The sequence below is a fragment of the Arachis stenosperma genome, chromosome 3, assembly GCF_014773155.1.
Source record: "Arachis stenosperma cultivar V10309 chromosome 3, arast.V10309.gnm1.PFL2, whole genome shotgun sequence".
In the NCBI taxonomy this organism is placed as follows: domain Eukaryota; kingdom Viridiplantae; phylum Streptophyta; class Magnoliopsida; order Fabales; family Fabaceae; genus Arachis; species Arachis stenosperma.
The window spans coordinates 80,254,468-80,326,556 of NC_080379.1; the positions used below are offsets into that span (position 1 = coordinate 80,254,468).

General features: G+C 39.9%; 2 protein-coding genes and 1 non-coding gene across 3 annotated transcripts; 1 reads left to right on the forward strand and 2 right to left on the reverse strand.

Moving 5' to 3' along the window:
• Nucleotides 1-22,464: 22,464 nt before the first annotated feature.
• LOC130966303 (uncharacterized) lies at nt 22,465-23,115 on the reverse strand. Its single transcript, XM_057891092.1, has 2 exons — nt 22,943-23,115; nt 22,465-22,861 (listed from the first exon to the last, which is right to left on the reverse strand). Exons 1-2 carry the CDS (start codon nt 23,113-23,115, stop codon nt 22,465-22,467), a joined length of 570 nt encoding a protein of 189 aa, XP_057747075.1.
• Nucleotides 23,116-41,882: 18,767 nt separating this feature from the next.
• Nucleotides 41,883-44,967, reverse strand: LOC130966304 (uncharacterized). The gene is made up of 3 exons (XM_057891093.1): nt 44,530-44,967; nt 43,620-44,001; nt 41,883-42,034 (listed from the first exon to the last, which is right to left on the reverse strand). The coding sequence occupies exons 1-3, from the start codon at nt 44,965-44,967 to the stop codon at nt 41,883-41,885; spliced, it is 972 nt and encodes a 323-aa protein (XP_057747076.1).
• A 655-nt stretch (nt 44,968-45,622) lies between these two features.
• On the forward strand, nt 45,623-45,726 carry LOC130972770 (small nucleolar RNA R71). Its single transcript, XR_009083933.1, has one exon. It is a non-coding gene; the product is annotated as a small nucleolar RNA R71 (small nucleolar RNA).
• Nucleotides 45,727-72,089: the final 26,363 nt, after the last annotated feature.

The following is a 72,089-nucleotide window of genomic DNA, read 5'->3' on the forward strand; positions in this document are numbered from 1 at the left end:
TTTTGTCACAGAGGGATGGCCATGTGCCTTAAACACAAGGTAGTCCCCATCCAATTGAAGGACTAACTCACCTCTGTTGACATCTATCACAGCTCCTGCTGTGGCTAGGAAAGGTCTTCCTAGGATGATGCATTCATCATCTTCCTTCCTAGTGTCTAGGATTATGAAATCAGTAGGGATGTAAAGGCCTTCAACCTTTACTAGCACGTCCTCTACTATTCCATAAGCTTGTCTCAATGACTTGTCAGCCAGTTGTAATGAGAACAAGGCAGGTTGTACCTCAATGATCCCCAGCTTCTCCATTACAGAGAGTGGCATAAGGTTTATCCCTGACCCCAGATCACACAGAGCCTTTTCAAAGATCATGGTGCCTATGGTACAGGGTATTAAGAATTTGCCAGGATCTTGTTTCTTTTGAGGTAGAATCTTCTGAATCCAAGTATCCAGTTCATTAATGAGCAAGGGAGGTTCTCTTTCCCAGGTCTCATTACCAAACAACTTGGCATTCAGCTTCATGATAGCTCCTAAATATTGAGCAACTTGCTCTCCAGTTACATCTTCATCCTCTTCTGAGGAAGAATAGTCTTCAGAGCTCATGAATGGCAGAAGGAGATTAAATGGAATCTCTATGGTCTCTAGATGAGCCTCAGATTCCTCAGGATCCTTAATAGGAAACTCCTTCTTGCTTGAGGAACGTCCCAGGAGGTCTTCCTCACTAGGATTTTCACCCTCCTCCTCCCTTGTGCATTCGGCCACTTTGACTATGTCAATGGCTTTGCACTCTCCTTTTGGATTCTCTTCTGTATTGCTTGGGAGAATACTGGGAGGAGTTTCAATGACTTTCTTACTCAGCTGGCCCACTTGTGCCTCCAAATTTCTAATGGAGGATCTTGTTTCACTCATGAAACTGAAAGTAGCCTTTGACAGATCAGAGACTATATTGGCTAAATTAGAAGTATTTTGTTCAGAATTCTCTGTCTGTTGCTGAGAAGATGATGGATATGGCTTACTATTGTTCAGCCTGTTGCGTCCACCATTGTTAAAACCTTGTTGAGGTTTTTGTTGATCCCTCCATGAGAAATTTGGATGATTTCTCCATGATGAGTTATAGGTGTTTCCATAAGGTTCACCCATGTAATTAACCACTGCCATGGCAGGGTTCTCAGGATCATAAGCTTCTTCAGAAGCTGCTTCTCTAGTATTGTTGGATGCATGTTGCAATCCATTCAGATTTTGAGAGATCATGTTGACCTGTTGAGTCAACACTTTGTTCTGAGCCAATATGGCATTCAGAGTATCAATTTCAAGAACTCCTTTCTTCTGAGGTATCCCATTGTTCACGTAATTCCTCTCAGAAGTGTACATGAACTGGTTGTTTGCAACCATGTCAATGAGTTCTTGAGCCTCTTCAGGCATTTTCTTCAGGTGAATAGATCCACCTGCAGAATGGTCTAATGACATTTTCGAAAATTCAGAGAGACCATAATAGAATATATCTAATATGGTCCATTCTGAAAACATGTCAGATGGACATCTTTTGGTCAGCTGCTTATATCTTTCCCAAGCTTCATAGAGGGATTCACCATCTTTTTGTTTGAAGGTTTGAACATCCACTCTCAGCCTGCTCAGCTTTTGAGGAGGAAAGAACTTATCCAAGAAGGCAGTGACCAGCTTATCCCATGAGTCCAGGCTATTGATGAGCGGATAATTTGTACGCTTTTTGGCATTGTTTTTAGTATGTTTTTGGTAGTTTTAGTTGAGTTTTTATTATATTTTTATTAGTTTTTATTTAAAATTCACTTTTCTGGACTTTACTATGAGTTTGTGTGTTTTTCTGTGATTTCAGGTATTTTCTGGCTGAAATTGAGGGATCTGAGCAAAAATCTGATTCAGAGACTGAAAAGGACTGCAGATGCTGTTGGATTCTGACCTCCCTGCACTCGAAGTGGATTTTCTGGAGCTACAGAAGCCCAATTGGCGCGCTCTCAACGGCGTTGGAAAGTAGACATCCTGGGCTTTCCAGCAATATATAATAGTCCATACTTTGCCCAAGATTTGATGGCTCAAACCGGCGTTCAAAGTCACCTACAGAAATCCCAGCGTTAAACGCCGGAACTGGCACAAGAATGGGAGTTAAACGCCCAAACTGGCACCAAAACGGGAGTTAAACGCCAAGAAGAGTCTCTACACGAAAAATGCTTCATTGTTCAGCCCAAGCACACACCAAGTGGGCCCGGAAGTGGATTTTTATGTCATTTACTCACCTTTGTACACCCTAGGCTACTAGTTTCTTATAAATAGGACCTTTTACTATTGTATTTTCATCTTTGGATTGTTTTTGATCCTTTGATCATCTTTGGACATCTAGTTCTTAGATCATTGGGAGGCTGGCCTTACGGCCATGCCTAGACCTTGTTCTTATGTATTTTCAACGGTGGAGTTTCTACACACCATAGATTAAGGTGTGGAGCTCTGCTGTACCTCGAGTATTAATGCAATTACTATTGTTCTTCCATTCAATTCCGCTTGTTCTTTATCCAAGATATCACTTATTCTTCAACATGATGAAGGTGATGATTGACGCCCATCACCATTCTCACTCATGAACAAGGTGACTGACAACCATTCTTGTTCTACAAGCATCTGAGGCTTAGTGAATATCTCTTGGATTCCTGATTGCACGATGCATGGTTGATCGCCTGACAACCGAGTGCTCGCCTGACAAACGAGCCAACCATTCCGTGAGATCAGAGTCTTCGTGGTATAGGCAGGACCTGATGGCAGCATTCAAGAGAATCCGGAAGGTCTAACCTTGTCTGTGGTATTCTGAGTAGGATTCAATGATTGAATGACTGTGACGTGCTTCAAACCTGTAACCTACTGGGCGTTAGTGACAGACGCAAAAGAGGGATTCTATTCCGGTAGGGGAGGGAACCAAACCGGTGATTGGCAGTACTGTGACAGAGTGCGTGCATTAGCTTTCACTGCGCGGATGGGAGGTAGCTGCTGACAACAGTGAAACCCTACACGAGCTTGCCATGGAAAGGAGTAAGAAGGATTGGATGAAGACAGTAGGAAAGTAGAGAGACGGAAGGGAAGGCATCTTCATATGCTTGTCTGAAGCTCTTACACCAATGATATACATAAGTATCTCTATCTTTATCTTTATGTTATTTTCGTTCATCATCTATACCCATTTGAGTCTGCCTGACTGAGATTTACAAGATGACCATAGCTTGCTTCATACCACCAATCTCCGTGGGATCGACCCTTACTCACGTAAGGTATTACTTGGACGACCCAGTGCACTTGCTGGTTAGTTGTGTGAAGTTGTAGTGATCACAATTTCGCGCACCAAGTTTTTGGCGCCGTTGCCGGGGATTGTTTGTGTATGGACAACTGACGGTTCATCTTGTTGCTTAGATTAGGTATTATTTTTCTTCAGAGTTCTTAAGAATGAATTCTAGTGTTTCAAGGTGATGTTCTTATCATCACCAAAGCTGATTGATCATCATCAATTTAGCTCTTGAATGCAATGTCCTGCTGAAGCTTAGCCGGCCATGTCTAATTCCTTTAGACTAAAGCTTTAGACTAATATTGCATGATTCCTGGAATTCTCATTAAGAATTTTGATACCTTTATTTTCCTTTTCACTTAATTTTCGAAAAAGCAAAAAAAAAAATTTATAAAATCATAAAATCCAAAAATATTTTTTAAGTCTAGTGTCTCATTTTAAGTTTGGTGTCAATTGCATGATTCTGTTCTTCTTGCATTTTTCGAATTCATGCATGTGTCTTAATTAATCTTCAAGTTGTTCTTGATGATTTTCTTGTTTTGATCTTTGAATTCTATTGACTTGAGTGTTTTGTTGTTTCTCATATGCATTCTCATTTTGTTAGTGTCAGTAGTATACAAACTGCTAAGTTTGGTGTCTTGCATGCATTATTATTTGATTTTAGTTGCATTTTGATTATTCCTTATTATTAAAAATCCAAAAATATTTTTAATTTGTGTCTTTTCAAGTCAATAATACAGAGAATTGAAGATTCAGAACATACTGCAGAGGAATCACACAGAAAAAGCTGGGCATTCAAAAATGCCCAGTGAAGAAGACAGACTGGCGTTTAAACGCCAGCCAGGGTGCCTGGCTGGGCGTTTAACGCCCAAAAGGGTAGTAGTTTGGGCGTTAAACGCCAGAATGTGCACCATTCTGGGCGTTTAACGCCAGGATGGCAAAGGGGGAAGATTTTGTTTTCAAAATCAAATTTTTTTCAAGTTTTCAAAGTTTTTCAAAATCAAATCTTTTTCAAATCATATCTTTTCAATCAAATGTTTTCAAAATCAATTTCTTTCCTTTTTCAAAGATACTTACTAACAATTAATGATTTGATTGAACGTTTTTTGCCTTTTCTGTTGAGGAAGGTTTTATGTTTGAATCATATCTTTTCTTGTTAGGCAAGTCATTAATTTTTACAATCATATCTTTTCAAATTGTTTTCAAATCATATCTTTTAAAATTGTTTTCAAATCATATTTTCTCAATCACATTTTTTTTAAAACCAATCATATCTTCTTAATCACATCTTTTTCAAAATAGTTTTCAATCAAATCTTTTTAATTTCTAATTTCAAATCTTTTTTTTTTTCAAAAATCACTAGATTTCTTTTCCACTCTTATTTTCGAAAATCAATTAAGTGTTTTTCAAAAATATTTTCAAAATCTTCTAATCAATTTTCGAAAATTACTCCCCTCCTTCTCACATCCTTCTGTTTATGGACTAACACTATCCCTTAATGCAAAATTCGAACTCCATCTTCTTTGATAAGTTCGAATTTTCTACTTCTGTCTTCTATTTCTCTTTTTCCTCTGACACCTCAAGGAATCTCTATACTGTGACATAGAGGATTCCATATTTTCTTGTTCTCTTCTCTTTCATATGAGCAGGAACAAAGACAAAGGCATTCTTGTTGAAGCTGACCCTGAACCTGAAAGGACCTTGAAGAGAAAGCTAAGAGAAGCCAAAATACAACTCTCTTTAGAGGACCTGACCGAATTCTTCAAAGAAGAAGAACACATGGCAGCCGAAAACAACAACAATGCCAACAATGCAAGGAAGGTGCTGGGTGACTTTACTGCACCTACTCCCAACTTCTATGGGAGAAGCATCTCTATCCCTGCCATTGGAGCAAACAACTTTGAGCTTAAGCCTCAGTTAGTTTCTCTAATGCAACAGAATTGCAAGTTCCATGGACTTCCAATGGAAGATCCTCATCAGTTCTTAGCTGAATTCTTGCAAATCTGTGACACAGTCAAGACTAATGGGGTTGACCCTGAGGTCTACAGACTGATGCTATTCCCTTTTGCTGTAAGAGACAGAGCTAGAATATGGTTGGATTCTCAACCTAAAGAAAGCCTGGACTCTTTGGAAAAGCTAGTCAATGCCTTCTTGGCAAAGTTCTTTCCACCACAAAGATGGAGTAAGCTTAGAGTGGAAGTCCAAACCTTCAGACAGAAGGATGGGGAATCCCTCTATGAAGCTTGGGAAAGATACAAACAATTAATCAGAAAGTGTCCCTCAGACATGCTTTCTGAATGGAGCATCATAGGTATTTTCTATGATGGCCTCTCTGAACTATCCAAGATGTCTTTGGATAGCTCTGCTGGAGGTTCTCTTCATCTGAAGAAGACGCCTGCAGAGGCTCAAGAGCTAATTGAAATGGTTGCAAATAACCAATTCATGTACACTTCTGAAAGGAATCCATTGAACAATGGGACTAATCAGAAGAAAGGAGTTCTTGAGATTGATGCTCTGAATGCCATTCTGGCTCAGAACAAAATATTGACTCAACAAGTCAATTTGATTTCTCAAAGTCTGTCTGGAATGCAAAATGCACCAAGCAGTACTAAGGATGCTTCATCTGAAGAAGAAGCTTATGATCCTGAGAACCCTTCAATGGAAAAGGTGAATTACCTAGGAGATTCCTATGGAAACACCTATAATTATTCATGGAGAAATCACCCAAATTTCTCATGGAAGAATCAAGAGAGACCTCAACAAGGTTTCAACAACAATAATGGTGGAAGAAACAGGTTTAGCAATGGCAAGCCTTTTCCATCATCTTCTCAGCAACAGACAGAGAATTCTAAGCAGAACACCTCTGACTTAGCAACCATGGTCTCTGATCTAATCAAAACCACTCAAAGTTTCATGACTGAAACAAGGTCTTCCATTAGGAATTTGGAAGCACAAGTGGGACAGCTGAGCAAGAAAATTACTGAACTCCCTCCAAGTACTCTTCCAATCAACACAGAAGAAAATCCAAAAGGAGAGTGCAAGGCCATCAACATGGCCGAATTTGGAGAGGAAGGAGAGGAAGTGAACGCCACTGAGGAAGACCTCAATGGGCGTGCACCAATCTCCTCTGAGTTCCCCAATGAGGAACCATGGGAATCTGAGGCTCAAAATGAGATCATAGAGATTCCATTGGACTTACTTCTGCCTTTCATGAGCTCTGATAAGTATTCTCCCTCTGAAGAGGATGAGTATGTCACTGAAGAGCAAGTTGCTAAATACCTTGGAGCAATCATGAAGCTAAATGACAAGTTATTTGGAAATAAGACTTGGGAAGATGAACCTCCCTTGCTCACCAAAGAACTGGATGACTTGTCTAGGCAGAAATTGCCTCAAAAGAGGCAAGATCCTGGGAAGTTTTCTATACCTTGTACCATAGGCACCATGACCTTCAAAAAGGCCTTGTGTGACTTAGGGTCAAGTGTAAACCTCATGCCCCTCTCTGTAATGGAGAAATTAGGGATCTTTGAGGTGCAAGCTGCAAGAATCTCATTAGAGATGGCAGACAATTCAAGAAAACAAGCTCATGGACTTGTAGAGAATGTTTTGGTGAAGATTGAAGACCATTACATCCCTACTGATTTCATAGTCCTAGAGACTGGGAAGTGCATGGATGAATCCATCATCCTTGGCAGACCCTTCCTAGCCAAAGCAAAGGCTGTGATTGATGTTGATAGAGGAGAGTTGATCATTCAAGTGAATGGAGAATCCTTGGTGTTTAAGGCCCAAGGACATCCCTCTATCATCATGGAGAGGAAGCATGAAGAGCTTCTCTCAAAACAGAGCCAAGCAGAGCCCCCACAGTCAAACTCTAAGTTTGGTGTTGGGAGGCCACAACCAAACTCTAAGTTTGGTGTTGAACCCCCACATTCAAACTCTAAGTTTGGTGTTGGGAGGTTCCAACACGGTTCTGAGTATTTCTGAGGCCCCATGAGAGCCATCTGTCAAGCTACTGACATTAAAGAAGCGCTTGTTGGGAGGCAACCCAATGTTTTATAGTTAACTATTTTCTTTTGTTATTTTATCTTTTTTGTAGGTTGATGATCATAAGAAGTCACAAAAATAATGAAAAAAGCAAAAACAGAATGAAAAACAGGAAGAAAAATAGCACACCCTGGAGGAAGATGCTGCTGGCGTTCAAACGCCAGTAAGCCTAGCAGTTGGGCGTTTAACGCCCAGTCTGGCACCATTCTGGGCGTTTAACGCCAGAAAGGGGCACCAGACTGGCGTTAAACGCCAGAAAGGGCAAGAACCTGGCGTTAAACGCCAGGAATGGGCATCAGCCCGGCGTTTAACGCCAGAAATAGCTCAAAACGTGGATTTTGATGCCATTTGGTGCAGGGATGACTTTTCCTTGACACCTAAGGATCTGTGGACCCCACAGGATCCCCATAAACCCCACCACTCTTTCTCTTCTTCTTCACCCATTCACCAATCACCTCAACATCTCTTTCTCTTCACCACTCACATCCATCCTTCAGAAACCACTACTTCTTCCCCTTCTGGCCGAACCACAAAGCCATCTCCCTCTCCTCCATTTCTTCTTCTTCTACTCTCTTCTTCCTTCTTTTGCTCGAGGACGAGCAAACCTTTTAAGTTTGGTGTGGTAAAAGCATTGCTTTTTGCTTTTCCATAACCATTTATGGCATCCAAAGCCGGTTCAACTGAGAAGGCATGACCTCAAGCCCATCACTAAGAAGAAGATGGAGAAAACAAGAGACCCCTCTCATCAAGAAATCCCTGAGATACCTCAAGGGATGCACTCTCCTCCACAAGACTACTGGGAGCAAATTAACACCTCCCTAGGAAAATTAAGTTCCAACATGGGACAACTAAGGGTGGAGTACCAAGAACATGCCATCCTCCTCCATGAAATTAGAGAAGATCAAAGAATCATGAGAGAGGAGCAACAAAGACAAGGAAGAGACATTGAGGAGCTCAAGCACTCCATAGGATCTTCAAGAAAAAGAAAGAGCCGCCATCACTAAGGTGGACCCGTTCTTTAATCTCCTTGTTCTTTATTTTTCTGTTTTTCGAATTTTAGTGCTTTATGATTATCCATGTTTGTGTCTTATGATCATTAGTGTCTTAGTGTCTATGCCTTAAAGCTATGAATATGAATCCATCACCTTTCTTAAATGAAAACTGTTTTTATCACAAAAGAACAAGAAGTACAGGATTTCAAATTCATCTTTAAAACTAGCTTAATTAGTTTGATGTGGTGACAATACTTGTTGTTTTCTGAATGTATGCTTAAACAGTGCATATGTCTTTTGAATTTGTGGTTCATGAATGTTAAAATTGTTGGCTCTTGAAAGAATGATGAAAAAGGAGACATGTTATCATAAAAATGATTCTTGAAGCAAGAAAAAGCAGTGAATACAAAAAAGAAAGAAAGCAGGCGAAAAAAAAACCGAAAAAAGAAAAGAAGAAAGAGAAAAAGAAAGAAAAAGAAAAGAATAAGAGTTGTGATCCAAGGCAAATAAGAGTGTGCTTAAGAACCCTGGACACCTCTAATTGGGGACTTTAGCAAAGCTGAGTCACAATCTGAAAAGGTTCACCCAATTATGTGTCTGTGGCATGTATGTATCCGGTGGTAATACTGGAAGACAGAGTGCTTTGGGCCACGGCCAAGACTCATAAAGTAGCTGTGTTCAAGAATCATCATTTTTAACTAGGAGAATCAATAACACTATCTGGATTCGGAGTTCCTAAAGAAGCCAATCATTCTGAATTTCAAAGGATAAAGTGAGATGCCAAAACTGTTCGGAGGCAAAAAGCTACTAGTCCCGCTCATCTAATTTGGAGCTTAGTTTCATTGATAATTTGGAGTCTATAGTATATTCTCTTCTTTTTATCTTATTTGATTTTCAGTTGCTTGAGGACAAGCAACAATTTAAGTTTGGTGTTGTGATGAGTGGATAATTTGTACGCTTTTTGGCATTGTTTTTAGTATGTTTTTGGTAGTTTTAGTTGAGTTTTTATTATATTTTTATTAGTTTTTATTTAAAATTCACTTTTCTGGACTTTACTATGAGTTTGTGTGTTTTTCTGTGATTTCAGGTATTTTCTGGCTGAAATTGAGGGATCTGAGCAAAAATCTGATTCAGAGACTGAAAAGGACTGCAGATGCTGTTGGATTCTGACCTCCCTGCACTCGAAGTGGATTTTCTGGAGCTACAGAAGCCCAATTGGCGCGCTCTCAACGGCGTTGGAAAGTAGACATCCTGGGCTTTCCAGCAATATATAATAGTCCATACTTTGCCCAAGATTTGATGGCCCAAACCGGCGTTCAAAGTCACCTACAGAAATCCCAGCGTTAAACGCCGGAACTGGCACAAGAATGGGAGTTAAACGCCCAAACTGGCACCAAAACGGGAGTTAAACGCCAAGAAGAGTCTCTACACGAAAAATGCTTCATTGTTCAGCCCAAGCACACACCAAGTGGGCCCGGAAGTGGATTTTTATGTCATTTACTCACCTTTGTACACCCTAGGCTACTAGTTTCTTATAAATAGGACCTTTTACTATTGTATTTTCATCTTTGGATTGTTTTTGATCCTTTGATCATCTTTGGACATCTAGTTCTTAGATCATTGGGAGGCTGGCCTTACGGCCATGCCTAGACCTTGTTCTTATGTATTTTCAACGGTGGAGTTTCTACACACCATAGATTAAGGTGTGGAGCTCTGCTGTACCTCGAGTATTAATGCAATTACTATTGTTCTTCCATTCAATTCCGCTTGTTCTTTATCCAAGATATCACTTGTTCTTCAACATGATGAAGGTGATGATTGACGCCCATCACCATTCTCACTCATGAACAAGGTGACTGACAACCATTCTTGTTCTACAAGCATCTGAGGCTTAGTGAATATCTCTTGGATTCCTGATTGCACGATGCATGGTTGATCGCCTGACAACCGAGTGCTCGCCTGACAAACGAGCCAACCATTCCGTGAGATCAGAGTCTTCGTGGTATAGGCAGGACCTGATGGCAGCATTCAAGAGAATCCGGAAGGTCTAACCTTGTCTGTGGTATTCTGAGTAGGATTCAATGATTGAATGACTGTGACGTGCTTCAAACCTGTAACCTACTGGGCGTTAGTGACAGACGCAAAAGAGGGATTCTATTCCGGTAGGGGAGGGAACCAAACCGGTGATTGGCAGTACTGTGACAGAGTGCGTGCATTAGCTTTCACTGCGCGGATGGGAGGTAGCTGCTGACAACAGTGAAACCCTACACGAGCTTGCCATGGAAAGGAGTAAGAAGGATTGGATGAAGACAGTAGGAAAGTAGAGAGACGGAAGGGAAGGCATCTTCATATGCTTGTCTGAAGCTCTTACACCAATGATATACATAAGTATCTCTATCTTTATCTTTATGTTATTTTCGTTCATCATCTATACCCATTTGAGTCTGCCTGACTGAGATTTACAAGATGACCATAGCTTGCTTCATACCACCAATCTCCGTGGGATCGACCCTTACTCACGTAAGGTATTACTTGGACGACCCAGTGCACTTGCTGGTTAGTTGTGTGAAGTTGTAGTGATCACAATTTCGCGCACCAGCTATCTTTGGGTTGTGAATCCAACCATACTCTAGCTCTGTCTCTTACAGCAAAAGGGAAAAGCATGAGTCTGTAAACTTCAGGATCCACTCCATTCGTCTTTACAGTCTCACAGATCTGCAAGAACTCAGTTAAAAACTGATAAGGATCTTCAGATGGAAGTCCATAAAACTTGCAGTTTTGTTGCATTAAAGCAACTAGCTGAGGTTTCAGCTCAAAGTTATTGGCTCCAATGGCAGGAATGGAGATGCTTCTTCCATCAAACTTGGACGTTGGCTTTGTGAAGTCACCAAGCATTCTCCTTGCATTATTATTATTTTCGGTTGCCATCTCTTTCTCTTGTTCGAAAATTTCTAAAAGGTTGCTTCTGGATTGTTGTAATTTAGCTTCTCTTAATTTTCTCTTCAGAGTCCTTTCAGGTTCTGGATCAATTTCAACAAGAGTGCCTTTATCCCTGTTCCTGCTCATATGAAAGAGAAGAAAACAAGAAAAGAAAGAGGAATCCTCTATGTCACAGTATAGAGATTCCTTTATGTTAGTAGAAAAAGAAAGGGGTAGAAGAATGAAGAGGGAGATTCGGATGTTGGATGAAGAGAGGTGAAGAGAAGTGTTAGTAATTAAATAATTAAATAGAAGAAGAAAAGAGAAGAGAAATTTCGAAAATAATTTTGAAAAGGGGTTAGTGATTTTCGAAAATTAGAGATAAGTTGTAATTAGAATTAAAACATGAAATAATTAGTTAATTAAAAATAATGTTTGAAAAAGGGATGAGATATTTTCGAAAATTAGAGAGGGAAAAGTAGTTAGGTGGTTTTGAAAAAGATAAGAAACAAACAAGAAGTTAGTTAGTTGATTGAAAGAGATTTGAAATCAAAATTGAAAAAGATAAGAAGATAGTAAGTTAGATAAGATATTTTTGAAATCAAATTTTGAAAAAGATAAAATTTTTGAAAAAGATCAAATAAAAGATAAAAAAGATTTAATTCAAAAAATTTTGAAATTATTTACTTCACTAACAAGAAACTACAAGATAAGATTCTAGAACTTAAAGATTGAACCTTTCTTAATAAGAAAGTAACAAACTTCAAATTTTTGAACCAATCACATTAATTGTTAGCTAATTTTCGAAAATTAGATATAAAAGATAAGAAAAAGATTTTTGAAAAATAATTTTTAAAATTTTCGAAAAATAGAAAAAAAATGAAAAAGATATGATTTTTGACAAAGATTTTGAAAAGATAAGATTTTTAAAATTGAAAATTTGACTTGACTTGTAAGAAACAACTAATTTTTAAAATCTTTTGACCAAGTCAACCCAAAATTTCGAAAATTTGGAGAAAATTAAGGAAAAGATATTTTTTTGAATTTTTTGAATTTTAATGATGAGAGAAAAACAAAAATGACCCAAAATATGAAATTTTGGATCAAAACACATGATGCATGCAAGAATAATATGAATGTCAAGATGAACACCAAGAACACTTTGAAGATCATGATGAACATCAAGAACATAATTTTGAAAAATTTTTGATGCAAAGAAAACATGCAAGACACCAAACTTAGAAATCTTTAATGCATGGACTCTAACAAACAAAAAATGCATATGAAAAACAACAACCAACACAAAACAAGAAAACATCAAGATCAAACAAGAGGACTTATCAAGAACAACTTGAAGATCATGAAGAACACTATGAATGCATGGAATTTTCGAAAAATGCAAGAAAAATTTTTTAAAAGCATGCAATAGACACCAAACTTAAAAATTGACTCAAGACTCAAACAAGAAACACAAAATAATTTTTTTATTTTTATGATTTTATGAATATTTTTTTTTTAAATTTTTATTAATTTTTTCGAAAATAAAGTTTAGAAAAATGAAAAATAAAAGAAAAATTTTGAAAAAGATTTTTGAAAAGAAAATTACCTAATCTGAGCAACAAGATGAACCGTCAGTTGTCCATACTCGAACAATCCCCGGCAACGGCGCCAAAAACTTGGTGGACGAAATTGTGATCCATGTTCTAACTATTTTGAGATGAAAGCTTCTTATGGCACTGGTTGAATTCACAACTCCGTTCAACTAACCAGCAAGTGTACTGGGTCGTCCAAGTAATAAACCTTACGTGAGTAAGGGTCGATCCCACAGAGATTGTTGGTATGAAGCAAGCTATGGTCACCTTGTAAATCTCAGTCAGGCAGATTAAATATTGATTTATGGTTTCGAAAATTAATAATAAAAGGAAATAATAAAAGGGATAGAATACTTATGCAGATTCATTGGTGGGAATTTCAGATAAGCATATGGAGATACTGTGTGGCTCAGGGACGCCTACTTTCCTACTGCTTCAACTCAATCCTTTTTACTCTTTTCCATGGCAAGCTGTGTATAGGGGTTCACCATCAGTGGTGGCTACTTTCAATCCTCTCGGGAAAATGGTCCTCTGCGGCTGTCACTCGCATGGCTAATCGTCTGGAGGCATCACCCATGGTTGATGGCTACATCCCATCCTCGCAGTGAAAACTACGCTCACGCACTCTGTCACAGCACGGCTAATCACTGGTTGGTTCCCGCTCCTACTGGAATAGAATCCCTTGATTCTTTTGCGTTTGTCACTAACGCCCAGCACTTGCGAGTTTGAAGCACGTCACAGTCATTCATTACCGGAATCCTACTCGGAATACCACAGACAAGGTTAGACTTTCCGGATTCCCAGGATCCTACTCGGAATACCACAGACAAGGTGAGACTTTCCGGATCCTCATAAATGCCGCCATCTATCTAGCTTATACCACGAAGATTCTGTTGGGGAATCTAAGAGATACACATTCAAGCTCTGTTGCATGTAGAACGGAAGTGGTTGTCAATCACGCGCGTTCATAAGTGAGAATGATAATGAGGGTTATCTAATCATCACATTCATCATGTTCTTGGGTGCGAATGAATATCTTGGAATAAGAATAAAAGAGAATTGAATAAAAGAAAATAGAACTGCATTAATACTTGAGGTACAGCAGAGCTCCACACCCTTAATCTATGGTGTGCAGAAACTCCACCGTTGAAAATACATAAGTAAAAGGTTCAGGCATGGCCGAGAGGCCAGCCCCCTAAAACGTGATCACTAGATTCAAAATACAATCCAGGATGTGAATATGATAGTAAAAAGTTCTATTTATAATAAACTAGCTCCTAGGGTTTACATGAGTAAGTAATTGATGCATAAATCCACTTCCGGGGCCCACTTGGTGTATGTTTGGGCTGAGCTTGATCAATCCACGAGCTGAGGCTTCTCTTGGAGTTGAACTCCGAGTTATGACGTGTTTTGGGCGTTCAACTCCGGATCATGACGTTTTTCTGGCGTTTAACTCCAGACAGCAGCATGTACTTGGCGTTCAACGCCAAGTTACGTCGTCAAATTCCGAATAAAGTATGGACTATTGTATATTGCTGGAAAGCTCTGGATGTCTTCTTTCCAACGCCGTTGAGAGCGCGCCATTTGGAGTTCTGTAGCTCCAGAAAATCCATTTTGAGTGCAGGGAGGTCAGATTCCAACAGCATCAGCAGTCCTTTTGTCAGCCTTTTTCAGAGTTTTGCTCAAGTCCCTCAATTTCAGCCAGAATTTACCTGAAATCACAGAAAAACACACAAACTCATAGTAAAGTCCAGAAATGTGAATTTAACATAAAAACTAATGAAAACATCCCTAAAAGTAGCTTGAACTTACTAAAAACTACTTAAAAACAATGCCAAAAAGCGTATAAATTATCCGCTCATCAGACACCAAAGTTGTGCTTCCACGGGATGATCAGTATGTCCCTAACGGGAAATACTTCAGACTTCAAGCAGCCACTACAAGCCTCCCTACTGCTCCAGTTGAAGATGGTCCTTCATCAACACCACAAGCACCTACAACTGATGAATTACTCCAGCAGATAATCAAACGGTTGGATCGGCAAGAACACAAAGCTAAATTGAGAGAGCACCGCAATAACCGACGATTCAAACACCTCAGGGAGCTACTTAGAGGAGATTGCAAAGACTCCGACACCCCGGAATCCACTTCTTTCACTAGCACAGGGAGCCATGACGGTCCCAATTGTGGAGATACTGCTACCAGCCCACCCTTGTTCCTGACAGATGGCACCGAGGACAGTGCAAAGCCTTAAGTGTGGGGAGGTCGGTCAGTACCTAACTTCCGGAGGTAATTTCTCTTCTCTGGCACCAATAATTAGGATATTTTAGTTAGATTTTCTTTCTTTTATAGAATAGAATAAATTGCATAGGTTAGGATAGTTGCATGCATGTTCTACTTGATTGAAAAGACAATAAGTTTCTTCTAAGACTCTATCTTTGGAACAAAAATTTCACTAATTTTTCAAAAATTTTTTATCATAAATTTGCTTGAGTTGTATTTGGAACATGATGTTTGAGCTAAAGAACACACAACCTATGAAAGATTTGAGCCTTTATGTATGGTTACATTATTTAACCATAATTATTTTATTCTTGTGTGTTTACTTCTCTATGATTGTAATCTATATTTTGTTTTATCTTATATGTCCAATATTTCTTATATTTGCATGCTTGCACATGATTGAGGCCATTATTTGTTTAAACTTACTTATCCAAATTAAGCCTACCCTTTTCAATTACCTTTGTTAACCACTTTGAGCCTTTAAATCCCATCTGTTCTATATTCTACCACATTAATAACCTTAAGCTGAAAAACAATTGTATATCCCAAATTGAATCTTTGGTTAGCTTAAGATAAAATTGTGTGTGCTAGTTAAGTATGGGAAATTGTGGGAACAAAGGTTGTTAAAGAAATGTGTCATTTAATAGGAATTTGGATACCTACTCATGTGAAACTATAAGAACCGAAAATCCATGTGCATTGATAAGATATATTTATTTTAATATTTCAAAAAAAATACTAAATAAATAAATGAATAAATAAGGGGACAAAATTTCCCCAATGTTGAATTCAGAATTCAAAGATCAATGCACATATGATAGAACCAAAATATAAGTTGAAACATGAGTATGGATTGGAAAAGGGAATTCTGGGTAGCTAGGTATGAACTTTAAGATTACATTAAAATATATAGGTTGGGTTGAAGCTTGGGTTAATTAAAGATTCAATTTATCAGCTCACTTAACCAAATATATATCCATACCCTCACCTTGGCCCCATTACAACCTTGAAAAGGCCTCATGATGTCTGCATTGGTATATTAACTGTTGTTGATTGGTTAGGAGAAAAACAAAAGTTAGAAAGCATGACTAGAGAAGGATAGAGTGATTACCCTATACACTAGAGATTAGAGCTACATACATTATCAGTGAGGGTTCAATGCTTGAATTTTCATGTTCCCTGTTTTCATGAGCTATCTTCTTGCATTTTTATCTGTGTCACTGTAAAATGATAGAATTAGTAGAATTTGATTTGTAATTGTTTTGAAGAGCTTATTTACTTTTGATCAAGTGGGCAAGAATCATATAGTTGCATTTTTTTATATATATAGGATTGCATTGCATGGGTTTCTACAAGTTCATACTTATTCATTTTATCTCCTTCAATTAAGCATGAGGACATGCTAATGTTTAAGTGTAGGGAGGTTGATAAACCACTATTTTATGGTTTATATTGTGTTTAATTGTGTGGTTTTATCATGATCCTTACCCACTTGTTCATCAAAATTGCATGCATTTAGATTTCCTTCCTGAATTCATTACATGTTTGAAAACTGCTTTCTAAAGGCTTTAATTATGTACTTTTAATTCTCCTTTATCCCATTCGATGCCATGATCTGTGTGTTGAGTGTTTTAGACTTTACAGGGCATGAATGAGTTAGAGGTTGGAAAGGAAGCTAGCGAAAAATGGAAGGAACACAAGAATTTGAGGAGATAACCAGCGAAAAGTGACGCGGTCGCATGGCTCACGCGACCGCGTGAAGGAGAGCAAATCGCAGTGACGCGGCCGCATGGATCACGCGGCCACACGGATTGGAAAAGCTCAAGCGACGCGGTAGCGTGGACGACGCGAACGCGTGGCATGGAAAAGCGCGAGTGACGCGTCCGCATGGGTGACGCGATCGTGTGACATGTGCGATCTGCATAATCTGTAGAATTTGTTGGGGGCAATGTTGGACCCTATTTCGACCCAGTTTTCGGCCCGAAACAGCAGACTAGAGCCAGAGAATATGCAGAAACAAAAACAACATTCATTCCACACAGTGGAGAGTTTTTTAGATCTAGTTTTACTCCTCCTCTAGGTTTTTCTCTCTAGGTTTTAGAATTTTAATTTTCAATTTTGATCTTAGTATTGGAACATTGAGAAGAGTTATTTCCTCATCAAGACTTCGTCATTCTAGTTCGTTCTCTTAACTTGGTTTTATTCTTCCATGTTCTTTGCTTTGTTCAATTTTGTCATTTGAATATTTTTATGATTATTTAATACGAGAATTATTCCTTTCATTTTAATCCATTTTACATTCCAATAATCATGTCTTCTTTTAATTCCTTTTCATATGTTATGGATTTGTTATTTACAACGAGCGAGTAGTTCCCCTCACTTGATGGGGAGTTGATTGAAAGGAACTCTTGAGTTGGAAGGATTGAAAGAAAATTTGTAATTGGGATAATTATTGGATTGCTCTCTAGTCACTAATACCAACTCATTTTTATTAATTGAATTGCAACTTGTGAACAGACATGGCATTCCAATTTGTTTGACTTTCTCTTACTTAGTAAAGGATAATTAAACAAACCAATCTTTAATTATCAATTACTTTGAGAGAATTCCAACAACGTTAGAGATTCTAACTGATCAACTCCCAGTCAAGGCTTTTTATTTACATTATTCAATTCTATTAACTTTAGTTTTCCTGTTACTCAATTCACTTCTTTGAAAACCTCTGGTTAATAAAATAGCACACTTTCTGCAACTCGTTGGGAGACGACCTGGGATTCATACTCCCAGTAAATTTTAATTTAAATTTTCTGTGACACATTTTAAATTGATAGGCAGATTTTTGGTGAGTTAAGAACTATACTTACAACGTAACCATTTTAATAATTTTTAATTCTCCAACTTCTGTGCTCCAACAATTACTTTTCAGGAGTTTGGTGAATTTTATAATATTTGAATCCGAATGATAAAGAGAAGTGGTTTCAGCTAAGATGTTGTAGAAGTGAAAGATGTAAAGTTTGTATAGTATGATGGAATTTGTATAGTATATTTGAATAGAGAAAGAAAGAGGTACTGCATAAGAATGATAATGAATGATGATAATGAGAATGATTATGTGATAAAAAAAGCAGAGAACCTATTGAGAGGTCATTTGTTGCGTTAAGGCAACCCAGAGATATCTATATGTTCATCTGCTGCATTGAGGCAGTCAGATAGATAGTGGTGCGACCACTGAGAATGCTTTTCTATGGTACAGATCCATATTTTATTTCTGTAAGGCAGAGGGGTTATTTTCTGCTACAGAAGTACTGTGACCACCTGTTCCATTTCTGTAGTGGCAGAGACAGAAGGTGTGTCGGCATACATCCCTGCAGTGGCAGATGTGTTATTTCCTGCATGCAGTGGACTATGTGGTGGCAAAGGGATTATTTCCTGTACATAGGGGTATAGCCAATAGGAAAGCTATATCCAGCTAGTAATGCTGGATTACGTCAGGAGCAGGTAGAAACCGACAGATGAGCTCATTACCTACACTAGGGCTAGACATGCATCATTCTTATTTGTGCATTTACATTTGATTGTGTTGCTTATCTTTTTCCTTTGAGATTGTACTATTTGTCTTGGTGACTTGCTTGTGTGTTTGATTAAATGATTTTGTTGAAGCTGTGAACTTAGTAAAGTATTGAGGATTGATATTTGCAAATTTTGGTTCGGTTATATTACTTATGTTGCTGATTTATTTAGTGATTGCAGTGATTGAGGAATGTTGTTTGTGGTTGATAAATTGTTAATGTGATTAAGGCTTTATTTAAGTGATATGATTTAAAGAAAGGGATTTAAACAATTTTAGGTAAGACTTAAGAAATTTTTAAAGGTTTGATAATGAAAACTATTTTTGGAGTGTTAGTTAACTATTTGTATTTCATTCAGTACTTTTACGGCATTCCTATTCCCTACTGAGAACGTGTGGTTTGCTCTCACCCCAAAATCTTCCACCTTTTCAATGATACAGGTTCGAAGACTCAGTTTGAAGCTGCAGGCGATTGTTAGACTTTATTTATGAGTTAAGTTTTTGAGTTGAGTTGCTTTCATAGAATTCCCTTGCCTTTATTGCTTAAGATTTTATTTTATAAAGAGGGATAGGAGTTGTATTAAGTTTCATATTGAATTTACCTATTTAGCATTTATTATTATTAATAACTATGTGACTATTATTATGTGGTAATCTTTGATATATGTTTTTGATTAATAAAAATAACTTTTTTGGAATTTTCTATAAAACTAAATCGTGATATCGAACTAAAGGCTCAATAGTAAATAGTTAATAAAGGAAAGTAGGTTGGTAACGCCCTACTTTTGGTATGATCATGACGTTCTAGAAGTTGGGTCGTTACACCACGCGTACGTGTGGATGGGCAGAAAGAAGCAAGGACGCGGGAGCGTCACCCACGCGTACGCGTGGGCAGCATAATAGGGATGGATGCGCACGCGCAAGTGGTACACACACGTGAGTCTGTTTGTGCTAGTGGCACAGTGCTAGCATGAAACTCGCGCAACTCTCTGGTCTGGTCACCAAAAGTTGGCTGCAGTGGGATCGACACGCATGCGCACGGTGCGCGCACGCATGGAGATGGCACGGAGCAGATGGACACGCAAGCGTCAGGTACACATGTGCGTGAGTGGATGTTGTGCTATTAGCACAATGTTGAAGCAATGGTTGCACAACTCTCGAAAAAGTTGTACCAGGACTGCGACTAGCGCGATCGACGCGGATGCGTCATGCACGCTCAAGCGTCGATTTGCAAAGTAGCAGAAGAACGCGTACGCACACAGCACGCGCACATGTGAGCAAGGTTAGGCGCAGGGCCTAGTGTCACTCCAGGGTTTGCCTAACTCTCGGGAAAAATGTACTACGGGTGCAGGTGGCACAGTCGATACGGGCACGTCTTTCACGCTGTCGCGTGGGTTGCGCATGCAGAGCCATGGGCGCGTACGCGCCAAGTGTGTGCACGCATGAATGGGGTTAGGCGTGGGGCTCAATGCTGGCTCAATGATCACATAACTCTTTAGAATTTTGTACCAGGAGTTGCGAGGGACATTGCCGCGGACGTGCCTGATGACAAGTCATCTTAGCCTAGTTTCACTAGTCTTTTTCTTTTGTTTTCACTTGAATTATGCACTTTCTTGAGGTCTAAGCAAGCCAATTTGGGTAGATTTTCATGCTTCCTTTGATTTAATCAACCATAGATGAATTAATGCAATTTCATGAGGTTTTATGCTATAATTGTTGCATATTATGATAGATTGAATATCTCATGATCTTGAGCATAGCTTTGATGTGTTTGGTTGATTAATGATAGGTGAAAAAAGCTTGGAGAAAGGTTGAAGCAAGAAGGAATGGCTAGGAGCAAAGAGAGGGCAATGGAATAAGTGAAAATGAACCAGGAAGCAAAAAGCTGGACCAAAAGTTAGCCTCAAACTTTTGCACAAACTTTTGGGTGAAAAGTTAGCCCCAACGTTAGCCTCCAACTTTTGGGCTAACGTTGGCACATGAGAATTTCTCCCTGGGGCACCAAAAGTTTGCGCCAACGTTAGCCTCCAACTTTTGGGCTAACGTTGGCGCATGAAAAGAATACCCTGGCACCAAAAGTTTGCGCCAACGTTAGCCTCCAACTTTTGGGCTAACGTTGGCACATGAAGAATACACCCTTGGAGCAAAAGTTTGCCCCAACGTTAGCCTCTAACTTTTGGGCTAACGTTGGCGCCATAAGTTTACAAGAGGAGGCCAACGTTGGAGCAAAAGTTAGACCCCTAACTTTTGCCCCAACGTGGATAGCAGCAAAGCATGTCTACTGATATGAAAAGTTAGAGTAAAAGTTAGCCTCAAACTTTTACTCAAACTTTTACTCAAACTTTTGCAAAACTCCAACCCGGTTCAATTGGTTCACTTTGATTCCTCTCCAAACTCCAAGAGCAATCAACCAAGGCTTCTCTCAACCCAATTCCACCAAGAGCAAAGGCCCAATTCAAAGCTTGAAGATCATTTGAAGAAAGTGTATAAATAGGATAGAATTCAAGTTATTCATAGAGCTTCCCTTTTTAGTTTTCATAGAGCTTTCTTTTCGGTTGGCATTGGGAGCTCACTTTTACATTCTAGCATTAGTGTTTTAAATTCAAGAGAATTGGGGAGGAGAATTGATCTCTCTTCTTCCTTGTTCTTGCCAAGCACTCTTTACTTTCCTTACTTCGGATCTTAGGGAGAGAATTGAAGAAATTCTGTTTCAATCTCACCTTGGGATCTTGTTTAATTTTCTGCTTAATTGAATTTCAGTTTCGGTTACTTGCTTCTTCATCTAATCTCTTTGCAATTTACAATTTCCTTGCAATTATTCTTGTTGGATCTAGGAAGGCATTGAGATCTAGACTTGGTTTTCTAGTCTCTTGGGTCCTGAGATCCGGATTTCCCATTTACCACTCCCTGTTTAATGTTTCCATGCTCATTTACTTTTCTGTTTAAGATCCGGTTTGATCCAAGCCATTCTCTAATTCTCTGCTTGTTGCAATTTTACTTTTCCTTGTTTAATTTCTGCAAATCCAACTCCCAATTCCCTTTACAATTCACGCCATTTACATTTCTTGCATTTTAAGATTTTGCAATTTACATTTCTTGCGTTCTAAGTTTCGGCCATTTAATTTCTTGTTCTTTAAGATTCAGCACTTTAACTCCTGTTCTCTTTAATTTCATGCCAATTACCCATTCCCTTTACTTTCTATGCAATTTAAATTTTGCAAATCACAAATCACTCAACCAAATCTTGATTCGCTTGACTAAATCAACCACTAAACTAAAATTGCTCAATCCTTCAATCCCTGTGGGATCGACCTCACTCCCGTGAGTTATTATTACTTGATGCGACCCGGTGTACTTTCCGGTGAGTTTTGTGTCGGATCGTTTTCCGCACATCAGCGCCTAGCACGCACACGCGCAGATCCCCCTTTTTTTTCATAGGCATTAAAAAATGCATTATTATCACAAATTCAATAGGCAAGCAAGCTAAAGGGAACAAAGACACCCAAAATATCATGCAATATCTAAAAATGGGGTGTTTTCTTCCACACTATCAATCCACCTACTTAGAATCAAATTCACATCTTTATGAATATCACAATTATCTTAGGCAACCATAATCAAATCTATCCAAACAATTCTTAGAACTAATCAATCACAAATCACCAAGAGTTCAAGAACTATATACAAAAGAGGTAAAAGGGTAGATCTCACCATGGTGGGGTATCTCCCACCTAGCACTTTTGTTTAATTTCCTTAAGTTGGACGGTCACTTGCTCAATTCTCTATGCCATAAGGTGCATCCTCCAAAAGGAATATCTCAAGTTCCTTGTTGCGGTTCATTTTTTCACCATGATACAACTTTAGACGATGTCCATTAACCTTGAAGATGTTGGAGCTTGAAGGATGGCGCAAATGATAGACCCCGTATGGTTCCGCTTTCTCTACCCGATAAGGTCCTTCCCATCTTGACCTTAGTTTTTCGGGAAACAATCTTCGTCTTGAATTGTAGAGAAGGACTAGTTCTCTGGCTCTAAATTCTCTTCTTCTTATGTTCTTGTCTTGCACGACTTTTGTCTTCTCCTTGTAGAGTCTAGAGTTCTCATAGGCTTCTAACCTCAAACATTCCAATTCCGCCAATTGTAGCTTTCTCTCAATTCCGGCCCTTCCCAATCTTGAATTGCACTCCTTAACGGCCTAATATGCTTTGTGCTCTACTTCCACCGGTAACTGGCAAGCTTTGTCATATACCAACCGAAAGGGGCTCATGCCAATCAGTGTCTTGTACGCCGTTTGGTAGGCCCATAGTGCATCGGAAAGCTTAGCACTCCAATCCTTTCTATTAGGTTTCACAATCTTTTCCAAGATGCATTTTATCTCCCAGTTGGAAACCTTGGCTTGGCCGTTCGTTTGTGGGTGATAGGCCATGGCTACTTTATATATGATGCCATATTTCTTCATGAGTCCCTCCATTATTTTGTTTCAAAAATGTGAACCTTGGTTACTCATGATTGCTCGTGATGATCCAAAGCAATAAATTATATTATTCCTCACAAAAGAAAGGACTACATTAGCATCGTCCGTCCGGGTGGGTATCACTTCCACCCATTTGGACACGTAATCAACGGCAAGTAAAATGTAGAGAAAGCCATTAGATTTTGGGAATGGTCCCATGAAGTCAATGCCCCACACATAAAAAATTTAACAAAATAGCATGGTTTGTTGGGGCATTTCATTCTTCTTGGAGATATTACCAAATCTAAGACATTGAGAACAAGATTTACAAAAGAGAGCGGAATCCTTGAAAAGAGTTGGCCACCAAAATCCACAACCTAGAATTTTCCTTGCCGTCCTTTGAGGTCCATAATGATCGCCTCCCTCGGAGGAGTGGCAAGCTTCCAAGATTGATTGGAATTCGGTTTGTGAAATGAACCTCCGAATTACTTAATCCGCATCACATCTCCAAAGGTATGGGTCATCCCACACATAGTATTTGGATTCGCTTTTTAGCTTATCCTTTTAGTTCTTGGAGAGATTAGAAGGGAAGGTGCAGGATACCAAGTAATTGGCTATTGGTGCATACTAAGGAGTGACTTCTGATGAGGGAAAAATGATTCCACACAAACTCGTCGGCAAGTGTACCGGGTCGCATCAAGAAGTAATTACTCAAAAAAGTGAGGTTGATCCCACAGGGATTGATGGATTAAGCAATTTTAGTTAGGTGATGAATTTAGTTAAGCAAACAGTTGATGATTTGAGTGAATTGTGATCAACAGAAGTTAAATTGCATGAAAATAAAAGGGAGAGGGGAATTTGACAGAATCTAAAGTGCAGAAAATGTAAATTGACCTGAAACTTATTTTGCAAGAAATGTAAATGGCTGAAGCTTAAAGTGCAAGAAATCTAAATTATTGAAGATAAACTGCTAAGAAATGTAAATTGCTTGAAGAGTAAAAGGAATTTGGGTACTAGGATTCAGAATTCAACAGGAAAATGTAAAGTGCAATCAATCAGAGAAGTAGAAGAGGAAGTGAAGTTGCAGAAGATATAAACAGAAATGAAAAATTACTTGAAGAAATAAATAGAAAGAAAACGCAGCTCAATTATGAAATCTAAAAGAAAAATTGAAGATCTAAGAGGAGTAATGAGATTAGAACATAGATCTAGATCTCAATTACACCCTTGATCAAACAGAAAATAAATTGTAGAAGAAATGTAAATGACACAGCAAATGAAACTCAAATCCAATTCCTCAATTCTCAGAATTATGTAGAAGAAGAACAAAGATGAATTTCAGATCAAGAATACAGAAAGTAGAAGTTGCCGAAGCAAGAACAATCAGAAAGAAAACTCAGATCTCAATCCTAATTCCCAAAATAAAAAATGAAATGTCTAAGTGAAAACTAAAAATGAACTAAAGGTAAAAAGTCAAAAGTGAGCAAAAGGTCCTCTACAAATCAAATAAAATCCTATTTATACACTTTCTATTTTTGGTTTTCAGGATTTGGAGTGGGCTTTTCAAGTTGGTGAAGAAGCAGATCCAAGATGGCTTTTTAATTGAAAATGGCCCAGGTTGCTCGCTCCAGTGGAGCACTGATGACTTGCATCATCTACCCTTCTTTCTTGCATAAAGAAGGTCATAAAAAGAGCACAAATCTCATTTGATCAGTACAAGTCATGCATTATTTGATGAATATTATGGTACACTACTTTGAGATGAGTTGTGCTGAATTTCAGGTGAAAAAGGCATCAAAAATGGGAAGAAGACAAACAAGAAGCTGGGCGTGTGAAACTGACGTGCCACTTGGGAGCAAACGCCACAAAAATGCACTGGCGTGGCACGCTAGGAGCTAAGCGTGGTACGCCAGTACTAAATTCCAGAAGGGAGATCCAAGCATGCATGTGGGCGTGGCACGCCAGGGACTGGGCGTGACACGGTAGTACAAAATTCCAGAAAGCAAAATGGAGGACACAAAAAGGGCGTGGCACGCCAAGTTGGGCGTGGCATGCCTGACCCATCAACTACTATGGGCGTGCCACTTGAGCAAAGGGGCGTGGCACGCCAACTCACCATCTCAAGAAGAACCTCCACTATGTCGTGCCACTTGGTATCGAAGGCGTGGCACGCCAGCTCCAAAAAGTCACTTTGGTGTGCCACTTGAAGACCTAGGCGTGGCACGCCAAGCTTGAAGAGTGCACAAATACATGGGCGTGCCACCTGAGCAGCATGGAGTGGCACGCTGGTACAATGATCCAGAGAAAGGGCTGAAGGCAATTGAAGACTGGGCGTGCCACTTGAGCAACCAGGCATGGCACGCCAATGCACAAGATAACATGAGCAAGGACTGGGCATGCCACTTGGTGTCGAAGGCATGGCACGCCAATCCGAGCATGTCACTACGGCGTGCCACTTGAAGGCCGAGGCGTGGCACGCCAACTAATGGAACAAGACAAGATCCTGGGCGTGGCACGCCAACCTTTAGGCATGGCACGCTGATATAAGTTCCCAGAGAGGATGGAAGAGGCCAACTACATGGGGCGTGCCACTTGGTATCAAAGGCGTGGCACGCCATTCACTATTCTTCATTTAGGCGTGCCACTTGAGCAACCAGGCGTGGCACGCCAGTGTCATTCAGAGGGCAAAGAAGCATTGGGGTGTGCCACTTGAGTTCGTGGCGTGGCACGCCAAACAGAGGAACCATTCACTCACAAAGGGGCATGGCATGCCAGACCCTGGGCGTGCCACGCCAGTTCAAGTTTCCAAAGGCAAAGGAAAGTGGAAAAAGTAAAGGGCGTGCCACTTGAGCTCGAAGGCGTGGCACGCCAACACAAGACTTCCACTATGGCGTGCCACTTGAGTTCGAAGGCGTGGCACACCAAGGTTGATAGAGAGACAAGCATGCCACTTGACGGATTGAGCGTGGCACGCCAGGCTAGTTTGAAGGGCACGTGACATGCCGGTAGAGCGCCAACCACACGCCAGCTAAGAAGTCACGCTTGTTGAGTGTTTTCTTTCCCTCCAAATGTAATTTTCCCTTTTTCACTTTTGTAATTCTTTTATTTTTACTAGGAGTAGTATAAATACCTCCAAGGAGTACTGAAGAGGCAGCGAAGAAGTTAGTTCTAGATCCACTTTTACACTCTACTTTTGAGTACTTTTTAAGCTATGAGTAGCTAACTTCCCTCTCATTGAGAGAGGAAGCTCTGTTGTACTTGATGGATTGATAATAGTGAAATTCTTCTTCTCTTCATCTTCTCTTGACTTGCTAGAAGAAATTTCGTTCTTAATGCTTAGTGTTTAATTATCTTGGGAAAGAGATTGAATGCAATTGGGTTTCATAGGAACCTTGGGAAAGGAAACATGGAACCATGCTTGAAATCCCTTCTCACACTTGAGTAGAATCTGGGTTTTGGTGATGGAATACGTGACATATAATCCCCCCTCTACCTGGACCTATGAGGGTGTGTAGTATAATCAGGGACCAAGCATATCTCTCTTCATGAGCAATTAGACTAAGGAATTGGCTATTGATCAAGATCTGAGAGATTGAGTCACCAAGGGATTGGGCTCAATCAATCATGATTGCCAAGAGGTCAATGAGTTGCATGATTGAAGAAGATATAAGCTAGATCTAATCCAAAGAGACAATATCTCCCAATCTCAATGAATTTCCCCATTCTTATCTATCCATTTCTTTACAGCTTAATTTTACATTCAGCAATTCCCCACTCCCATTTACATTCAAGTCATTAATGATTCAACACTTTACATTCTGCAATTTCCATTTCTGCACTTTATTGCTTTTCTTTACATTCTAGTCATTTACATTTATGTCATCACTTATAATTCTGCACCTCACAATCTTATTGATCTGCTTGACTAACTCATCAATCAATTAAAACTGCTTGGATTTGCCAATCTCTGTGGATACGATCCCACTCAACTGTGGGTTATTACTTGGCGATAATTTTGGTGCGCTTGGCAAAAGAACTAATTCACTAATTTTTGAAAGGGGTAGTGAATTCTGTCCATCAAGCAGTCAGTTTGGTTAGTGAACTGAGCGCTGCATGCCTTGCTTTGGTTCTCCCCTTTGTGCCAATTTCCTCAGCACTCAGTTGAAGAATGCAACGTAGTGCCCCTTACTTGTATTTGTTTCTCTCTTCGAGCCTTGGTGGCTTCCTTTTGAGCCAATTTCCTTGTAATGTAGCGCTCAGTTGTGTGATTTGAACGTAGCGCCCTTTGATGCATGTGTGCCCCTCTTCGAATCTTGGCTTTACCATCTTGTGTGCTAACAATTTCCTTGTAGTGGTGCTCAGTAGGAACCTCTGAACGTAGTGCTCCTTTGCCTTGTGCACGCTTTATCTTTGAGCCCTGGCTGTCCCATTTTGAGTGTGCCATGCCTTGTTTTTCTTTGTTGAGGCCACGAAAATATTCATTGATTGAACGTAAAGCTCTCTTCATTTGAGTGCTGGGCTTCGATGTTGAGCGCTCCATTTTGATTGTTAACGTAGCGCCCTTGCTCCCCTTGCTTGGCCTCTCCAATACTAGCGTTCACTCTTTGAACGCTGGCATTGGCCTAGTGAGCGCTTCCTTGCTCCTTGGTTGAGCGCCATGCTTTACTTTTATGGGTCACGCTTTTCAAAGCGTGGCCTAAGGTCCAAAGTGTGCTCTAAGATTCCTTTTTCCTTTTTTTCATCATTTCTTCACCTACAAGTAATCAAAACAACCAATCAAAGCATCACCAAATTCATAAGATTTCTAAATCATTCAAAAACCAACTAATTCTAGCTTAAACCTCATGTTTTTGTGGAAAATAATTGATGGTTGATTGAATTGACATAACCATGCAAATCCACTCTAAATCACCTACTTATAATGCAAGAAAGTGCATAAAACCTAATGAAACAAGTGAAAAATGCTTGAAAAGCTAGCATAAGATGACTTGTCATCACAACACCAAACTTAAATCTTGCTTGTCCCCAAGCAAGCACTAGACATAAAAAGAAATGAAATGAAATAGAGAAATATCACGCGTGCACGTGGGTCACGCGTGCGCGTTGTCTGGTGAAATCCCTTGTCACGCGTACGCGTCACTCCTCTTTTGCGCTGGTCACGTGTACGCATCATCTACGCGTACGCATCACGTCCCGCTGGTTAGCTTCATTATTCCTTTGTGTTCCTTCCATTTTTGCAAGCTTCCTTTCCATTCTCCAAGCCATTCTTGCCCTAAAAAGCCTGAAACACTTTAATACACATATCACGGCATCGAATGGTACATAGAGGAGTTAAAAATTGACAATTTAAAAGCTCTAGAATTGAGTTTTCAATCCTAGCATGAAATTAGGAAGGCAACGTAGAACATGGGAATTTTATAAATATGTGTAGGAATAATCTGATAAATTCCACTCAATTTAGCACAAAATAAATCATAAAATAATGGTTTATCAACCTTCCCACACTTAAACATTAGCATGTCCTCATGCTAAGCTCAAGAGAACTATAAGAGTGAAGAGGAATGGTAGAGAGTATAAAATGCAACCTATCTATGTGAATGAAACTACATGCAAAATGCTTTTACCTACTTGGTTAAAAGTAAATAAATCTTCAAGAACAAAAATGGACTGGATTCCACTAATTCAAATTATAAAAATAAAGTACAAATAACTTGCAAGAAGAAGATAGCTCAAGAAAGCCAAGAACAAAGAATCGAGCATCGAACCCTCACCGAATGTGTATACACTCTAATCACTCAAGTGTTTAAGGTTTGATTCTCTCAATTATCTACTAATCTTGCTTTCTATGGTAAGCTCTTCATCTAATAATCAACAAAAATTTAATGTACCAATACACAAATCAAGAGGTCTTTTAAAGGTTGTAATGGAGTTAGGGTCAAGGTAGGATTGTATTTAGCCAAGTGGACTAAAATCTGAATCCTTAATTAACCTAAACTTCCCACCTAACTTAAGACAATCCATGTAATTAAAATGCAATATCTAACTTCCCATTAACTATATTTTTCACATATTCATGCATTCTAAATTTAAGTACAACTCATATGCATTGATATCACCATTTACTTTGGGGCATTTTGTCCCTTTTTTTTGCTCTTTTTCTTTTCTTTTTTTTTCTTTTATTTTTCTTGTATTTATTTTCTTTTCTTTGTTTTTCCCAATGCATATGATTGAGGTATTGAATGCATAAACATGTCCTCAATATTTTTCACATTTTCTCAAGAATATAGAACACCCAATTCTCAAACCAGATATTTTCAAACCCAATTTCCCCGCACTTAATTCATGAACACTCTCACTAGTCTAAGCTGACTAAGGATTCAAATTAAGGATATTATTATTTTCCGCTTAGAGTTAGTGATGTGCTAAAGTAAAGAACAAAGGGGTAAAATAAGCTCAAAATTGGTTTGCAAAGGATAATGAAAGGGATAAGGCCATATGGGTATGTAAGCTTAGTGAAAGAAGCCCTCAATAACATAAGTGTATGCATACAATAAACCATGGAAATATAGAATTAAGCAAGACAGAGATCACAATTTTGGAGAGAACAACACAAACAACAAAACAGAATATTGGTTGATAAAATACAACCAATCAATAAAACTCAAAATCTCACTGGTTTTGTATGTTCGAGCTCTAAAACCATGTTCCAAATTAAATTTCTTCAAACAAGTTTTACAAAAACTTTAATTCAAATTAGTTAAATGCTCTAAAAAAAGTTTCTTGAAAAAGAAATTATTACTTCAACCAAGTAGTGGTAAAATATGCACAAAATGTAACAAACATGCAATCAAACATGAAATTGCAACAATGAACTAACAAAGAAAATCCCACATTGGTGTCGAGAAAGAACTAACTAACCCGCGAAAGTCAGTATCGATCTCCCCACACTTAAAGATTGCACCATCCTCGGTGCCTGCAAAGATGTGCAAGTGGACGGGTTGCTCTAACTGACACTTTTTCTCCAAAGATTGTGCAGATGAACTTGTTGGTTGTCCCATTGAGAAGCTTTCCCTTTCCCTTCTCGGTGGCCATCCTGAAAGAAGAGAAAAAGGAATAAAAGTAACCCAGAAACAAAGATAAGGAAACAAATAAAATATGGGTGGGTTGATGCCAAATAATGAGGGTCTCAATTACATGGTAGCTACAACATGCAAGTGAGAAAACAATAGAAGCAAATGGCATATGATTAGTGCAAAAATTGCAATAATGGGTGAGAGAGTATGGGTAATGAAAGATAATAAAAGTGCACATCAATGCAAATGGAAAACAAATGTCATAAAAGATTAGCATTGACATCTAAATAATATTACCCAACAATGGAAACAAGTCATGAAGCACCAAAAGAAAGCAAGAAGAATGCAATAGTAGAATAAGAACATTTAACACCAATAGAAAAATAATAAACATAGAAAAGAAAATAAAAACATGCATGAAGTTAAAATGCAATGAGTGAAAGTATGTAAATGAAATGAGGAAAAGAAGATGAGAGGGAAAAGGGAGGAGATGAAAGTAGGAAAGGAAGAGGAAAGAATGAGAAAGGAGAGAGAAAAGTAGAAGAATGGAGTCTGCGAAGCGACGCGTAAGTGTCGCCCACGCGTATGCGTGGGTGTGCAAAAGAAGAGGCGACGCGTAAGCGTCGTCCACGCTTACGCGTGGCTGAGCCAGAATCCAAGTGACGCGTATGCGTCGGTCACACGTACGCGTGACCACTGATTGTGCTAAAAGCAATTTACCAGCACCAAGGCAGCACAACTCTCGGCCAAATCACCCATTGACGCCGATTTTGCATTCACGTATATGCGTCGCTAACGCTTACGCATAGGTTAACTAAAATACGGGTGACGTGCACGCGTCGCCCACGCATACGCGTGGGTTGGCTCGTGCGCAAGGCACTCTTCTTGCACAGCTCCCGCGTAACCTTCTGAAGGTTTTAGCTTCGCATGTGACGCGTGCGCGTGGTTCACACTCACATGTGGAACGTATTTTTCTCTCTTTTTTTATATGCAGATGCAAATGCAGACTATATGCAGTAATAATTAGAAGAGTCACTAAATAAAGCTAAGAAAAGAGAAAGGAATGATTATACCATGGTTGGTTGTCTCCTACCTAGCACTTTTAGTTATTGTCCTTAAGTTGGACATTTGGCGAGCTCCTTGTCATGGTGGCTTCTGCTTGTACTGATCCAGGAATCCCCACAAATGTTTGTACTTCCAATAGGCTTTGGGATCCCAAACTAGGCGTAAAGAGCCTTCAAGCAAGTTAAAGTAGGTGACAAGCCCCCAAAAGTATTGATTGCTGGAATGAATTCCGGGGTCCCAGACCTTGCTTTTGCACCCATCTTCTTGTTGATCATCATTTTTCCAACCGGGTGGCAAGTAATCTGAATTCTCACTGAAGCAGCCAAACAACTTCCTAGACCCATTCAATTAAGCACTACACCAACCTTTGCATTTCAACTTGGAGCATACAACCATATTGAACCTTGCCTGACAACTCTTACCACTAACCATCTTCCTCTTGCTCTTAATGCCACAAAGAGCTCTAAGTTGACCATCCGTCTCCAGTAGCCCATATTCAAGTGGGAAAATAAAGGTTAAGGATAGGAATTTTACCCACTTGAATGTTGTATTGGATGGTAATGGCCTTGGGAGAGGTGTTTCTAGTGATCTTGCAAGTTCCATTCCCTTGTGTTCTCCCTGGATAACTTCCACCTCTTTGCAAGATTCTTCAATATCAACCTCTTCCTCTTGGTAGCTTTCTTCCAATTCAATCTTTTCTTTATTGCTTACCAAGGGCATGGGGGGTTGTGCTTCTTCTTCATTAATCTCCATCTCTTGATTAACCTCTTCAAAGTCTTCAACCATGATATGCCTTGGAGGTTGTACACCCTCCTCAACATCAACATCAGACACCTTGGAAGGAGGCTCTATGACTGGACTTTCCCATGGAGGTTCCACATCTCCCAGGTCTTCAACTACTTCCTCCTCTTCAATACTTACTGCTTCGTCCAGTTGTTTTAGTATAAAATCATACTCCTCCTTAATGATTTCCTTTCCATGACAACTTTCTTCAGCTACCCCTTCATCTTCAAGGGTCTCCTCTACCTCCATATTTTGGGCCGCATCTTGCTCCTTTGGAAATAAGGCCGCGTGTAACCGATCCATTGCGACCCTAAGGTGATCCCTTTTCTCTTGTTCCATGTCACTAGCATAATTGGGATCGTGTTGCTCTTGGGTTGATGGATATGGGTATTCTTGCATAGAGGGTGGTGATGCAGTGAAACTTGAGGGTTAAATATTGGAGGTATAGGGTTGGTCCATGCGGGATATAAGATTTTGGAGTTTAGAGGTGAGACCAATGAGAGAGGTAAGTGTGTTCTCCATGGAGGTTTGGGGTGGATAGGAGGGTTCATTTATTGGGAGAAAGGGCTCATAATACAGAGGTGGTTCCTCTTGATAAGGATATGGAGATTGTGTATATTGAGGTGGTGGTTGATGAGCGGATATTTTATACGCTTTTTGGGGGTAATTTCATATAGATTTTAGTATGTTTTAGTTAGTTTTTAGTATATTTTTATTAGTTTTTAGGCAAAATTCATATTTCTGGACTTTACTATGAGTTTGTGTGATTTTTTATGATTTTAGGTATTTTCTGGTTGAAATTGAGGGAGCTGAGCAAAAATCTGATTCAGGCTGAAAAAGGACTACTGATGCTGTTGGATTCAAACCTCCCTACACTCGGAATGGATTTTTTGGAGCTAGAGAAGTCCAATTGGCACGCTTCTAATTGGGTTGGAAAGTAGACATCCGGGGCTTTCCAGAAATATATAATAGTCCATACTTTGCACGAAGATAACCGACGTAAACTGGCGTTTAACGCTAGTTCCATGTTGCATTCTGGTGTTGAAAGCCAAAAACAGGTTGCAAGTTGGAGTTAAACCGCAGAAACAGGTTACAACTTGACGTTTAACTCCTGAAACAGCCCAGGCACGTGAGAAGCTCAAGTCTCAGCACCAGCACACACCAAGTGGGCCCCATAAGTGGATTTCTGCACTATCTATCTTAGTTTACTCATTTTCTATAAACCTAGGTTACTAGTTTAGTATTTAAACAACTTTTAGAGACTTATTTTCGATCTCATGATATTTTTAGATCTAAACTTTGTATTCTCTAACGGCATGAGTCTCTAAACTCCATTGCTGGGGTTGAGGAGCTCTGCAACGTCTCGATGAATTAATTCAATTATTTCTGTTTTCTATTCAAACACGCTTGTTTCTCTTTAAAATGTTCATTCGTACTTAACCATGATGAAGGTGATGATCCGTGACATTCATCACTATTCTCAATCTATGAACGCGTGCCTGACAACCACCTCTGTTCTACCTTCGATTGAATGAATATCTCTTGAATTCCTTAATCAGAATCTTCGTGGTATAAGCTAGAATCCATTGGCAGCATCCTTGAGAATCCGGAAAGTCTAAACCTTGTATGTGGTATTCCGAGTACGATTCAGGGATTGGATGACTGTGACAAGCCTCAAACTCGCGAGTGTTGGGCGTAGTGATAGATGCAAAAGGATCAATGGATCCTATTCCGACATGATCGAGAACCGACAGATGATTAGACATGCGGTGACAGCGTATTTGGACCATTTTCACTGAGAGGATGGATGGTAGCCATTGACAACGGTGATCCACCAACACACAGCTTGCTATAGAAGGAATCTTGCGTGCGTGAAGAAGATGACAGTAGGAAAGCAGAGATTCAGAAGACAAAGCATCTCCAAAACTCCAACACATTCTCTATTACAGCGTAACCATTACTCTTTTCATGCTCTTTCACTTTTTACAACTGAAACTAAAGAACCCTATCGGTATCCTAACTAAGAATAATAAGATAACCATAGCTTGCTTCAAGCCAACAATCTCTGTGGGATCGACCCTTACTCACTGGTGGACGAAATTGTGATCCATATTCTTTTATATTTGTATGAAATCATTATTATGGCACCAGTTGAATTCACAACTCCGTTCAACTAATCAGCAAGTGTACTGGGTCGTCCAAGTAATAAACCTTACGTGAGTAAGGGTCGATCCCACAGAGATTGTTGGTATGAAGCAAGCTATGGTCACCTTGTAAATCTCAGTTAGGCAGATTAAATTGGTTTATGGTTTCGAAAATAGAAATAAGAAAATAGAAGAAATAATAAAAGGGATAGGATACTTATGCAGATTCATTGGTGGGAATTTCAGATAAGCGAATGGAGATACTGTATGGCTCAAGAACGCCTACTTTCCTATTGGTTCAACTCAATCCTTCTTACTCCTTTCCATGGCAAGCTGTGTATAGGGGTTCACCGTTCGACGATGGCTACTTTGTATCCTCTCTGGAAAATGGTCCTCTGCGGCTGTCACTCGCATGGCTAATTGATGACAAGTCATCTTAGCCTAGTTTCACTAGTCTTTTTCTTTTGTTTTCCCTTGAATTATGCACTTTCTTGAGGTCTAAGCAAGCCAATTTGGGTAGATTTTCAAGCTTCCTTTGATTTAATCAACCATAGATGAATTAATGCAATTTCATGAGGTTTTATGCTATAATTGTTGCATATTATGATAGATTGAATATCTCATGATCTTGAGCATAGCTTTGATGTGTTTGGTTGATTAATGATAGGTGAAGAAAGCTTGGAGAAAGGTTGAAGCAAGAAGGAATGGCTAGGAGCAAAGAGAGGGCAATGGAATAAGTGAAAATGAACCAGGAAGCAAAAAGCTTGACCAAAAGTTAGCCTCAAACTTTTGCACAAACTTTTGGGTGAAAAGTTAGCCCCAACGTTAGCCTCCAACTTTTGGGCTAACGTTGGCACATGAGAATTTCTCCCTGGGGCACCAAAAGTTTGCGCCAACGTTAGCCTCCAACTTTTGGGCTAACGTTGGCACATGAAGAATACACCCTTGGAGCAAAAGTTTGCGCCAACGTTAGCCTCTAACTTTTGGGCTAACATTGGCGCATGAAAATCAAAGAGGGATGAGCAAAAGTTTGCGCCAACGTTAGCCTCTAACTTTTGGGCTAACGTTGGCGCCATAAGTTTACAAGAGGAGGCCAACGTTGGAGCAAAAGTTAGACCCCTAACTTTTGCCCCAACGTGGATAGCAGCAAAGCATGTCTACTGATATGAAAAGTTAGAGTAAAAGTTAGCCTCAAACTTTTACTCAAACTTTTACTCAAACTTTTGCAAAACTCCAACCCGGTTCAATTGGTTCACTTTGATTCCTCTCCAAACTCCAAGAGCAATCAACCAAGGCTTCTCTCAACCCAATTCCACCAAGAGCAAAGGCCCAATTCAAAGCTTGAAGATCATTTGAAGAAAGTGTATAAATAGGATAGAATTCAAGTTATTCAGGGAGCTTCCCTTTTTAGTTTTCATAGAGCTTTCTTTTCGGTTGGCATTGGGAGCTCACTTTTACATTCTAGCATTAGTGTTTTAAATTCAAGAGAATTGGGGAGGAGAATTGATCTCTTTTCTTCCTTGTTCTTGCCAAGCACTCTTTACTTTCCTTGCTTCGGATCTTAGGGAGAGAATTGAAGAAATTCTGTTTCAATCTCACCTTGGGATCTTGTTTAATTTTCTGCTTAATTGAATTTCAGTTTCGGTTACTTGCTTCTTCATCTAATCTCTTTGCAATTTACAATTTCCTTGCAATTATTCTTGTTGGATCTAGGAAGGCATTGAGATCTAGACTTGGTTTTCTAGTCTCTTGGGTCCTGAGATCCGGATTTCCCATTTACCACTCCCTGTTTAATGTTTCCATGCTCATTTACTTTTTTGTTTAAGATCCGGTTTGATCCAAGCCATTCTCTAATTCTCTGCTTGTTGCAATTTTACTTTTCCTTGTTTAATTTCTGCAAATCCAACTCCCAATTCCCTTTACAATTCATGCCATTTACATTTCTTGCATTTTAAGATTTTGCAATTTACATTTCTTGCGTTCTAAGTTTCCGCCATTTAATTTCTTGTTCTTTAAGATTCAGCACTTTAACTCCTGTTCTCTTTAATTTCATGCCAATTACCCATTCCCTTTACTTTCTATGCAATTTAAATTCTGCAAATCACAAATCACTCAACCAAATCTTGATTCGCTTGACTAAATCAACCACTAAACTAAAATTGCTTAATCCTTCAATCCCTGTGGGATCGACCTCACTCCCGTGAGTTATTATTACTTGATGCGACCCGGTGCACTTGCCGGTGAGTTTTGTGTCGGATCGTTTTCCGCACATCACTAATCATCTGGAGGCATCACACTGGCCGAAGGCTACATCCCATCCTCGCAGTGAAAACTACGCTCACGCGCTCTGTCACAGCACGGCTAATCACTGGTTGGTTCCCGCTCCTACTGGAATAGAATCCCTTGATTCTTTTGCGTCTGTCACTAACGCCCAGCACTTGCGAGTCTAAAGCACGTCACAGTCATTCATTACCGGAATCCTACTCGGAATACCACAGACAAGGTTAGACTTTCTGGATTCCCAGGATCCTACTCAGAATACCACAGACAAGGTGAGACTTTTTGGATCCTCATAATGCCGCCATCTATCTAGCTTATACCACGAAGATTCTGTTGGGGAATCTAAGAGATACACATTCAAGCTCTATTGCATGTAGAACGGAGGTGGTTGTCAATCACATGCGTTCATAGGGGAGAATGATGATGAGCGTCACATAATCATCACATTCATCATGTTCTTGGGTACGAATGAATATCTTGGAATAAGAATAAGAGAGAATTGAATGGAATAAAATAGAATTGCATTAATACTTGAGGTACAGCAGAGCTCCACACCCTTAATCTATGGTGTGCAAAAACTCCACCGTTGAAAATACATAAGTAAGAGGTTCAGGCATGGCCGAATGGCCAGCCCCCATGATCTGAGAACTAATCGTCCCAAGATGTCTAATACATTAGTTAAATGTTCTATTTATAATAAACTAGCTCCTAGGGTTTACATGAGTAAGTGATTGATGCATAAATGATAGCTACGATTTTAGGAAATTGCACGATCGGCAAAAATTCCTTCTGGCAAGTGCACCGGTTATCGTCAAGTAAAAACTCACAATAGAGTGAGGTCGAATCCCACAAGGATTGGTTGAGTGAGCAATTCGGATTAGAAGTGTCTTCTAGTTGAGCGGAATCAAGATTTAGATGAGAATTGCGGAATGTAAAATTGGCGGGAAACGTAAATGGCAAGAAATTGAAATTGCGGAATCTTAAATTGCATGAATTAAAGAGCGAGAAGCTAAATTGCGGAAATTAAAAAGGGATAGGGGTGATTGCATGAATTTAATTGTGGAATGTAAAGAGAGGTGGTAGATCAGAAATGGGGAATTCATTGGGTTTCAGGAGATATTGAGATCTCCGAGTCAAAACATTTTTATCCCTTCCTCAACCAATGCATTCATTAAATTTTGCTTGGCAATCTTATATGATTGGATCCCAATCCCTTGGCTCACCAATTCTCTCTAAAAACAAACAAATTCCCAATCCCTTGGTTTAAATGTTCATAAGAAGAGATGACGCTCGATCACTGATTATACCACACAGTTTCATGAACCACAATTTGGTAGGATTACATGTCACAATATCCATCCAAACCCCAATCCAATTCACTGTGAGAAAGCTTCTCTAGCATGAATCCTCCATTCCTTTCCCAAGGTTCCGAAGGATTCCAATTATGGATAGTTTCTTTCCCAAGACAACTAACCAATGGAATTAGATCGAGAAGCTTTCTAACAAAATTTAAGACAAAAGATTGAAGAAGAAGATAAAAACTATTATTGATTCATTGAATTACAATAGAGCTCCCTAACCCAATGAAAGGGGGTTTAGTGAGTCATAGCTCTGAATTCAATTACAAAAAGTATGAAAACTAGAAAAATGATCCCCCAAAGTCCTCTTACTAACTTAAATTCTATCCTATTTATACACTTTCTAAATTGAGCTTCTGTTGTGTTTCTTGGGCTTTGAGGCCTTTCCCTGATTTCCTTTTGCTTTGGGTTTATGATCCATAATCCTGATGAGGCTGCTGATCCAATTCTGTAACATTCATTGAGCCAACTTAGTGATAATCAAGTAATGACACATGACTCAACAAATTGAAATTCCAGACTCATCAATTCTTCAGGCCCAATCCCATAAACCATGATATTCAATTGGGTTTCATACCAGAATATGTTTAAGTTAATGATTGTGCTCAAATGCTAACTTAAACTGCAATATCTTTGGCCCAGAAACCTTTTCAAATAGTGGCGTTTAAGTTGCAGTTTAAGCTTAAACTGTAACTTAAACGCCAGACACTTCCAGGAGGTAAAGTAGTCGAACACGTTTAAGCTTCAGTTTAAGGTTAAACTGAAGCTTAAACGTGGAAATGGAAGAAGGCAACCCTGGAGTGTGGAATTGTCGAACACGTTTAAGCTTCAGTTTAAGGTTAAACTGAAGCTTAAACGTGGAAATGAAGAAAGCAACCCTGGAGGAAAATGGTCGAACACGTTTAAGCTCCAGTTTAAGGTTAAACTGGAGCTTAAACGTGGAAATGGCTCCCTAGTGCATTTCCCATTTCTGGCGTTTAACTTCCAGTTTAAGGTTAAACTGGAGGTTAAACGCCACTTTCAGCTTTTCCGCAGCTTTCATGATTTTGGCGTTTAAGCTCCAGTTTAAGCTCAAACTGGAGCTTAAACTGGAACTTAAACTGGAGCTTAAACTCCACATGTGATATTCATGCTTCCTTTATTGATTTTGTTGCTTCCTTGCCTAACCTCTTCTTCCCTGGAATCATCCAAACAACTGCATCAAAGTCTTGACAAAATTTCATGAGAAATCTTCCATTCATAGCATTCAAGTAATATAACTAATAACTCATGGAATTTGCATCAGAATCATACTGTTTGGATGGTTCATTGCTTTGTTATTCATTTAACCATTCTTGGTTACTTTAAGCTCAAGAAAATGCATAAAACAACTAAAACTAACAGAAAAATGCTAGTGAAACTAGCCTAAGATGCCTTGGCATCACAACACCAAACTTAATACTTGCTTGTCCCTAAGCAAGTCCTGAGTTATTTGAGAAGAAAGTATGAAACAGAAAGCAATTACATTGGCTATATTAGCAAGCATTTGAAGTTCATCAGAAGGGTTTTATGCAGAAAGTTGCAGCATCACTTTTTCATTCTGATCAGGTAAGATTATCACTTTTTCATTGCATCCATCAAACACTGCTATGGCCTCTTGTTATTCTTATGTCCTTGGCACTTTTCCCTTCTTTGTTTTTCTTTTTCTTAGAGCTCCTTTGCTCCTTGTTTGCTCAGTGTCATATGTTGCACAAGCCTTTGGCATTTTCTTTTTCTTATCAGTGCACTACACATATCCACTACAGGCATTTTAGTTCACATTTCTTCTTGAGACCTTGGTGCCCAGCACCTCTTTGTGTGACTAAATGTTTTGTATTTAGGTTGCTCTTGATAATGGACTTTTGGTTGATAATCCCGGGTTAGTTAACCCAAGTTACCAAGTGTTGAAACACTCCTCAGAACCTATTCATCCAAGCATATCCTTAATACATAAACACCACAGGCATTTGTCTCAGAAGTTCAAACCATTGGTGCCTAGCTTATTTTCTCAATTTTTTTGCTTTTTGGTTGCCCTTTTTCAGTGGCTTTTTCTTCTTCTTTTTCTTTCTTTTTCATGGCCAAAGACATTTATTCATCAAGATCCATAGACAGTATTCAACTTCTACACAAAGATGATAATTCTACACTCAATTTCCAGTGATCTGACTAAACAATCAAGCATGCATACCACCACTTAATTCTACTTGATTTGTCACTAATTGAGGCCAAGTTACTTTTGTTCAAACTTTTCTTTTATTTTTGAAAACAGAACAAGCATGGCAAGCATTTGTTTAAGAAGGTGAAGTTATATCTAAACATCTAGGCATTCACTTTATTCAAAGCAGTAAACTAACACTCATACTAAAAACTTCACATTCCAGAAAGATTCAACAATTATAGTTTAAACTAGAACAAGCATGCTTTTGTTTGCCTTTTAAAGAATGGTCAAGGAACAACACCACCTTGTGAAATTTCTTGTTTTCTCCTTGTTGCCAGGAAACAATTTGATTTCTCCTTCCTCTCCTAGTTGTTGCTTCATGTTCTTTCTAAGATCCTTGTTTCCTTTCCTGCAAAGAGTGATGAAGTTGCTTGCTTCTCAAGCACTTGAGTGGTTAGCTCAACTATGTATGGGCAAGTGTCTGAGTCTTAAGTTGGTGTGTGAACACCAAACTTAGTCTCCTACTTACTCCTCTGCTCTTTGAATCCTTGAATTCTCCTTGGATTGAAGTTGCTGCTAAGGATTTTAAGCATTTCTGTGATTGCTTAGAATGGTTGTTCCTTTCATATAATTCAAAGGTTGTTGTGTTCAGTTGATCTGTATGGTGGAACACCAAACTTAGGGTCACACATTCCCCTTTGAATTTTTGATCCACGAATTCATTGTTTGGTGTGAAACACCAAACTTAATTCTTTGCAATGCACAGAAACTACTTCACCTTTTTATTAAAACAAATAAAAGAAACAGCAAAGGAGTATTACCTTAGGTTGGGTTGCCTCCCAACAAGCGCTTCTTCAACGTCATTAGCTTGACGGTCAGCTTCCTCAGTTGAGGTGATATTTAACCTTGTCCTTCTCCTCCACATCTCCCAAGTAATGTTTGAGTCTTTGACCATTCACAGTGAAGGTTCGTTGTGACTTTTCTTCCATGATTTCTACTTGTCCATATTGGGAGACCTTGGTGACAAGGAATGGTCCAGACCACCTTGATTTTAGCTTCCCTGGAAATAGCTTCAGCCTAGAATTGTAGAGCAATACTTTTTGTCCCTCTTCAAATTTCCTTGGGGCTATGTTGCTGTCATGCTTCTTCTTTGCTCTTTCTTTGTAAATTTTGGCATTCTCATAAGCTTCAGCTCTGAATTCTTCCGACTCTTGAATTTGCAACATCCTTCTTTCTCCAGCAGCTTTGCTATCCAAGTTCAAGAGTTTCAAGGCCCAGAATGCCTTGTGCTCCAACTCTAGTGGCAAATGGCAAGCTTTTCCATATACTAGTTGGTAAGGAGACATTCCAATTGGTGTTTTGAAAGCTGTCCTATATGCCCAAAGAGCATCATCTAGCTTAATCGACCAGTCCTTCCTTGAAGTTCCCACAGTCTTTTCCAGGATTCTTTTGAGTTCCCTATTAGATATTTCGGCTTGCCCACTTGTCTGTGGATGGTATGGTGTGGCTACCTTGTGTTTGACTCCATATTTTAGAAGCAATGCCTCTAATGGTTTGTTGCAGAAGTGGCTTCCTCCATCACTGATGATTGCTCTTGGAACCCCAAAACGGCAAAAAATGTGTTTTCTGAGGAAGTTCATGACTACCTTATTATCATTGGTTGGAGTTGCTATTGCTTCAACCCATTTGGAGACATAGTCTACTGCCACAAGAATGTAATTATTTGAGTTTGAGGTGGGAAAGGGTCCCATGAAATCTATCCCCCATACATCAAATAATTCAAGTTCCAGAATGAATTGTTGTGGCATTTCATTTCTTCTTGGCAAGTTCCCCGCTTTCTGACATTCATGGCAGTGCTTCACTAGTTCCTTTGCATCTTTGAAGATAGTGGGCCAATAAAAACCACACTGCAACACCTTAGCTGCTGTTCTTTCTCCTGCAAAATGTCCTCCATAAGTGGAGCCATGGCAGTCCCATAAGACTTCCCTTCCTTCTTCCTCTGATATGCATCTTCTGAGTATGCCATCCGAACATTTTTTGAACAAGTATGGTTCGTCCCAGATGAAGTATTTGGCATCATTTACCAATTTCTTCCTTTGATGCTTGTTAAATTCCAACGGCAAACTCCCAGTGGCCTTGAAGTTTGCTATGTCTGCAAACCAGGGTGCTTTGTGAATTACCATGAGTTGTTCATCAGGAAAGCACTCATTTATATGTGTGCTTTGTGTGCTTCCTTCTTCACATGGTATCCTTGATAAATGGTCTGCCACCTTGTTCTCTACACCCTTCTTGTCTTTGATTTCAATGTCAAATTCCTGCAACAAAAGAACCCATCTAATAAGTCTTGGTTTGGATTCTTGTTTAGCAAGTAAGTATTTTAAAGCTGAATGATCAGTGAAGACAATGACTTTAGATCCAATGAGATAGGATCTAAATTTGTCAAATGCAAAGACTATTGCCAAGAGTTCTTTTTCAGTAGTTGTGTAATTCCTTTGGTTGTCATTCAAGATTTTACTGGCATAATAAATCACATGTACCAAATTGTCTTTCCTTTGTCCTAACACTGCCCCAATAGCAAGGTCTGATGCATCACACATCAGTTCAAAAGGTAAGTTCCAATCAGGTGGGGCAATGATAGGTGCAGAGGAAAGTTTTTGCTTCAAAAGTTCATAGGCTAGCATGCAATTTTTATCAAATACAAAGGGTGTATCAGAGACAAGCAAGTTACTCAAAGGTTTGGCTATTTTAGAAAAGTCTCTAATAAACCTTCTGTAAAAGCCAGCGTGTCCCAAAAAACTCCTAACTGCCTTGACATTACTTGGTGGAGGTAGTTTTTCAATGAGTTCCACCTTAGCTCTGTCCACCTCAATACCTCTATTAGATATTTTGTGGCCAAGGACTATTCCTTCTGTGACCATGAAATGACACTTTTCCCAGTTTAATACTAGATTGGTCTCTTGGCATCTCTTAAGCACCAAGGCAAGGTGGTGTAGGCAGCTAGGAAAAGAATCTCCAAACACAGAAAAATCATCCATGAAAACCTCAATAAATTTTTCAATCATGTCCGAAAAAATGGACAGCATGCATCTTTGGAAGGTGGCAGGTGCATTGCACAATCCAAAGGGCATGCGTCTATAAGCAAAAACTCCATATGGACAAACAAATGATGTTTTCTCTTGATCTCTTGGATCAACTACTATCTGATTATAGCCTGAGTATCCATCCAGAAAGCAATAATAAGCATGTCCTGCAAGCCTTTCAAGCATCTGATCCATGAATGGGAGTGGGAAATGATCTTTTCTGGTGGCTTCATTGAGCTTCCTGTAGTCTATGCACATCCTCCACCCAGTGATAGTTCTTGTGGGTATGAGTTCATTCCTCTCATTTGGCACCACAGTTATGCCACCTTTCTTGGGAACTACATGGATGGGACTAACCCATGGGCTATCAGAAATGGGGTAGATTACCCCTGCCTGCCATAACTTCATGACCTCCTTTTGTACCACTTCTTTCATGACGGGATTCAATCTTCTCTGAGCTTGAATGGAGGGTCTAGCATCTTCTTCTAACAAGATTTTATGCATGCATATGGATGAACTTATCCTCTTCAAATCAGCTAGGGTCCATCCTATGGCATCTTGATGAGTTTGTAGCACTTTGATCAATTCTTCTTCCTGTTCTTTGCTCAGGGCAGAGCTAATAATAACAAGATGGATCTCATCACTACCCAAGTATGCATACTTGAGATTAGGGGGCAATGCTTTGAGCTCAGGTTTTGGTGCTTCCTTCTCTTCTTTCACTCTCTCTGGCATGCTTGGCATGGTTGTTTCAGCAGCCTTGATGTCACTAACTTCAATATCCTTGGTGAACTCCTCCTCTGCCACTTCCTTTGTTGTTTCCTCAAAGGTTTCTTGTACTACAATGTCCACTACATCCACCCTCATGCATTCCTTTAGTGATTCTGATGGATAGCTCATTGCCTTGAATACGTTAAACACCAATTGCTCATCATGTAGTCTAAGAGTGAGTTCACCCTTTTGGACATCTATGATGGCTCCAGCAGTAGCCAGGAAGGGTCTTCCCAGGATTATCGAAGCTTTGGCTTCTTCCTCCATATCTAACACCACAAAATCGGCAGGAAATATAAAATCTCCCACTTTCACCAACAAATCCTCAACTATCCCATGAGGGAATTTAAAAGTTCGATCTGCCAATTGGAGGGCCATTCTTGTTGGTTTGGCTTCCTCAATCTTCATTCTTCTCATCATTGTTAGAGACATCAAATTGATACTGGCCCCTAAGTCACACAAGGCCTTCTCCACCATGACTTCTCCTATGATGCAGGGGATTTGGAAACTGCCTGGATCCTTCAATTTCTGAGGCAATTTGTGTTGAATGATGGCACTGCATTCTTCAGTCAACAACACAGTTTCCTCATTTCTCCAGCTTCTCTTCTTGGTCATTAATTCCTTTAAGAATTTTGCATAGAGTGGCATTTGCTCTATTGCCTCAGCAAACGGAATGTTGATTTGAAGCTTCTTAAAAATCTCCAAGAATCTGGAGAATTGGCTATCCTTTTCACTTTTCATTAAACGTTGAGGATATGGTGCTTTGGGTGTATAAGGCTTCAGGACCTCTTTTTCTTTTTCTTTTGTTGCAGACGGTGTAAAAGATTGTCCCTGTTCCTTGTCTCCCACATTTTCCTTTGCTTCATCCACTGTGGTTTCCCTTGAGATCTCCTTTAGCTTCTTTCCACTTCTGAGGGTTATGGCCTTACATTCTTCCCTTGTAATAGCCTTGGCAGCATGAGAAACGCTAGGCCCAGGGGTTTGCTTAGACAAATACCCAATTTGATTTTCTAGCTTCTGGATGGCAGCTCCTTGGTTTTGCAAGTTAGAATTTACTTCTTCCTTAAAGGCTTTCAATTCGGTTATGTCTTGACTCATGTTTGCCAGCATTCCTTCTATCCTGTTCAATTGATTTTGAAATTGTTGGTTCGGATTAGGTTGGGCAGGTTGATTATTTTGGCCATGATATGGTGGTTGGGAGTAAGTGTTTTGAGTGGCTTGGTATGATCTTTGGTTGGAGTTTTGGTATGTGGAATTGTTATGTTGGTTGGGGTTGTAAGGTTTGTGGTTTTGTGGTTGGGTTTGCTGGTTTCCCCACCTAAAGTTTGGGTGGTTTTTCCAGCCTGGGTTGTAAGTGTTGGAATGTGGATCATATGGTTGCCTTTGTTGATTTCCCACATAATTGGCCTCTTCCCAATCACCTCCTTCATTGCTTACCTCCTCTTGATCTTGTGTGTGTATTGCAGCCACTTGATTTGTTTCTAATTTCCTAGTGAGCTCTGCTAGTTGCTTGGCAAACACCTTGTTTTGGGCTAGAATTGTATCAACATGGTTCAGCTCCATGACTCCCTTAGTTTTGTGTCTCTCTGAAGCATAGTAGTACTCATTCTCAGCCACTGTCTCAATCACTTCAATGGCTTCTTCCACAGTCTTTTTCCTATTCAATGAACCTCCTGATGAATGGTCTACAGCCTTCCTTGATTCATAAGAAAGTCCATCATAGAAAATATGCAATTGCACCCAGTCATGGAACATGTCTGGTGGGCATTTCCTTGTCAAATCCTTGAACCTCTCCCATGCCTCGTAGAGAGTTTCACCATCTTGTTGTCTAAAAGTCTGAACCTCAGATCGAAGCCTATTGACCTTTTGTGGGGGGTAGAAACGTGCCAGAAACTTGCTTTCCACCTCATCCCAGGTTGTTAGGCTCCCCCTTGGGAATGATTCCAGCCACTTAGCTGCCTTGTCCCTAAGTGAAAATGGGAATAAGAGCAGTTTATAGGCATCTTCCTGGACTCCATTGGACTTCACAGTGTCGCAAATTCTCAGGAATTTTGTGAGATGTTGGTTTGGATCTTCATTAGCACTCCCACCAAATGAACAATGATTCTCCACCAGTGATATTAGCTGTGGTTTGAGTTCAAAATTGTTGGCCTGAATGGGTGGTTTCTGAATGCTGCTACCACAATTCCCAGAGGTTGGGTTTATGTATGAACCAAGAACCCTCCTCTCGGGAATGGCATTGTTTCCATCAGCTCTCTCATGGTTGTGAACTTCTCTATCCATGTTGAGATCTAGAGCTTCCTCAAAATTGTCCTCAGATTCTCCTTCAGATTCTTCTTCTCCCAGTACTCTCTTCCCTCTTGCTTCCCTTCTAAGTTTATGAAGGGTCCTCTCTGGTTCGGTATATGGATGAGTTGATGTCTCTCCTCTCCTACCTGTCATACAAGAACACAGCACAGGCAACAAACAAGTGAAATACTCTTGGTTAATGAAAGAGTATGGTTAGAGCAGTTGAGGAATTAATTCAAATAGTTAGTGAGTCAGTGAGTTAGTTGCTTGAATTTAAAGGCATAAAGAAAGAAAGCAAATAACAGAGTGCAGAAATTAAAATTCAACAAGTAACTTGAACTGAATTAGCAAAACAAGAAAAATGCTCAATCTAGTTAACTTCCAATTTGAGAATTGTCAATCGAAAACCAAACCCCGGCAACGGTGCCATAAACTTGATAGCTACGATTTTAGGAAATTGCACGATCGGCAAAAATTCCTTCCGGCAAGTGCACCGGTTATCGTCAAGTAAAAACTCACAATAGAGTGAGGTCGAATCCCACAAGGATTGGTTGAGTGAGCAATTCGGATTAGAAGTGTGTTCTAGTTGAGCGGAATCAAGATTTAGATGAGAATTGCGGAATGTAAAATTGGCGGGAAATGTAAATGGCAAGAAATTGAAATTGCGGAATCTTAAATTGCATGAATTAAAGAGCAAGAAGCTAAATTGCGGAAATTAAAAAGGGATAGGGGTGATTGCATGAATTTAATTGTGGAATGTAAAGAGAGGTGGTAGATCAGAAATGGGGAATTCATTGGGTTTCAGGAGATATTGAGATCTCCGAATCAAAACATTTTTATCCCTTCCTCAACCAATGCATTCATTAAATTTTGCTTGGCAATCTTATATGATTGGATCCCAATCCCTTGGCTCACCAATTCTCTCTAAAAACAAACAAATTCCCAATCCCTTGGTTTAAATGTTCATAAGAAGAGATGACGCTCGATCACTGATTATACCACACAGTTTCATGAACCACAATTTGGTAGGATTACATGTCACAATATCCATCCAAACCCCAATCCAATTCACTGTCAGAAAGCTTCTCTAGCATGAATCCTCCATTCCTTTCCCAAGGTTCCGAAGGATTCCAATTATGGATAGTTTCTTTCCCAAGACAACTAACCAATGGAATTAGATCGAGAAGCTTTCTAACAAAATTTAAGAGAAAAGATTGAAGAAGAAGATAAAAACTATTATTGATTCATTGAATTACAATAGAGCTCCCTAACCCAATGAAAGGGGGTTTAGTGAGTCATAGCTCTGAATTCAATTACAAAAAGTATGAAAACTAGAAAAATGATCCCCCAAAGTCCTCTTACTAACTTAAATTCTATCCTATTTATACACTTTCTAAATTGAGCTTCTGTTGTGTTTCTTGGGCTTTGAGGCCTTTCCCTGATTTCCTTTTGCTTTGGGTTTATGATCCATAATCCTGATGAGGCTGCTGATCCAATTCTGTAACATTCATTGAGCCAACTTAGTGATAATCAAGTAATGACACATGACTCAACAAATTGAAATTCCAGACTCATCAATTCTTCAGGCCCAATCCCATAAACCATGATATTCAATTGGGTTTCATACCAGAATATGTTTAAGTTAATGATTGTGCTCAAATGCTAACTTAAACTGCAATATCTTTGGCCCAGAAACCTTTTCAAATAGTGGCGTTTAAGTTGCAGTTTAAGCTTAAATTGCAACTTAAACGCCAGACACTTCCAGGAGGTAAAGTAGTCGAACACGTTTAAGCTTCAGTTTAAGGTTAAATTGAAGCTTAAACGTGGAAATGGAAGAAGGCAACCCTGGAGTGTGGAATTGTCGAACACGTTTAAGCTTCAGTTTAAGGTTAAACTGAAGCTTAAACGTGGAAATGAAGAAAGCAACCCTGGAGGAAAATGGTCGAACACGTTTAAGCTCCAGTTTAAGGTTAAACTGGAGCTTAAACGTGGAAATGAAGAAAGCAACCCTGGAGTGTGAATTTTGGTCGAACACGTTTAAGCTCCAGTTTAAGGTTAAACTGGAGCTTAAACGTGGAAATGGCTCCCTGGTGCATTTCCCATTTCTAGCGTTTAACTTCCAGTTTAAGGTTAAACTGGAGGTTAAACGCCACTTTCAGCTTTTCCTCAGCTTTCATGATTTTGGCGTTTAAGCTCCAGTTTAAGCTTAAACTGGAGCTTAAACTGGTGCTTAAACTGGAACTTGAACTGGAGCTTAAACTCCACATGTGATATTCAAGCTTCCTTTATTGATTTTGTTGCTTCCTTGCCTAACCTCTTCTTCCCTGAAATCATCCAAACAACTGCATCAAAGTCTTGACAAAATTCCATGAGAAATCTTCCATTCATAGCATTCAAGTAATATAACTAATAACTCATGGAATTTGCATCAAAATCATACTGTTTGGATGGTTCATTGCTTTGTTATTCATTTAACCATTCTTGGTTACTTTAAGCTCAAGAAAATGCATAAAACAACTAAAACTAACAGAAAAATGCTAGTGAAACTAGCCTAAGATGCCTTGGCATCAATAAATCCACTTCCGGGGCCCACTTGGTGTATGCTTGGGCTGAGCTTGATCAATCCACGAGCTGAGGCTTCTCTTGGAGTTGAACTCCGAGTTATGACGTGTTTTGGGCGTTCAACTCCGGATCATGACGTTTTTCTGGCGTTTAACTCCAGACAGCAGCAGGTACTTGGCGTTCAACGCCAAGTTACGTCGTCAATTTCCGAATAAAGTATGGACTATTATAAATTGCTGGAAAGCCCTGGATGTCTACTTTCCAACGCCATTGAGAGCGCACCAATTGGAGTTCTGTAGCTCCAGAAAATCCATTTCGAGTGCAGGGAGGTCAGATTCCAACAGCATCAGCAGTCCTTTTGTCAGCCTTTTTCAGAGTTGTGCTCAAGTCCCTCAATTTCAGCCAGAAATTACCTGAAATTACAGAAAAACAGACAAACTCATAGTAAAGTCCAGAAATGTGAATTTAACATAAAAACTAATGAAAACATCCCTAAAAGTAGCTTAAACTTACTAAAAACTACCTAAAAACAATGCCAAAAAGCGTATAAATTATCCGCTCATCACAACACCAAACTTAAATTGTTGCTTGTCCCCAAGCAACTGAAAATCAATTAGGATAAAAAGAAGAGAATATACTGTAAATTCCAAAATATCAATGAATATTAATTATAATTAGATGAGCGGGACTTGTAGCTTTTTGCTTCTGAACAGTTTTGGCATCTCACTTTTTCCTTTGAAGTTTAGAATGATTAGCTTCTCTAGGAACTTTAGAATTTTGGATAGTGTTATTGACTTTCCTAGTTAAGCATGTTGATTCTTGAACACAGCTACTTATGAGTCTTGGCCGTGGCCCTAAGCATTTTGTTTTCCAGTATTACCACCGGATACATAAATGCCACAGACACATAACTGGGTGAACCTTTTCAGATTGTGACTCAGCTTTGCTAGAGTCCCCAATTAGTGGTGTCCAGAGCTCTTAAGCACACTCTTTTTGCTTTGGATCACGACTTTAACCACTCAGTCTCAAGCTTTTCACTTGGACCTTCATGACATAAGCACATGGTTAGGGACAGCTTGATTTAGCCGCTTAGGCCTGGATTTTTTTTTATTTCCTTGGGCCCTCCTATCCATTAATGCTCAAAGCCTTGGATCCTTTTTACCCTTGCCTTTTGGTTTTAAGGGCTATTGGCTTTTTCTGCTTGCTTTTTCTTTTTCTTTCTATTTTTTTTTGCCAATTTTTTTTTCACAAGCTTTTGCTTTTTCACTGCTTTTTCTTGCTTCAAGAATCAATTTCATGATTTTTCAGATCATCAATAACATTTCTCTTTGTTCATCATTCTTTCAAGAGCCAACAATTTTAACATTCATAAACAACAAGATCAAAAGACATATGCACTGTTCAAGCATTCATTCAGAAAACAAAAAGTATTGTCACCACATCAATATAATTAAACTAAATTCAAGGATGAGTGCGAAATTCATGTACTTCTTGTTCTTTTGAATTAAAACATTTTTCATTTAAGAGAGGTGAAGGATTAATAGATTTTATTCATAGCTTTAAGGCATGGTTACATACTAATGATCATGAAGTAAAGACACAAAACATAGATAAACACAACATAAAAAACCGAAAAGCAGAAAGAAATAAGAACAAGGAATGAATCCACCTGAGTGAGGGTGGCGCCTTCTTGAAGGTCCAATGGTGCTCTTTGAGCTCCTCTATATCTCTTCCTTGCTTCTGTTGAATGATTCCTAGTAATTTTGGTGTTTCTACCCTTAGTTACTTCCAATATTTTTGTGGAGGACAACTTATCCCCTGAGGTATCTCAGGGATCTCTTGATTTGCAGCCACATGTTCTACCACTGAGCTATGAAGGCTTTATATGAGTCTTTCCATCTCCCATGACTCAGAGGTTTCTCTGGCCTTAGGTGCCATTAATGGTAATGGAAAAGCAAAAAAAAGCTATGCTTTTACCACACCAAACTTAAAATATTGCTCGCCCTCGAGCAAGAGAAGAAAGAAAAGATGATGAAGAAGAAGAAGATATGGAGGAGATGGAGGGATGTGTGTATTCGGCTATATGGGTGGGTTTGGGTGGGAAAGAGTGGATAGAAGTGAGTGGTGAATGAAAAACAGAAGGGATGACCATGAATGGAGAGAGAGAGGGCGAGGTAGATGGGGATCCTGTGGGGTCCACAGATCCTGAGGTGATCCTGTGGGGTCCACAGATCCTGAGGTGATCCTGTGGGGTCCACAGATCCTGAGGTGTCAAGGAATTCCATCCCTGCACCAAATAGGCATGTAAAAATGCCTTTCCACACCATTCTGGCATTTAAACGCCGTGTGGTGCACATTCTGGGCGTTCAACACCCATGTAGAGCATGCTTCTGGCGTTGAACGCCAGTTTCATGCTTGTTACTGGCGTTCAGCGCCAGCTTTTCTTCTCTGGGCACATTCCTGGCGTTCAGCGCCAGAATGTTGCTTGTTTCTGGCGTTCAGCGCCAGAATGATGCTCTGTTCTGGCGTTGAACGCCGGCCAGATGCATCTTACTGGCGTTGAACGCCAGCCTGTGCGTCCTCCAGGGTGTGAATTTTTTTCTTCTGCTGTTTTTGATTCTGTTTTTAATTTTTATGATTTTTTCATGATTCCTCATAATCATGTACCTAATAAAACACAAAATAACAATAAAATAAAATAAAATAAAAATTAGATAAATAAAATTGGGTTGCCTCCCAACAAGCGCTTCTTTAATGTCAATAGCTTGACAGTGGCTCTCATGGAGCCACAAGGTGATCAGGTCAATGTTGTATAGTTGCCAACACCAAACTTAGAGTTTGGATATGGGGTCTTGACACCAAACTTAGAGTTTGGTTGTAGCCTCACAACACCAAACTTAGAGTTTGACTGTGTGGGCTCTTCTTGACTCTGAACTGAGAGAAGCTCTTCATGCTTACTCTCTTTTGTCACAGAGGGATGGCCATGTGCCTTAAACACAAGGTATTCCCCATTCAATTGAAGGACTAATTCACCTCTGTTGACATCTATCACAGCTCCTGCTGTGGCTAGGAAAGGTCTTCCAAGGATGATGCAATCATTCTCTTCCTTCCTAGTGTCTAAGATTATGAAATCAGCAGGGATGTAAAGGCCTTCAACCTTTACTAACACGTCCTCTACTATTCCATAAGCTTGTCTCAATGACTTGTATGCCAATTGTAATGAAAATAAGGCAGGTTGTACCTCAATGATCCCCAGCTTCTCCATTACAGAGAGTGGCATAAGATTTATCCCTGACCCCAGATCACACAGAGCTTTTTCAAAGGTCATGGTGCCTATGGTACAAGGTATTAAGAACTTGCCAGGATCTTGTTTCTTTTGAGATAGAATTTTCTGAATCCAAGTATCCAGTTCATTAATGAGCAAGGGAGGTTCACTTTCCCGAGTCTCATTACCAAATAACTTGGCATTCAGCTTCATGATAGCTCCTAAATATTGAGCAACTTGCTCTCCAGTCACTTCTTCATCCTCTTCAGAGGATGAATAGTCTTCAGAGCTCATGAATGGCAGAAGGAGATTTAATGGAATCTCTATGGTCTCTATATGAGCCTCAGATTCCTCTGGATCCTTAATAGGAAACTCCTTCTTGCTTGAGGGACGTCCCAGGAGGTCTTCCTCACTAGGATTTTTGTCATCTTCCTCCTTTGTGCATTCGGCCATATTGACTATGTCAATGGCTTTGCACTCTCCTTTTGGATTCTCTTCTGTATTGCTTGGGAGAATACTGGGAGGAGTTTCAATGACTTTCTTACTCAGCTGGCCCACTTGTGCCTCCAGATTTCTAATGGAGGATCTTGTTTCACTCATGAAACTGAAAGTGGCCTTTGACAGATCAGAGACTACATTGGCTAAATTAGAAGTGTTTTGTTCAGAATTCTCTGTCTGTTGCTGAGAAGATGATGGATATGGCTTGCTATTGCCCAGCCTATTACGTCCACCATTGTTAAAGCCTTGTTGAGGCTTTTGTTGATCCTTCCATGAGAAATTTGGATGATTTCTCCATGATGGGTTATAGGTGTTTCCATAAGGTTCACCCATGTAATTAACCTCTGCCATGGCAGGGTTCTCAGGATCATAAGCTTCTTCAGAAGCTGCCTCTCTAGTACTGTTGGATACATGTTGCCATCCATTCAGATTTTGAGAGATCATGTTGACTTGTTGAGTCAACACCTTGTTCTGAGCCAATATGGCATTCAGAGTATCAATTTCAAGAACTCCTTTCTTTTGAGGTATCCCATTATTCACGGAATTCCTCTCAGAAGTGTACATGAATTGGTTGTTTGCAACCATGTCAATGAGTTCTTGAGCCTCTTCAGGCGTTTTCTTCAGGTGAATAGATCCACCTGTAGAATGGTCCAATGACATTTTCGAAAATTCAGAAAGACCATAATAGAATATATCCAATATGGTCCATTCTGAAAACATGTCAGATGGACATCTTTTGGTCAGCTGCTTGTATCTTTCCCAAGCTTCATAGAGGGATTCACCATCTTTTTGTTTGAAGGTTTGAACATCCACTCTCAGCTTGCTCAGCTTTTGAGGAGGAAAGAATTTATCCAAGAAGGCAGTGACCAGCTTATCCCAGGAGTCCAGGCTATCCTTGGGTTGTGAATCCAACCATATTCTAGCTCTGTCTCTTACAGCAAAAGGGAAAAGCATGAGTCTGTAGACTTCAGGATCAACCCCATTCGTCTTTACAGTCTCACAGATCTGCAAGAACTCAGTTAAAAACTGATAAGGATCTTCAGATGGAAGTCCATAAAACTTGCAGTTTTGTTGCATTAAAGCAACTAACTGAGGTTTCAGCTCAAAGTTGTTGGCTCCAATGGCAGGAATGGAGATGCTTCTTCCATCAAACTTGGACGTTGGCTTTGTGAAGTCACCAAGCATTCTCCTTGCATTATTATTATTTTCGGCTGCCATCTCCTTCTCTTGTTCGAAAATTTCTGAAAGGTTATTTCTGGATTGTTGTAATTTAGCTTCTCTTAATTTTCTCTTCAGAGTCCTTTCAGGTTCTGGATCAATTTCAACAAGAGTGCCTTTATCCTTGTTTCTGCTCATATGAAAGAGAAGAAAACAAGAAAAGAAGAGGAATTCTCTATGTCACAGTATAGAGATTCCTTTACGTTAGTAGAAAAAGAAGGGGTAGAAGAATGAAGAGGGAGATTCGGATTTTTGGATGAAGAGAGGTGGAGAGAAGTGTTAGTAATTAAATAATTAAATAGAAGAAGAAAAAAAAGAAGGGAAATTTCGAAAATAATTTTGAAAAAGAGGTTAGTAATTTTCGAAAATTAGAGATAAAATGTAATTAAAATTAAAACATGAAATAATTAGTTAATTAAAAAGAATTTTTGAAAAAGGGATGAGATATTTTCGAAAATTAGAGAGGGAAAAGTAGTTAGGTGGTTTTGAAAAAGATAAGAAACAAACAAGAAGTTAGTTAGTTGATTGAAAAAGATTTGAAATCAAAATTGAAAAAGATAAGAAGATAAAAAGTTAGATAAGATATTTTGAAATCAATTTTTGAAAAAGATAAAATTTTTGAAAAAGATAAAATAAAAAGATAAGATAAAAGTTGTAAGAAAAAGATATTTTGAAAAAGATTTAATTTTTAAAATGACTTAGCTAACAAGAAACTACAAGATAAGATTCTAGAGTTTAAAGATTGAACCTTTCTTAACAAGAAAGTAACAAACTTCAAATTTTGAACCAATCACATTAATTGTTAGCTAATTTTCGAAAATTAGATATAAAAGCTAAGAAAAAGATTTTTGAAAAATAATTTTTAAAATTTTCGAAAATAATAAAAATAATAAAAAAATATGAAAAAGATATGATTTTTGAAAAAGATTTTGAAAAGATAAGATTTTTAAAATTGAAATTTTTTTGACTTGACTTGTAAGAAACAACTAATTTTAAAAATTTTTGACCAAGTCAACCCAAAATTTCGAAAATTTGGAGGGAAATAAGGAAAAGATATTTTTTTGATTTTTGAATTTTTAATTATGAGAGAGAAAAACCACAAAAATACTCAATGCATGAAATATTTAGATCAAAACAATGAATGCATGCAAGAATGCTATGAATGTCAAGATGAACACCAAGAACACTTTGAAGATCATGATGAACATCAAGAACATATTTTTGAAAAATTTTTAATGCAAAGAAAACATGCAAGACACCAAACTTAGAAATCTTTAATGCATGGACTTTAACAAACAAAAAATGCATATGAAAAACAACATAAGACACAAAACAAGAAATCATCAAGATCAAACAAGAGGACTTATCAAGAACAACTTGAAGATCATGAAGAACACTATGAATGCATGAATTTTCGAAAAATGCAAGAAAAAAAATTTTTAAAGCATGCAATTGACACCAAACTTAAAAATTGACTCAAGACTCAAACAAGAAACCCAAAATATTTTTGATTTTTATGATTTTCTAATTTTTTTTATTTTTATTAATTTTTGTTTTCGAAAATATTTTTGGAAAAACGAAAAAGAAAAGAAAAATTTTGAAAAAGATTTTTGAAAAGAAAATTACCTAATCTGAGCAACAAGATGAACCGTCAGTTGTCCATACTCGAACAATCCCCGGAAACGGCGCCAAAAACTTGGTGGACAAAATTGTGATCCATATTCTTTTATATTTGTATGAAATCATTATTATGGCACCAGTTGAATTCACAACTCCGTTCAACTAACCAGCAAGTGTACTGGGTCGTCCAAGTAATAAACCTTACGTGAGTAAGGGTCGATCCCACAGAGATTGTTGGTATAAAGCAAGCTATGGTCACCTTGTAAATCTCAGTTAGGCAGATTAAATTGGTTTATGGTTTCGAAAATAGAAATAAGAAAATAGAAGAAATAATAAAAGGGATAGGATACTTATGCAGATTCATTGGTGGGAATTTCAGATAAGCGAATGGAGATACTGTATGGCTCAAGAACGCCTACTTTCCTATTGCTTTAACTCAATCCTTCTTACTCCTTTCCATGGCAAGCTGTGTATAGGGGTTCACCGTTCGACGATGGCTACTTTGTATCCTCTCTGGAAAATGGTCCTCTGCGGCTGTCACTCGCATGGCTAATCGTCTGGAGGCATCACACTGGCCGAAGGCTACATCCCATCCTCGCAGTGAAAACTACGCTCACGCGCTCTGTCACAGCACGGCTAATCACTGGTTGGTTCCCGCTCCTACTGGAATAGAATCCCTTGATTCTTTTGCGTCTGTCACTAACGCCCAGCACTTGCGAGTCTGAAGCACGTCACAGTCATTCATTACCGGAATCCTATTCGGAATACCACAGACAAGGTTAGACTTTCCGGATTCCCAGGATCCTACTCGGAATACCACAGACAAGGTGAGACTTTCCGGATCCTCATAAATGCCGCCATCTATCTAGCTTATACCACGAAGATTCTGTTGGGGAATCTAAGAGATACACATTCAAGCTCTATTGCATGTAGAACGGAGGTGGTTGTCAATCACATGCGTTCATAGGGGAGAATGATGATGAGCGTCACATAATCATCACATTTATCATGTTCTTGGGTACGAATGAATATCTTGGAATAAGAATAAGAGAGAATTGAATGGAATAAAATAGAATTGCATTAATACTTGAGGTACAGCAGAGCTCCACACCCTTAATCTATGGTGTGCAGAAACTCCACCGTTGAAAATACATAAGTAAGAGGTTCAGGCATGGCCGAATGGCCAGCCCCCATGATCTGAGAACTAATCGTCCCAAGATGTCTAATACATTAGTTAAATGTTCTATTTATAATAAACTAGCTCCTAGGGTTTACATGAGTAAGTGATTGATGCATAAATCCACTTCCGGGGCCCACTTGGTGTATGCTTGGGCTGAGCTTGATCAATCCACGAGCTGAGGCTTCTCTTGGAGTTGAACTCCGAGTTATGACGTGTTTTGGGCGTTCAACTCCGGATCATGACGTTTTTCTGGCGTTTAACTCCAGACAGCAGCATGTACTTGGCGTTCAACGCCAAGTTACGTCGTCAATTTCCGAATAAAGTATGGACTATTATAAATTGCTGGAAAGCCCTGGATGTCTACTTTCCAACGCCGTTGAGAGCGCGCCAATTGGAGTTCTGTAGCTCCAGAAAATCCATTTCGAGTGCAGGGAGGTCAGATTCCAACAGCATCAGCAGTCCTTTTGTCAGCCTTTTTCAGAGTTGTGCTCAAGTCCCTCAATTTCAGCCATAAATTACCTGAAATTACAGAAAAACACACAAACTCATAGTAAAGTCCAGAAATGTGAATTTAACATAAAAACTAATGAAAACATCCCTAAAAGTAGCTTAAACTTACTAAAAACTACCTAAAAACAATGCCAAAAAGCGTATAAATTATCCGCTCATCACTCACATAAGGTATTACTTGGACAACCCAATGCACTTGCTGGTTAGTTGTGCGGAATTACATAGTGTGAGTGTGATTTTCGTGCACCAAGTTTTTGGCACCGTTGCCGGGGATTGTTTGAGTTTGAACAACTGACGGTGAATCTTGTTGCTTAGATTAGGAAAAATTTGTCTTTTTGGTTTAGAGTCACTAGAATTGCATCTTTTATTATTCATTTTTAAAAAAAATTCTTCAAAAATATTATTTTTCTCTATTAATTGTTAGTTTTTCATTGAGTCTAGTTGCATGTTTTAAGTTTGGTGTCCTTTGTGTTTTTGTCACAAAAAAATAGTTTTTATCTGTTCAATCCTTGCATTTGTTGAATGTATCTATTTTCTTGGGAATAGTTGCCCCTTTTAGTTTTTCTTTTTAAAATCTTTTTAAAAATAATTTTTCTTTGATTAAATCTTGTGCCAAACTTTAAGTTTGGTATTCTCTTGTTAATTTTTCTTTAATTTTCAAAAATTTTATTGTGGTTTTGTAAAAATTTTAAGTTTGGTGTTCTATCTTTTGTTCTTGTTGTTCTTGTGAGTCTTCTTTGTGCTTTGATCTTAAAATTTTTAAGTTTGGTGTTCTTGAGTCTTCTTTGTGCTTTGATCTTAAAATTTTTAAGTTTGGTGTGCCTTGGTGTTTTCCCTCCAAAATTTTCGAAAACAAGGAACATTGGATTTAAAAATTTTAAGTCTTGTGTCTTTTGTGTGTTTTTCTCTTTCATAATAAAATTCAAAAATCAAAAAATTTATTTTTTCTAATTTTTTTTAAACATTTTTTTTGAAACTTTTCATAAGAATTCAGATTTCAATTTCAAAAATTTTCAAAATCTTATGCTTTTAAGAATTTTAAAAAAATCACATCTTTTTCAAAAACATCCTAACCACTTTCTCTCTCCTCACTTTTTCGAAATTCTTCATAAAATATTTTCAAATTTCTTATTTTTATTCTTTTTGTTTTAGTTTTTATTTTATTTCATTTTATTATTTCGAAAATTATTTTTCTTATATAAAAAAATAAATAAAATAAATCCACATTATCTCCCTTTCTCTATCATGAGCCTAAATGGAAATGAATAGTCCATAAGGACTCTAGGATCATATGCTAACCCCACTACTGCTTCATATGGGAGTAGTATCTATATACCCTCCATCGGAGTTAGTAGTTTTGAGTTGAATCCTCAGCTCATTATCATGGTGCAGCAAAGTTGCCAATATTTCGGTCTTCCACAGGAAGAACCTACAGAGTTTCTGGCACATTTTTTACAAATTGCTAACACAGTGCATGATAAGGAAGTAGATCAGGATGTCTACAGATTATTATTATTTCCATTTGCTGTAAAAGACCAAGCTAAGAGGTGGTTAAATAACCAACCTAAGGCTAGCATAAGGACATGGAAACAGTTGTCAGAAAAATTCCAGAATCAATATTTCCCTCCAAAACGGATGACACAGCTAAGGCTGAATATCCATGGCTTTAAACAAGGAGATAATGAACCCCTTTATGATGCCTGGGAAAGATACATAGAGATGCTAAGAAAATGCCCCTCTGGAATGTTTTCAGAGTGGGTGCAGTTAGAGATCTTCTATTATGGGCTTACAGAGAAAGCTCAGATTTCTCTAGATCACTCAGCTGGTGGATCTATCCACATGAGAAAGACAATTGAAGAAGCTCAAGAGCTCATTGATACAGTTGCCATAAATCAGCATCTGTACCTAAGCGGTAAACCTTCCATGAAAAAAGAGGCTAAAATAGTAACTGCTGAACTCAGTCCTGCAGAACAAGTTACTGAATTCAATCAGCAATTAGATTTTCTAACAAAATAGCTAGCTGAATTCAAGGAGATACTACAAGACACAAGAATGGCTAATATGAATATAGAAGTGCAGTTGAAGCAAACAGAACAGTAGTTATCAAAACAAATAACAGAAGAGTGCCAAGCAGTTCAATTAAGAAGTGGGAAGACATTAAATACCTCACTTCAAGGCAGCAGGGATCCAAGAAATGAACAAACTGCTACCCAAAATCCCTCTGAGGACAGTAAGAGCCCAGAGAGGAACAATTCTGGCGTTCAAATGCCAGAAAAGGGTGAAGGGCTGGCGTTAAACGCCCAACCCATGCTCAGTTCTGGCGTTCAAACGCCAGAAATAGGCAAGAAGTTGGCGTTGAACGCCCAAATAAAGCTCAGTTCTGGCGTTCAGACGCCAAAAACAGGTAAGGAGTTGGCGTCTAATGCCACTCCAGCTTCCACCCCTGGCATTCAAACGCCAGTGGGGGATCAGACACATACAAGTGCTGATAGCAACCCTTCTAAAAAGGCTTCTCAACCCACATCTATAGGCAATAAACCTACAGCAACTAAGTTTGAAGAATACAAAGCCAAAATGCCTTATCCTCAGAAACTCCGCTAAGCGGAACATGTAAGCAATTTGCCCGCTTTGCAAACTATCTCAGGACTCTTGAAAAAAAGATTCTATTTGCAGAGGCACTTGAGCAAATACCCTCTTATGCTAAGTTCATGAAAGAGATCTTATGTCATAAGAAGGATTGGAGAGAAACTGAAAAAGTTTACCTCACTGAAGAATGCAGTGCAGTCATTCTAAAAAGTTTACCAGAAAAGCTTAAAGATCCCGAAGGCATTATGATACCATGCACATTAGAGGGTACCTGTACCAAGCAAGCTCTATGTGATCTTGGGGCAAGTATCAACCTAAGACCTGCATCTACTATCAGAATGCTTGGTTTGACTGAAGAAGTCAAACCAACCCGGATATGTCTCCAACTTGTTGATGGCTCCATTAAATACCCATCAGGCGTGATTGAAGACATGATTGTCAAGGTTGGGCCATTTGCCTTTCCCACTGACTTTGTGGTACTGGAAATAGAGGAGCACAAGAGTGCAACTCTCATTCTAGGAAGACCTTTCCTAGCAACTAGATGAACCCTCATTGACGTCCAAAAAGGGGAAGTAACCCTGAGAATCAATGAGGACGAGTTTAAGTTGAATGTTGTCAAAGCTATGTAGCATCCAGACACCCCAAACGACTGCATGAGCATTGATATTATTAACTCTCTGGTAAAAAAGGTCAATATGACTGAGAGTCTTGAATCAGAGCTAGAGGATATCTTTAAAGATGCTCAGCCTGATCTGGAGGAACCAGGGAGAATAATAGAACCTCTGAAAATAACTCAGGAAGAGGAGAAACCTCCCAAGCCCGAGCTCAAACCATTACCACCATCCCTGAAATATGTATTTTTAGGAGAAGGTGATACCTTTCCTGTAATCATAAGCTCTACCTTAGAGCCACTTGAAGAGGAAGCACTAATTCAAATGCTAATGACACACAAGACTACTCTTGGGTGGTCCATCAATGATCTTAAGGGCATTAGCCCAGCCAGATGCATGCACAAGATCCTATTGGAGGGTGACGCTAAGCCAATGGTTCAACTACAGAGGCGACTGAATCCAGCCATGAAGGAGGTGGTGCAGAAAGAGGTCACTAAATTACTAGAGGCTGGGATTATTTATCCTATTTCTGATAGCCCCTGGGTAAGCCCTGTCCAAGTCGTCCCTAAGAAGGGTGGCATGACAGTGGTTCATAATGAAAAAATGAACTGGTTCCTACAAGAACAGTTACAGGGTGGCATATGTGTATTGATTATAGAATGCTCAATACAGCTACCAGAATGGATCATTTTCCTTTACCATTCATAGACCAGATGCTAGAAAGACTAGCAGGTTATGAATACTACTACTTCCTAAATGGATATTCAGGTTATAATCAAATTGCAGTAGATCCCCATGATCAAGAGAAAACAGCATTGACATGTCCATCCGGAGTATTTGCATACAAAAGGATGCCATTTGGTCTATGCAATGCACCTGCAACCTTTCAAAGGTGCATGCTCTCTATTTTCTCTGATATGGTGGAAAAATTTCTGGAAGTCTTCATGGATGTCTTTTCAGTATTTGGAGACTCATTCAGCTCCTGTCTTGACCATCTAGCACTTGTTCTAAAGAGGTGCCAAGAGACTAACCTAGTTTTAAACAGGGAAAAATGTCACTTTATGGTGACAGAAGGAATTGTCCTTGGGCACAAAATTTCAAACAAGGGAATAGAGGTAGATCAAGCTAAGGTAGAGGTAATTGAAAAATTACCACCACCTGCCAATGTTAAGGCAATCAGAAGCTTTCTGGGGCATGTAGGATTATATAGGATGTTTATAAAAGATTTTTCAAAAATCGCCAAACATTTGAGTAATCTGCTAGCTGCTGACACGCCATTTATCTTTGATAAGGAGTGTCTGCAGGCATTTGAGACTTTGAAAGCTAAGCTGGTCACAGCACCAGTCATCTCTGCACCAGACTGGACATTACCATTTGAACTAATGTGTGATGCCAGTGACCATGCCATTGGTGCAGTGTTGGGACAAAGGCATGACAAGCTTTTGCATGTCATTTATTATGCCAGTCGTATTTTAAACGATGCACAAAAGAACTACAGAACCATAGAAAAAGAGTTACTTGTAGTGGTTTACGCCATTAACAAATTCAGATCTTATTTAGTAGGATCAAAAGTGATTGTGTATACTGACCATGCTGCTTTTAAATATCTACTCACAAAGCAGGATTCAAAACCCAAACTCATAAGATGGGTGTTACTTCTGCAAGAGTTTGATATAGAAATAAGAGACAAAAAAGGGACAGAGAACCAAGTAGCAGATCACCTGTCCAGAATAGAACCAGTAGAAGGGGCGTCCCTCCCTCTTACTAAGATCTTTGAAAACTTTCCGGATGAGCAACTCTTTGCCATCCAATAAGTACCATGGTTTACAGACATTGCAAATTATAAGGCTGTGAGATTCATACCAAAAGAGTATAGTAGGCAGCAATCAAAGAAATTGATCACAGATGCAAACACTACAAGAAAAACACCCATTCAGGTACACTTGAAAAGTGTAGCCAAAAGTGAAAAAAATGATGCCTTAGGCTAGGGCTACGCTTTTTGGGCTACGGCTACGCTTTTTGGGGTGATTCCTATTCGGCCGTTGCCTATTTTCAAAGGCTACGCTTTTCTACACCAAGGGCTATGCTTTTGACGTTTGGGAATAGGCTACGCTTTTCAAGTGATGCTGTCCAGGACCAAAGGCTACGCTTTTCAGCTTTCATTTTTCCAGAATAGGCTACGCTTTTCAACGCTACTGCATCACTTGTAAAGCGTAGCCACATTGTATACCATAGCTACTTTTTATAAGTGTAGCCTTAGGTCCCTCTTTTTTTTCGTATACTATAGCTACTGTATATAAGTGTAGCCTTAGGTCTCGTTTATTTTTTTTTGTATACTATAGCTACTGTATATAAGTGTAGCCATAGGTCTTTTTTTTCTGTGTATATATATAATTATCTAATAATTATTAATACAACATAATAGTTAATATGATTACATATATAATAATTCTGCATTTTTATTTAAATGAGTTGAATATTACAAAATAAAAATAAATACATAATTATACTAAATAATTTCTTTATATAATAAAAATTATCTCTAACCAAAATATATCTATAATATTGATCCAAAAGTACTGGAATAAAGTTAACTGTAAAAATTCATACATCTCAAATATACTCTTCACTATTATTTAAGCAACAGAAAATTCATACATCTCAAATATACTCTTCACTACTTTAGGACAGCAGCGCTAGAGTTAAGCAACAGAAAATTTAAGAACATTAAAGAATTAATGAACAACCTACAACCAGAGCCACAGCATGGCATGCCCAACCTGGTAGAGTGTATAGACACCAACAAAGTTAAGAGACAATGAAACTTACATCATTAGAGAGCTTCATGTTTTTAGTGTGTATACGAAGAACTTCAAGTCGGCCAACTTCATCAGGAACACCAATATCAATTTCCCTATCAAATCTACCGAACCTTCTCAATGTTGGGTCAATGCTGTTTGGGCGATTGGTAGCTCCAATAACGATAACATGAGCACGAGATTTCAATCCATCCATAAGAGTCAAAAGATGTGAAACAATCCTCCTTTCAACTTCACCATGTGTCTTCCCCCTCTTGGGTGCAATAGAATCAATTTCATCAATGAAGATGATGGATGGTGCATTCTTTTCAGCCTCTTCAAATGCATTCCTCAGATTGCTTTCACTCTCTCCTGCCAGTTTGGACATAATATGCCTTATAATAAACAATAATATGCATAATAAACTAAATTCACAAATGAAACCAGCAAGAGTGATCAGAAGCACTAATGAAGCAGAAATAATAGAGTTGTTGTACAACAACAAAAAATATTCACTAACCCTTCGGCAAGCTTTAACTATATCTGACTCTGGGAATTGAGTACCACCTCGAATGTCCTATCACCATAAATAAAAGCAAATAACTCAGCCTCACTAAATGGAAGTAGAAAGAGGGAATTCGGATGCACAAAGTATACCTTGCTATAGTACCGCTTCAGCAACATTTCCTTTGCCACCCCGCACATGCCACAAAAATAGAGTAAATTTGACATAACCTGCATATGTTACCAAAATCATAAGAAAGAAGTAACATTTACTTTTATAAGGCAACATAGTATTTTAAGGATAGAAAAAGAACCTTGTTGCACAACCACTCAGTCCAAGATGGTTCTTTGCATAGAGGTGAAACAAGTATCAAACCAAGTACACGTTGTCTATACTTCATCTATTGTAAACAGTAAACACATAAAAACATTAGAAAAATTGAACGATCCATTATTGAAACTTTAATGTAATTTAAAAAGGGGAGAGGCTGCATAGCACCAACATAATAACTTACAACAAATAAGGTAAGAATGTAAGCCCCGGCAGCTACTCCTATGCACATTACTACACTAAGACTGCAGACAAAAAGAATGTTGGGGTCAGATTGCCTTCTCAAAACGAACAACTGCCAATATTCAAAGTCTAATGGAAATTGGTGTAAACTAATTTTCTTTATGTCATTAAATGGAAATCAATTACAGATTAAGCTTGAACTTACCCAAAAAAGTTGAGAACCTCGGCTATTTGATCTGCTAGGTCGTCAACAGAAAGAATTGGATAATCTGGAACAATCTCAGGAGCTCCCAACTGCAACAACTCTTGAACAAAGTACAAGATGATAAGTGTTCCGAGGGTTACCTGAAACGTGTAGCTCGGTCGTCTGGTGAGGCCCGAGGTGGGGGTTCAGGGACCCGAGCTTGATGGGCGGAGTGGTTGGTGGTTGTACCTGCAATGACACTCCGATGCTTAAGTTAGCATGGGTCCAAGCAGATATGTGTAGAATGTGGAATGAATGTCATACCTGGGTGCTCCAGTGTATTTATAGTAGTTGGCCGTGATCTTCCCTGGATAAGATATTCTTATCTTATCTTATCTTTTGGGAGTTTTATCTCTATCTTTGTGGAACCGCCTTTTCTAGGCCCTTTCGGCCTTTAGGTTTTGGGCTGTGTTCCTTTTGATGGGCCTTCCTTTGCTTCATTGTCCGAGGTCCGACCTTTAGGCGTGGGCCTTAGGACGAGGTCGGACCTTTTATGGATCTGCCGAGTTGAAGGAGCCCGGTCAGGGTATGAACAGTGCCCCTGCCCGAGTTCGTCCTTTTTGGGAGGTCGAGCTCGGGCATAGTAGTTTTTCAAAATTCAAAAAAAATGGCCATTCCTGCATTTATTGCATTTTACCGTTTCTCCTCGATTTCCGTTCGTGCTCTGTGAAGGCATTATTTATTTGCTCCCTTCCTTTTTCTTCGTTTTATTCTGCTCCCTTCCTGTTTTTCTAAGTTTTGCCATCTCCTTTTTCGAGCACCGCTTCTTCTCTCTCTTTGTTCTTCTTCCCCGAATCTTTCCGTGTGTCTTTCCGGGGTTTCTTCTGCGCCGCCGTTTCGTTCTCCTTGCTTCGGAGCTCTTCGCCTTCGTTTTCTTTCTTCCAGGTTTGTTCCCATGTTTCTTTTTTCTTGTGATCATATGCTTCTGTTCTTTGTGTGGCTCTTGTTTGTTTCTTTTTTTCTTTATGCCTGGGTTGCCCCAAAAAGAGGCGCCGCCGTTGTTGTTTGCATATGGGGGGGGCTCTTTTTCGTTCTCTGGCATTTTTGTTTCGGGTTTTGCTGAATGGGTTTTTTTTTTTTGCTGTCTTCTTTATGTGATTTTTGCTTGCTGTTGTATTCTTCTTTGTAGGTAAGAATTTTATGTCTCGAAAGGTTCTTCAAGCGATGTCGACCAAGATTCCAAGTGGTCTTGGTTGGGTAGACCCTCTTCCTCTAAAAGTCCCTTCTGTGGTAGATTCTGAGTATTTAGCTAGGTTCCGTAGGCACTGTAGCATATGTGAAAATAGAGAGTCTGAGAGGGATTATGAACTAGTAGCCCCGGATTCCGAGGAGAGAGTGTGCTTCCCGCCCCTAGATAGTTCCGAAAAGCACTTCTTTTATGCTTATGATTGTTTTTTCTCTAAGCTGAGTGTCCGACTTCCTTTTACCGACCTGGAGTCCGAGGTGTTATGGTCTTGTAACCTTGCCCCTACGCAGCTCCATCCGAATTCTTGGGCGTTTTTAAAGCTGTTTCAACTTTTGTGTCAGTTTTTGGGCGTCGCTCCCTCTATTTCTCTTTTTTCCTACTTGTTTGTGTTGACGAAGCCGGGGTCGGGTGGAGGGAAGGTATCTTGGGTCTCTTTTAGGGCTAACCAGGGAAGGAAGTTTTGTACCCTGTATGATGAGTCCTTTCACGATTTTAAGAACTTTTATTTCAAGGTCCGGGCTACTGGAGACGTCCGACCTTTCTTTCTAGATGAGAGTGGGGAGCCTTCTTTTCCTCTTTGTTGGCAGGAGAATGTAGTGTCTACTAAGTATACTTTTGAGAGTCTAGATGAGGTGGAGCAGGATTTTGTGGGTGTGGTAAGCAGTTTATGGGGTCGGGCACCTCACTTGGACACGAAGAAAATGTTGGGAGATCCAAGCCTTCTCCGTTCCGAGTTAGGTAGTTCCCGACCTCTCCGAGATTCATCTTTTTTGGTATTTTTGGCTTTTGCTTATTTTGGTGGAATTTCTGTTGTGGTAATCCTTTTCTTTTATTTCTGCAGAGATGTCTTCTCAGGCGGATTCCATGAAGTACCTTCGTCGGACGAAGAAGTCTGTGGCCGCTCGGAATATCGAGGCTGGGGGGGCTTCTGCCCGATCTTCTCCGGAGAAGACTACTGTGGGTGTCACTACTCGGTCAAAGACTATTCCGACTCCCCAGTTCCGAGCTATAAATCAAGATCCTCCGACATCTGGACCTGCTACCTCTTCTCCTTCTTCGTCCTCGAGTCCTCCTCCCAAGAAACAGAAGACCTCTCAAGAGCCTGCGGGTTTTAATGACAAGGATTTCGATGCTCTTGGTTGGGTTGAGCAGCATATCCTCCCTCAGACTTTTATTTCTACTGATGATGTGTCTATGGAGCACCATTTTCAGTATATGGCGCGGAGCTGTGTCCGGATGGCTAGTCTTCATGCCGCTATTGCCCGGGAGTTCAAGAAATCCCCTATTGGTGCGACCAGTTCCCGACTTGAGAAAGCTCAGTCTGAGTTCGAGAGAACTAGTAAGCTGAAGGCTGCTAGGATTGCTGAGCTGGAGGAGTCTTTGGAGAAGGAGAAAGCTAAAGCCACCGCGGCTGTGGCGGCGGCGAGTTCGTCCGAGGAGATGGCAAAGGCGGCGAAGGAGAATTATACTCGGGCACTTGCCGAGCTTGTGGAGACAAAGGAGAAGTTGCAATCTGCTCGGGATGATTTTTACGAGCTAGAAGGGCATGTGGCTAAGGGTATGGATGCTATGTATGAAAATTTGAAGGCTCAGGTCCGGGTTCTTGCTCCTGACCTGGATCTGAGTTTATTTAGTACGGATAACGTTGTTGTGGAGGGAAAGATTGTTCCTGCTCCCAACGAGGATGAGGTTCCGGTGTCCGACCCCAAAGTTCCGGTGTCCGATCCCACAGTTCCGGTTGCGAGCCCGACTTCATCTTTGGCCGGGGATGGATCTGGTGTGGAGGTTTTAAATCGAGATGACGGTGCCGTCGATGCTGTCCCGATTTCTATGTTTCTTCCGCAGCCTTCTGTTGATGCGGCGTCCGGAAAGGATCTTTGATTCTCTGTAATCCTTTTTATCTTTTGGTTTTTTGCCCGGCCTGTGGGCTCTTTTTGTTTTTGGATGGTTTCTGTGAATGCTTTGGACACCCTTTTTGCTTTTAGCTACTTGTAGTAACTTTTTAGCTTATTATGCGGTGTTTTTTTTTGTTCGCGTTTTGACTTTTTGCTCCGCTTTTATGCTTTTTAGTTGTTTTTGGATAACAACCTTTTAGCTAGCGCTTTTTTCTCTGAAACTTTTGTTTTTTCCTTTTGATTTCGTTTTTTCGCTTGTACTTTTTAGTTGTTTTTTGTATAGCAACTTTTTAGTAAGCGTTTTCGAAATCTTTGTTTTCGCCGTTTTAAGGCTTCCTTCTCGGGTCCGGGTTTTTTCTCGGACCTCGGGTTGGGCGGTCGAGTACACCCTTTGTTGGGTCCGACTTTGTCATTGGTCGGCCTTTTAAGTTATTTTTGTAATCTCTTTTTGTTTGGCTTTTTGAGCCTTTTTCAGAGTTACTTTATAACTTCTCACATTAATTTGAACCTCGTCGCTTTTATCTTTGCCGACCTTGTGTGGTCTCTCGGCAATGATTTTTTGCGTTTTGTCGAGCATAAATTAATGCGCCTTGGCGGGGTACTTTTTCAGGATTTGTTTCATCACGAGGAAGAACAAAAGAAAGTAGAAAAATTTGATTAGTATTAAAAAAGAAAGAATATTTACAGAGTGTTTACCCTTGACTAGGTCGGGTGCCTTACTTGACCGGGTGTCTCATTAAAAAACCCTTGTAGGGAAAAAGAGTACACCTCGGGTCAAATTTTTCTAGCTGTAGTACCGTCTTAGATTACAGGCGTGCCAGGCCCTGGGTAGCTCATTGCCTTCTAGGTTGGATATCTTGTAATAGCCTGTTCCTAAGACTTCTGTTACTTTGTAGGGTCCTTTCCAATTTGCAGCTAGCTTTCCTTCTCCCGACTTTTGTGTTCCGATGTCATTTCGGATTAGAATTAGGTCGTGAGTGGAGAAGCTTCGTTTTATTACTTTCTGATTGTATCTGAGGGCCGTTCGCCGTTTTAAGGCTTCTTCTCGGATCCGGGCTCTTTCTCGGACCTCGGGGAGGAAGTCGAGTTCTTCCTTTTGTGCCTGCGGGTTACCTTCTTCGTTGTAGAAGATGACTCTGGGTGACCCTTCATCTATTTCGATAGGAATCATTGCCTCCATCCCGTAAGCTAGTCGGAATGGCGATTCTCCCGTTGTAGAGTGTGGAGTTGTCCGATATGCCCATAATACCTGGGGGAGCTCCTCGGCCCATGCTCCTTTGGCCTCTTGGAGTCTTCGTTTTAACCCGGCCAAGATGACTTTATTTGCGGCCTCTGCTTGTCCGTTGGCTTGTGGGTGCTCGACTGAGGTGAATCGCTGTTTGATTTTTAGTTCGGCCACCAAGTTCTGAAAACTTGTGTCCGTGAACTGTGTTCCATTGTCTGTTGTAATGGAGTAGGGGACTCCGAACCTTGTGACAATGTTTTTGTATAGGAACTTGCGGCTTTTCTGAGCCGTAATGGTGGCTAAGGGTTCAGCTTCGATCCACTTTGTGAAGTAGTCGACCCCTACTATGAGGTATTTGACTTGCCCCGGTCCTTGGGGGAACGGGCCGAGTAGGTCAAGTCCCCATTTTGCGAAGGGCCATGGTGCGGTGATGCTGATAAGGTCTTCGGGTGGTGCTTTGTGGAAATTGGCGTGTTTTTGGCAGGGGGGCATATTTTCACAAATTCCGTTGCGTCTCTTTGCAAAGTTGGCCAGTAGAACCCGGCTCGGACTACTTTCTTGGATAATGCCCGAGCTCCGAGGTGGTTCCCACACATGCCTCCGTGGACTTCTTCGAGGACGCTCTTTGTTTCTGAGGTCGGGACGCACCTAAGGAGGGGGTTTGCAAATCCTCTTCTGTATAATACGTCGTGAATTAGTGTATAATTCTGAGCATCTTTCGTGAGTCTTTTAGCTTCTTTCCTTTCGGCGGGGAGAGTTCCCGACTTCAGGTAGCTGAGTATGGGGGTCATCCATCCTTGCTGTTGGTCGGATATATTTAGCGTTTCTTCCTCTCTTAGCACGGAAGGAGATTGTAAGGTTTCCTGGAGGAGACTTCTGTTGTTGCCTCCGGGCTTGGTGCTGGCAAGCTTTGAGAGGGCGTCTGCCCGGGCGTTTTGTTCCCGAGGTATGTGCTGGATCTGTATTTCTGAAAAGTGGCGTAATTGCGCCTGTGTTTGGTCCAGGTATTTTTTCATAGTTAGGTCTTTGGCCTGGTAACTTCCATTTACTTGTGACGTGACGACCTGGGAGTCGCTGAAGATCATAATTCTCTGGGCTCCGACCTCTTCGGCTAGTTTTAGACCTGCTAGTAGGGCCTCGTATTCGGCTTGGTTGTTTGAAGCCTGGAACTCGAATTTTAGGGATAGTTCTATCCGCGTTCCTTGGTCGCTTTCGAGTATAACCCCGGCTCCGCTTCCTGTTTTGTTTGAGGACCCGTCGACATACAGGTTCCATGAGAGTGGGGTTCCAGGGGTCTCAGTGTATTCTGCGATGAAGTCGGCTAGATACTGAGATTTTATGGCAGTCCGGGCTTCATAGTGGAGGTCGAACTCAGACAGTTCCACCGCCCATTGCAGTATTCGTCCTGCCAGGTCTGTTTTTTGGAGGATGTGCCTCATGGGTTGGTTTGTCCGGACTTTGATGGTGTGGGCTTGAAAGTAGGGTCGGAGCCTCCGAGCTGTGAACACTAGGGCGTAGGCGAATTTTTCTATCTTCTGGTAGTTTAATTCGGCCCCTTGTAGTGCCTTGCTTACAAAGTATATGGGGTGTTGTCCTTGGTCATTTTCTCGTATTAATGCTGAAGCGACTGCTCGATGTCCCACCGAGAGGTATAGTACGAGCTCTTCTCCTTTTAAAGGTCGGGTTAGGATTGGTGGCTGCCCGAGGAATTCCTTGAATTCTTGAAAGGCTTTTTCGCACTCTGGGGTCCATGAGAAGGGTTTCCCTTTCTTTAGGAGTGAGTAGAGAGGTAGTGATTTTATCGCTGATCCTGCCAAGAATCTTGATAGGGCGGCTAGCCTTCCGTTCAGTTGTTGTACTTCTTTGACACACGTCGGGCTCTTCATATTGAGTATCGCTTGGCATTTGTCCGGGTTCGCTTCGATGCCCCTTTGAGTCAGCATGAAGCCTAGGAACTTTCCGGCTTCTGCGGCGAAGGTGCACTTTGTCGGGTTAAGCCTCATGTTGTGTTTTCTGAGGGTGTCGAAGACACTGGTGAGGTCGGTGAGCAAGTTTCTGTCTTCCTGTGTCTTTACCAGCATGTCGTCGACGTACACCTCCAGTTGTAGTCCGATGTGCTCTGAGAACACTTTGTTCATTAGCCTCTGGTAGGTTGCCCCTGCGTTCTTCAGCCCGAAGGGCATTACTACGTAGCAGTAGTTTGCCCTTGGGGTTATGAACGAGGTCTTTTCTTGGTCGGGTTCGTACATCGGGATTTGATTGTATCCCGAGTATGCGTCCATGAAGGAGAGATATCTGTAGCCTGAGGCTGCGTCTACTAAGGCGTCGATGTTTGGTAGTGGATATGGGTCTTTGGGGCAGGCTTTGTTGAGATCCGTGTAGTCGACGCACATCCTCCATTTTCCGTTGGGCTTTTTTACCAGAACCACGTTTGCGAGCCATAGGGGGTATTTTACTTCCCTAATGAACCCTGCATCTAGCAGTGCTTCTACTTGTTCTTCTATTGCTTGCATGCGCTCGGGTCCGAGCTTTCGGCGTCTTTGTTGAACAGGTCTGGATCCCGGGTATACTGATAGCTTATGGCACATCAGGTCGGGGCTTATGCCTGGCATGTCGGAGGCTTTCCAGGCGAAGAGGTCGGAATTCTCCCTTAAGAGGGTTATGAGTTCCTCTTTTAGGCCTGCTCCGAGGTTTGCTCCTATGTTTGTTATTTTTTCAGGTGTGTTCCCAATCTGGACTTTTTCGGTTTCTCCCTCTGGTTGTGGCCGAAGATCTTCTCGGGCTTGAACTCGTCCGAGTTCTATTGTGTTGATCTCTTTCCCTTTTAGGCTCAGGCTTTCGTTGTAGCATCGCCGCGCTAGTTTTTGGTCGCCTTTTAGGGTAGCGATTCCTTTTGCGGTAGGGAATTTCATACAGAGGTGTGGGGTCGAGACTATAGCTGCCAGTCTGTTTAGGGTTGGTCGCCCAATGAGGGCATTGTATGCTGAAGTGACGTCGACTATAATGTAGTCGATGCTTAATGTTTTAGATTGCTCACCTCTTCCAAAGGTTGTGTGTAGCGAGATGTATCCTAAGGGATGGATCGGGGTGTCCCCTAGCCCAAATAGGTCGGTGGGATAGGCCTTTAGCTCTTTCCCTTCAAGTCCGAGCTTGTCGAAGGCCGCTTTGAACAGGATATCTGCTGAGCTTCCCTGGTCAATCAGGGTTCGATGTAAGTTGGCGTTTGCTAGGATAATGGTGATTACCATTGGATCGTCGTGCCCGGGTATTATCCCTTGAGCATCTTCTCGGGTAAATGAGATAGTAGGTAATTCGGGCAGGGAACTGTCTTCTCGGACGTGATAGACTTCTTTGAGGTGTCTTTTTCGCGAGGATCTGGATGTTCCTCCGCCTGCAAAACCTCCATTTATCATGTGAACATGTCTTTCAGGGGTTCGCGGGGTTTGTTCGGCCCGATCTTCGTTGTCTCCCCGGCTTCTCTTTCTGGTCTCTTCTCCTTTCTCTGCTATGTATCT

Bases quoted from the DNA above. Each gene is read 5' to 3' on its own strand.
- LOC130966303 (XM_057891092.1), bottom strand. From the start codon at position 23,115: ATGGCCTATCACCCACAAACGAACGGCCAAGCCAAGGTTTCCAACTGG. The intron at 22,862-22,942 runs GTTGGTATATGA...GTGCAATTCAAG, and splicing joins ATTGGCATGAGCCCCTTTCG to ATTGGGAAGGGCCGGAATTG.
- LOC130966304 (XM_057891093.1), bottom strand. From the start codon at position 44,967: ATGAGTCAAGACATAACCGAATTGAAAGCCTTTAAGGAAGAAGTAAAT. The intron at 44,002-44,529 runs GCAATAGAGCAA...AACGTATTCAAG, and splicing joins TCAACATTCCGTTTGCTGAG to GCAATGAGCTATCCATCAGA. The intron at 42,035-43,619 runs GTTCATCCATAT...TGGCATACTCAG, and splicing joins AGCTGATTTGAAGAGGATAA to AAGATGCATATCAGAGGAAG.